Below are 72089 nucleotides of genomic sequence, written 5' to 3' on the forward strand. Positions count from 1 at the left end.
GGTCTGTCAGTCAGGCTCCAGGTGGAATAACACTGTGGTCTGTCAGCCAGGTTCCTCGTGGAATAACACTGTGGTCTGTCAGCCAGGCTCCTCGTGGAATAACACTGTGGTCTGTCAGCCAGGCTCCTCGTGGAATAACACTGTGGTCTGTCAGCCAGGCTCCTCGTGGAATAACACTGTGGTCTGTCAGCCAGGTTCCTCGTGGAATAACACTGTGGTCTGTCAGCCAGGCTCCTGGTGGAATAACACTGTGGTCTGTCAGCCAGGCTCCTACTGGAATTACACTGTGGTCTGTCAGCCAGGCTCCAGGTGGAATAACACTGTGGTCTGTCAGCCAGGCTCCTCATGGAATAACACTGTGGTCTGTCAGCCAGGTTCCTTGTGGAATAACACTGTGGTCTGTTAGCCAGGCTCCAGGTGGAATAACACTGTGGTCTGTCAGCCAGGCTCCTCGTGGAATAACACTGTGGTCTGTCAGCCAGGTTCCTCGTGGAATAACACTGTGGTCTGTCAGTCAGGCTCCAGGTGGAATAACACTGTGGTCTGTCAGCCAGGTTCCTCGTGGAATAACACTGTGGTCTGTCAGCCAGGCTCCTCGTGGAATAACACTGTGGTCTGTCAGCCAGGCTCCTCGTGGAATAACACTGTGGTCTGTCAGCCAGGCTCCTCGTGGAATAACACTGTGGTCTGTCAGCCAGGTTCCTCGTGGAATAACACTGTGGTCTGTCAGCCAGGCTCCTGGTGGAATAACACTGTGGTCTGTCAGCCAGGCTCCTACTGGAATTACACTGTGGTCTGTCAGCCAGGCTCCAGGTGGAATAACACTGTGGTCTGTCAGCCAGGTTCCTCATGGAATAACACTGTGGTCTGTCAGCCAGGCTCCTCGTGGAATAACACTGTGGTCTGTCAGCCAGGCTCCAGGTGGAATAACACTGTGGTCTGTCAGCCAGGCTCCTTGTGGAATAACACTGTGGTCTGTCAGCCAGGTTCCTCGTGGAATAACACTGTGGTTTGTCAGCCAGGCTCCTGGTGGAATAACACTGTGGTCTGTCAGCCAGGCTCCTACTGGAATAACACTGTGGTCTGTCAGCCAGGTTCCTCGTGGAATAACACTGTGGTCTGTCAGCCAGGCTCCTGGTGGAATAACACTGTGGTCTGTCAGCCAGGCTCCTACTGGAATAACACTGTGGTCTGTCAGCCAGACTCCTGGTGGAATAACACTGTGGTCTGTCAGCCAGGCTCCAGGTGAAATAACACTGTGGTCTGTCAGCCAGGATCCTACTGGAATAACACTGTGGTCTGTCAGCCAGACTCATGGTGGAATAACACTGTGGTCTGTCAGCCAGGCTCCAGGTGGAATAACACTGTGGTCTGTCAGCCAGGATCATGGTGGAATAACACTGTGGTCTGTCAGCCAGACTCATGGTGGAATAACACTGTGGTCTGTCAGCCAGACTCCTACTGGAATAATGCTGTGGTCTGTCAGCCAGGCTCCTTGTGGAATAACACTGTGGCTGATTTGACTGCTTTCTTACAGGACAGTATGTCATTGTGTTATCAGGCAGTTGGGGTTATTATGGGATAGACAGACGGAGAGAGGGAGGGGGAGAGAGAGGAGGGAGAGGGTGGGAGAGAGAGAAAGGGGGAGAGAGATGGAGAGAGGGAGGGAGGGAGGTAGCGAGGGAGAGGGGGAGAGAGAAAGGGGGAGATAGAGAGGGAGCGAGGGAGTGAGGTACAAGGAGCGAGGGAAAGGGGAGAGAGACGGAGAGAGGGAGGGAGAGAGGTAGCGAGGGAGAGGGGGAGAGAGAAAGGGGGGAGATAGAGAGGTAGACAGGGAGTGAGGTACAAGGAGCGAGGGAGAGGGGAGAGAGACGGAGAGAGGGAGGGAGAGAGGGAGCGAGAGAGAGGGGGAGAGAGAAAGGGGGAGGTAGAGAGGGAGAGAGGGAGTGAGGTACAAGGAGAGAGGGAGGGAGAGAGGTACAAGGAGAGAGGGAGAGAGGGAGTGAGGTACAAGGAGAGAGGGAGAGAGGGAGTGAGGTACAAGGGGAGAGGGAGGGAGAGGGGGAGAGAGAAAGGGGGGAGATAGAGTGGGAGAGAGGGAGTGAGGTACAAGGAGAGAGGGAGAGAGGGAGTGAGCTACAAGGAGAGAGGGAGAGAGGGAGTGAGGTACAAGGAGAGAGGGAGAGGGGGGAGAGAGCTGGTCGGTCAGCGGGATCAGCAGACCATGCTGTCATTAGAATGCAGACCTAACTTAGTTCTAGTCTGCTCTCTCCTCTCCTCTCATTGACTAGAGGACAGAGAGAGAGCAGAGGGAGAGGGATGGAGTGAGACTGGAGAAAGGTGAGAGAGGGACAAAAAAAGAGCACAAAGAGGAGAAAGGAGAGAGAAAAAGGAGTGAAAGAGTGGAGAGAGAGTAAAGAAAGAGGGTGAAGTGGGCCTGATAGGCCAATGTTGTTGCTAAGGGGAATTGGGCGGTATTTTTACCCAAACATATTTGCACCCAACAAAAAACTCAAAGCTTCCTAGATCAAAGGAGAATGCTGTTCCATGTGTAAGAAGTTCCAATGCTGAATTATTCCAACACCTTCCCTTTGTTGTCGCTAGATGAGAGGGGGGAGAGGGGGATACAGAGAGAGGGAGAGAAGAGAGAGGGGGGAAGGGGAACAAAGAGAGAGAGACAGGGAAGAGAGAGAGAGTGAAAAATCTGAGAGAGAGAGAGAGAGAGGGGGGGGGTACAGAAACAGAGTTCTGCAATATTTATTTGGTACAGTTTATTTGCACTGTTCTGTTTTATGTCAAGTCTTCTTCTTCCACCCATGTCTTCTATTACTGTGATCAGTCAGATGACAGACTGAAGTGTTCACCTCAACCTGCATTCATATAGTAAGGATGGCTGCCGTCTTATGGGATCCTAACCAACTGGGCTATTTTGTTAGTTCTTTCACATTGTTTGTAACTTATTTTGTACATAATGTTGCTGCTGCCGTCTCTTATTACCGAAAAGAGCTTCTGGATATCAGAACAGTGATTACTCACCTCGAATTGGATGAATATTTTTTATTTAATGAGTCCGACGCAAAGGATATACTGCTTCTCCGAGACCAGGCCCAAATCCCTGTGTGAAGAAAAGACGGAAATACATAGGGTAGAGATCAGCGTACCTTGTGAGAATTCTTGGGTGAGTGGGTAACCCGCCTCTACCATCCATTCTATTGGCCAACGTGTAATCACTGGAGAATAAACTGGATGATCTCAGTTTGAGACTATCCTACCAACGAGACATTAAAAACTGTAACATCTTATGTTTCACTGAGTGGTGGCTGAACCATGACAAGGATAATATACAGTTGGCTGGGTTTTCCGTGCAACGGCAGGACAGAACAGCTACGTCTGATAAGACGAGGGGTGGTGGCGTGTGTCTATTTGTCAATAACAGCTTGTGCCCGATGTCTAAAGTTAAAGAGGTCTCGAGGTATTGCTCGCCTGCTGTTGATGGATGCCTTGGCCTCATTCTCAACTGGCTTGTAATTGAAGCTGCAGTCACTCTGAGGGACAACCTCTCACATGGCCCGTGATATATTGTCCCTTTGGGAGTCTGGGAGAGTGGACAGGACAGTTCAGGACAGGACAGGAAAGGAGTGGGTCTGAAGAACATAAGGCATCTAAAAGAAATTCCTTTTCGGTGATAGGAGAGATTATACGTATAGCCTGGATTCTCACGTGGTCTTTTTATACCTTGGTGCTCTATACCCCAGTGGATCCCCACCTTCCAATTCACACTCAGGAAAATCTGTTCTTGTGTGTAGGAGTACACCAGATAATACTCTCTCAAGGGCTATTCATGAAGTCTTTATAGTGTTTGATCTGATAAAGATGTCGTTTTATAGATTCAAGGTGAACCAGCAAGACACACACAAAACATTCCACAGAAGTGGGAGTCACTCAAATGGAGGAATCTCTTCTTCTTTTTAAAGCTATATCAAAAGCCTTGAAGCTTGGGAGTTCAACTTTGGGGACAATTATACTCTAAGAAAATAAGATCATTTAAAAAAAGTTTTAAATGTATGGAATAGGGCTACAATGTTATCATGGAACTAAAGACACGGAATTCACTACTTAATGATGCTGAAGTTTATTGATGACATGACATGTATCCATTATGTTTTGCTTCATTAAATGTATACAGAAAATAACATTTTCAAATCATCATAAAAATGTTGCCATGGAGTCAATGGCTATTCTGTTTTCTGCTCAGTAATTGTTGACCCAATCTGTCGACGAGAGACCCGGTCAGTAATAATGTAATCATTTGGGTTACTACAGTATCAGAACATGAGAGATTAGGTCTGTAATAATGTAATCATTTGGGTTACTACAGTATCAGAACATGAGAGAACCGGTCAGTCATAATGTAATCATTTGGTCTACTACAGTATCAGAACATGAGAGAACCGGTCAGTCATAATGTAATCATTTGGGTTACTACAGTATCAGAACATGAGAGAACCGGTCAGTCATAATGTAATCATTTGGATTACTACAGTATCAGAACATGAGAGAACCGGTCAGTCATAATGTAATCATTTGGGTTACTACAGTATCAGAACATGAGAGATTAGGTCAGTAATAATGTAATCATTTGGGTTACTACAGTATCAGAACATGAGAGATTAGGTCAGTAATAATGTAATCATTTGGGTTACTACAGTATCAGAACATGAGAGACACGGTCAGTAATAATGTAATCATTTGGGTTACTACAGTATCAGAACATGAGAGATTAGGTCAGTCATAATGTAATCATTTGGGTTACTACAGTATCAGAACATGAGAGATTAGGTCAGTCATAATGTAATCATTTGGGTTACTACAGTATCAGAACATGAGAGATTAGGTCAGTAATAATGTAATCATTTGGGTTACTACAGGCCATTGATCCTGTCTTACTACCCTTTGGTCTAACTCTATATGTAGCTCCGCCCACTTGCTTGTGTGTCATTGGGCCAGAATGCACCGGAAGTTGGAAGACCTACGAAACAAAATTGCCAGGCTACACAAGGTGGATATTATGGGTCTCTTTAGTAGATCTTAAAGGCGGTGAGCTTCAAGTCCCCTCTGATACGAACGTAGGTAATGACTTCCAGGACGTGACGGTTGGGGAACTTGATCACATGCCCATTGGGCATCTCCACTTCAAACACATCTCCGGTCAGCTTCAGGACAATCTGGAGAGAGAACGGAGAGAGGAAACCCGTCACTATGACAACACTTTGATTTATTCTAACACCCACATGGTTTCATTGTTACATCACTATATGCCTAGTTCAACTCTGACTAGTTCATTAGAGGTTAAATACATTTAAAAAGAAATATATGCCCAAGATTATCCATTTATCTAGTAATAAAAGGCTGTACTGCAGTACTGCATGCTCGATAATCCAGTCAGTACGACAGAACTCATAACTAACTACACTGAATAATGCAGTCAGTACGACAGAACTCATCACTAACTACACTGAATAATGTAGTCAGTAAGATAGAATTTATAACTAACTACACTGAATAATGCAGTCAGTTCGACAGAACTCATAACTAACTACACTGAATAATCCAGTCAGTATGGTAGAATTTATAACTAACTACACTGAATATGACAGAACTTATAACTAACTACACTGAATAATGCAGTCAGTATGATAGAATTTATAACTCTACACTGAATAATGCAGTCAGTATTTAAGAACTCATAACTAACTACACGGAATAATGCAGTCAGTATTTAAGAACTCATAACTAACTACACTGAATAATGCAGTCAGTACGACAGAACTCATAACTAACTACACTAAATAATGCAGTCAGTACGACAGAACTCATAACTAACTACACTGAATAATGCAGTCAGTACGACAGAACTCATAACTAACTACACTGAATAATGCAGTCAGTATGACAGAACTCATAACTAACTACACTGAATAATGCAGTCAGTACGACAGAACTCATAACTAACTACACTGAATAATGCAGTCAGTATGACAGAACTCATAACTAACTACACGGAATAATGCAGTCAGTATTTAAGAACTCATCACTAACTACACTGAATAATGCAGTCAGTATTTAAGAACTCATCACTAACTACACTGAATAATGCAGTCAGTACGACAGAACTCATAACTAACTACACTGAATAATGCAGTCAGTATTTAAGAACTCATAACTAACTACACTGAATAATGCAGTCAGTATTTAAGAACTCATAACTAACTACACTGAATAATGCAGTCAGTACGACAGAACTACACTAAATAATGCAGTCAGTACGACAGAACTCATAACTAACTACACTGAATAATGCAGTCAGTACGACAGAACTCATAACTAACTACACTGAATAATGCAGTCAGTATGACAGAACTCATAACTAACTACACTGAATAATGCAGTCAGTACGACAGAACTCATAACTAACTACACTGAATAATGCAGTCAGTATGACAGAACTCATAACTAACTACACGGAATAATGCAGTCAGTATTTAAGAACTCATCACTAACTACACTGAATAATGCAGTCAGTATTTAAGAACTCATCACTAACTACACTGAATAATGCAGTCAGTACGACAGAACTCATAACTAACTACACTGAATAATGCAGTCAGTATTTAAGAACTCATAACTAACTACACTGAATAATGCAGTCAGTATTTAAGAACTCATAACTAACTACACTGAATAATGCAGTCAGTATTTAAGAACTCATCACTAACTAAACTGAACAATCTTAAAGGGATAGTTCAGGATTTTGGTAATGAAGCCCTTCATCTACTTCCCCAGAGTCAGATGAACTCGTGGATATCGTTGTTATGTCTCTGTGTCCAGAATGAAGTTAGAGGCAGTGAATCGTCCGGTTTGAAGTTAGAGGTGGTGAATCGTCCAGTATGAAGTTAGAGGTAGTGAATCGTCCAGTATGAAGTTAAAGGTAGTGAATCGTCCAGTATGAAGATAGAGGTAGTGAATCGTCCGGTTTGAAGTTAGAGGTAGTGAATCGTCCAGAATGAAGTTAGAGGTAGTGAATCGTCCAGAATGAAGTTAGAGGTGGTGAATCGTCCAGTATGAAGTTAGAGGTAGTGAATCGTCCAGTATGAAGTTAAAGGTAGTGAATCGTCCAGTATGAAGATAGAGGTAGTGAATCGTCCGGTTTGAAGTTAGAGGTAGTGAATCGTCCGGTTTGAAGTTAGAGGTAGTGAATCGTCCGGTTTGAAGTTAGAGGTAGTGAATCGTCCAGTATGAAGTTAGAGGTAGTGAATCGTCCAGTATGAAGTTAGAGGTAGTGAATCGTCCAGTATGAAGTTAGAGGTAGAGAATCGTCCAGAATGAAGTTAGAGGTAGTGAATCGTCCAGTATGAAGTTAGAGGTAGTGAATCGTCCAGTATGAAGTTAGAGGTAGTGAATCGTCCAGTATGAAGTTAGAGGTAGAGAATCGTCCAGAATGAAGTTAGAGGTAGTGAATCGTCCAGTATGAAGTTAGAGGTAGTGAATCGTCCAGTATGAAGTTAAAGGTAGTGAATCGTCCAGTATGAAGTTAGAGGTAGTGAATCATCCAGTATGAAGTTAAAGGTAGTGAATCGTCCAGTATGAAGTTAGAGGTAGTGAATCATCCAGTATGAAGTTAAAGGTAGTGAATCGTCCAGTATGAAGTTAGAGGTAGTGAATCATCCAGTATGAAGTTAGAGGTAGTGAATCGTCCAGTATGAAGTTAGAGGTAGTGAATCATCCAGTATGAAGTTAGAGGTGGTGAATCGTCCAGTATGAAGTTAGAGGTAGTGAATCATCCAGTATGAAGTTATAGGTAGTGAATCGTCCAGTATGAAGTTAGAGGTAGTGAATCAGCAAAAAAGACTGCTAGTCTTCGTGTACAGCGAGCATACTTTCAGACTTTGCACTAAGCTAGCGCTAACACAAGTTAGCATTGGCACGCAAAACTACCTTTAACTTCCGTCATAGTGGACTCAGAGACATAAAAATGTTAGCGAATAGTTCATCGGACTCATCCCTTTAAGAAATACCACAAGGCCCTTTTTTTCCTCAAATATTATATTTTCATTTATTTAAACATTTGTATATATCCGGACTAACATCCTCCTTGGTCCAGTCAGGACCCTCTTCCCATCCCAACAATTGTCCCACCTTGACGGTAGAATCCCTTTGGAGGTCACTGTGTTTCTCTCTCTCCTCATGACCCCAGCAGCCGTCCATCTTTGAGTTGCACACAAGCACAGCGCCGTCAGTGTCATCCTTAAAACGTGGGTTGAAGTGCAGTGCCAGGTGATCTTCGTCACAGCCCAGTTCTATCTGGAACCTGAGGTTTGTTCAACGAGGGAAATAACTCGCTATCATATTCCATTTGTGCTAGCCGCAAACGTTCGGTAACATTAGGAATCAGTCCGAGAAGGGTAGTGTGCGGCGAACGTAAGTGTCTGTTTTGGGTCTAAACTGCCAATACAAATAATAATGTGTCCATGTAGGCTTTCTATTGCATGTAGTAGGAATATGAAGTCATTAGCAGTATGACCACAGTAATCATAGCTGTTTGTTGTTTCACCCCAACATTTTGGAATGTTCATTCAAATCGTTCAATTGAAATTGTTGCTAAGTAACATGTTCGCCGCAAACAGAACCCTTCTTGAACTCACCTCGTCACATGTGCAATAGGAAGTCACAAGACAAATCATTCCAGAAACCCCACTACATGTCTGCACTTCTCTAACATGAATTGGTTTCACACATACAGTATACCACATACAGTATACCACACATACAGTATACCACATATACAGTATACCACATACAGTATACCACACATACAGTATACCACATACACTATACCGCATACAGTATACCATATACAGTGTACCACATACAGTATACCGCATACAGTATACCATATACAGTATACCACACATACAGAATACTACACATACAGTATACCACATACAGTATACCGCATACAGTATACCGCATACAGTATACCATATACACTATACCGCATACAGTGTACCACATACAGTATACCGCATACAGTATACCACATACAGTGTACCACATACAGTATACCGCATACAGTATACCTTATACAGTATACCACACATACAGTATACCACACATACAGTACACCATATACAGTATACCACACATACAGTATACCACACATACAGTATACCGCATACAGTATACGACATACAGTATACCACATACAGTACACCGCATACAGTATACCACACATACAGAATACCACATACAGTATACTACACATATAGTATACCACACATACAGTATACCACATACAGTATACCGCATACAGTATACCATATACAGTATACCACATACAGTATACCGCATACAGTATACCACATACAGTATACCGCATACAGTATACCATGTACAGTGTACCACATACAGTATATGACATACAGTATACCGCACATACAGTATACTACACATACAGTATACCACACATACAGAATACCACATACAGTATACCACATACAGCATACCGCATACAGTATACCATATACAGTATACCACACATACAGTATACCACACATACAGTATACCACACATACACACATACAGTATACCACACATACAGAATACCACACATACAGAATACCACACATACAGAATACCACACATACAGTATACGACACATACAGTATACCACATACAGTATACCACATACAGTACACCATATGCAGTACACCATACATATAGTATACCACACATACAATATACCACATATAATATACCACATACAGTATACCACATACAGTATACCACATATACAGAATACCACATATACAGTATACCACATACAGTATACCACATATACAGAATACCACATATACAGTATACCACACATACAGTATACCACACATACAGTATACCACATACAGTATACCACACATACAGTATACCACCCATACAGTATACCACATAAAGTATACCACACATACACTATACCACACATACAGTATACCACATACAGTATACCACACGTACACTATACCACACATACAGTATACCACATAGAGTATACTAGACATACAGTATACCACACATACACTATACCACACATACAGTATACCACATACAGTATACCACACGTACACTATACCACACATACAGTATACCACATACAGTATACCACATACAGTATACCACATACAGTATACCACACGTACACTATACCACACATACAGTATACCACATACAGTATACCACATACAGTATACCACATATAGTATACCACATAGAGTATACTAGACATACAGTATACCAACACTAAAGCATTCTCCATTCTTTAGTCTTTAGAACAAACATTTGTGGAACTGTTGGTTTGTTCTTCAGTTATTCTTCTAAATTAATGTGATAGGTCTCTGGGTGTGATTTCCAAACCAGACCAAACCAAACCAAACCAGACCAAACCAAACCAGACCAAACCAGACCAGACCAAACCAGACCAAACCAGACCAAACCAAACCAGACCAGACCAAACCAAACCAAACCAGACCAAACCAAACCAGACCAGACCAAACCAAACCAGACCAAACCAAACCAAACCAGACCAAACCAAACCAGACCAAACCAGACCAGACCAAACCAGACCAAACCAGACCAAACCAAACCAGACCAAACCAAACCAAACCAGACCAAACCAAACCAGACCAGACCAAACCAAACCAGACCAGACCAAACCAGACCAAACCAAACCAGTTAAATGTACATACCCCTTCGCCTCATGCAGAATCCTCCCCTCCACTTTCAACTGGTCTCCAGCTCTCAGCTTCACATTCTTCAGCTCAAGTTCCTGTTGTTAAGAAGCATATAGTTGACTATCTTTGAACACAAGGTCAAAGGGATTGTCTTTTAAATGTGTCACGTTTGGTTTGCTTTATGCTATTCAATCATTTATCTCCGGCTTTTGATAATCATAGTAATCACAATTTACATTTTATGTCCCACTAATATTGTATAGTGATGTACATAATAGTAACCAGATAATTTACCCAGCAACACATATCTCAATGCAGTAAACATGTAGGTTACAAAGCCTGTTCAATATGTACCTTTATTGATAAGAGTATCCACACAAGCATGAAGGTTAATAAGACTTACCATTGGCATTGCCATGTTGTCACTGGTGGTGAAAAGCAGTCCTGAATCTAGTATGAGATGGGACAAGAGAAGCCTCTATGCTGAGACAAAGAGATATTAAAAGGTAAGGTTATAAGTCCAGCCCCCTTCACATATCACTAACTGATTAGCATGATGAGGGGGTCAAGAGGTACTTCATGATGATTCAATCCACAGATGTTTGATTATCTCACTTAGCCTAGAGCCCAATACTGGGCTTTAACAAGGAGCTTGGTGACAGTATAGACAGCTTACTACTGTACTGCACTGATGATGTCACTCATACTGAACAGCCTGCTCTTTGATCAGTAATCAACTGCGATTGATCAGTAATCAACTGTGTTTGATCAGTAATCAACTGTGTTTGATCAGTAATCAACTGTGTTTGATCAGTAATCAACTGTGTTTGATCAGTAATCAACTGTGATTGATCAGTACTCAAATGCCACTATGTTGAGAGAGATAATATTTTTTCCACACACAGGACTATACTATGGTACAATAGAGAGAGAGAAAGAGAGAGAGCATGGCTGTAACGGTCGTCGTCAGAAAGAGACCAAGGTTCAGCGGAGGATGTGTTCATCATTAGGAATTTTAATAAATGAAAGAACACTACAAACGAAACACGAAAAGAAACGACAGCCAAACAGTCCTGTCAGGATTAACTCTACACAGAAAACAATCACCCACAAACCCCAAAGGAAAAACAGGCTGCCTATGTATGACTCCCAATCAGCAACAACGAACTACAGCTGTTCCTGATCGAGAGCCACACACGGCCAACCAAAGAAACAAACCAACATAGAAAAATAAACATAGAACGCCCACCCATGTAACACCCTGGCCTAACCAAAACAGAGAACTAAAAACCCCTCTCTATGGCCAGGGCGTTACAGTACCCCCCCCCCCCCCCCCCCCCCAAAGGTGCGGACTCCGGACGCAAAACCTGAAACTAAAGGGGAGGGTCCGGGTGGGCCTTCCTACGGCGGCGGCTCTGGTGCGGGACATGGACCCCGTTCCACCCTCGGCTTAGCCCACTTAGGTGGCGCCCCTGGCTGCACCCGGCTGGCGGGCGTCTCTGGCTGCGCCCGACAGGGGGGCAGCTCTGGCGGCTCCGGACAGGCGGGCGGCTCTGGCGGCTCCGGACAGGCGGGCGGCTCTGGCGGCTCCGGACTGGAGGGCGGCTCTGGCCCAGGATTCACCAGGCTGGGGAGACATGCAGGAGGCCTGGCTCTGGGCGCAGGCACAGGACTCACCAGGCTGGGGAGACCCACAGGAGGCCTAGTCCGAGGAGGAGGCACAGGATGTACCAGGATGGGGAGACCCACTGGAGGCCTGGTCCTGGGAGGAGGCACAGGATACACCAGGCTGGAGAGACCCACTGGAGGCCTGGTCCTGGGAGGAGGCACAAGATAGACCAGGCTGGAGAGACCCACTGGAGGCCTGGTCCTGGGAGGAGGCACAGGATAGACCAGGATGGGGAGACCCACTGGAGGCCTGGTCCGAGGAGGAGGCACAGGCTGAGTTAGACTGGGCTGACGCACTGGAAGCCTGATGCGTGGTGCTGGTACTGGAAGTGCCAGTTTGGAGATACACACCTCAGAGCTAGTGCGAGGAGCAGGAATAGGACGAGTAGGACTGGGCTGACGCACTGGAGGCCTGGTGCGTGGGCCTGGTACTGTCTTTACCAGACGGCTAGCACGCACCTCAGGACAAGTATGAAGTACTAACTCAGGTGACATTGTTTCTAAGACACGCTCTGCAGGGCGAATGTCGTGCCTAATACACCAACACAATAGCTCTCTCATATTCCTCTCCTCCAATTTACCCATCAACTCCTTAACAGTCTCTGCTTCGCTCCCCTCCAATTTTACCCCGACTGGCTCTGGTTCCATCCTCGGCTCTGCCGATCTGTCCATGTGCCCCCCCCAAAATGTTTTTATTAGGGCTGCCTCTCCGGTTTGAACGCTATCAGCGTTCCACTGTAATCTTCCCGGTCCTCCTTTGCCTTCTTCCATGGGCCCACTCCGGCTCTGATCTCCTCCCAGGTCCACGACTCCCGATAGTCCATATTATTGTTCCGTTGCTCCTTGTGCTTCTCCTTCCTCCGCTGCTTGGTCCGTTGTTGGTGGGTGATTCTGTAATGGCCGTCGTCAGAAAGAGACCAAGGTGCAGCGGAGGATGTGTTCATCATTAGGAATTTTAATAAATGAAAGAACACTACAAACGAAACATGAAAAGAAACGACAGCCAAACAGTCCTGTCAGGATTAACTCTACACAGAAAACAATCACCCACAAACCCCAAAGGAAAAACAGGCTGCCTATGTATGACTCCCAATCAGCAACAACGAACTACAGCTGTTCCTGATTGAGAGCCACACATGGCCAACCAAAGAAACAAACCAACATAGAAAAATAAACATAGAACGCCCACCCATGTAACACCCTGGCCTAACCAGGGTGTTACCATGGTAATGATCAGGGTTCTGGTTCATGGTAATGATCAGGGTTATGGTTCATGGTAATGATCAGGGTTATGTTAATGATCAGGGTTATGGTAATGATCAGGGTTATGGTAATGATCAGGGTTATGGTAATGATCAGGGTTATGATCCATGGTAATGATCAGGGTTATGGTAATGATCAGGGTTATAGTAATGATCAGGGTTATGGTAATGATCAGGGTTATATTAATGATCAGGGTTATGGTAATGATCAGGGTTATGGTAATGATCAGGGTTATGGTAATGATCAGGGTTATGGTAATGATCAGGGTTATGGTAATGATCAGGGTTATGGTAATGATCAGGGTTATGGTAATGATCAGGGTTATGATCCATGGTAATGATCAGGGTTATGGTAATGATCAGGGTTATATTGATGATCAGGGTTATGATGGTCGTGCACCAGTCATTTCGTAATCGTTGCCCTCTCGCTGGTGTCACTGCTGACACGGATTGCAAACCATTCAAATCACTACAGATAAGCCTAGATGATTCATCTGTATTCTTACCATTACTGTAAATTATAATGCAATGAATCTTTTAATATTTAATATTTTAAAAACACTATTGATGTAACATTAAATACATTATTATTTAGGTGTAAAATATAGCAAAGGCTTTGTGATCAAATTCATCAGGGATTATTTCTTGTTAAATCTTGCAGAGTTGCTCATTCAGATTTCACCCAGTCCAGCTCTGGGAATAGGTGACTTCATAAACAATCAGCACATTAAAACCCAAAATAACAACAATAGCTATGTGCTTGTGTCAACACATTTTTGTGATCTTGCAGTAAATTTGCATTACATATTACTTGAGTAACTTACCTTTTGCATCAAACCTACAATAGCATGAACTCAATTAGACATGCTTGAGCAGAGACTTTAGCAGAAAATTAGCTGAAAATATTCAATATAATTCATTAGAGAATACGCATGCTCCTTCAATAAATGCTGATTTAGTTTTTCCTCGCGTACAGGACCAGAACTAGCAAGAAAACAACGGCACATTAATTCATGTTTTACATTTCTTTAAATTAGGTGCAAAAAAAGCATTATATGAAAAGTGAATGGCACCGATTATATCACAAACCGTTGTTTGTGAAGTTTCTTCATGTGACCTGCATCAGCCAATAACAGACCAGTTGTTTCTTCATGTCACCTGCATCAGCCAATAACAGACCAGTAGTTTCCTCATGTCACCTGCATCAGCCAATAACAGACCAGTAGTATCCTCATGTCACCTGCATCAGCCAATAACAGACCAGTTGTTTCTTCATGTGACCTGCATCAGCCAATAACAGACCAGTTGTTTCTTCATTTGACCTGCATCAGCCAATAACAGACCAGTTGTTAATTCCTGTCACCTGCATCAGCCAATAAAAAGACCAGTTGTTTCTTCCTGTTGTTCAACAATATACAAGCATGATGCTTCCAAACTTTGAAAAAATATAAATCATTTACCCATGCAGTCTCAGTTTGTCTGGTATACATAGCTCTCTAAATGATTTACCCCTGCATCTACCCAGTCTCAGTTTGTCTGGTACACACAGCTCTGTAAATGATTTACCCTGCAGTCTCAGTTTGTCTGGTATACATAGCTCTCTAAATGATTTACCCCTGCATCTACCCAGTCTCAGTTTGTCTGGTACACATAGCTCTGTAAATTATTTACCCTGCAGTCTCAGTGTGTCTGGCGGTGGAACGGTGTGGCGGTGGAACGGTGTGGCGGTGGAACGGTGTGGCGGTGGAACAGTGTGGCGGTGGAACAGTGTGGTGGTGGAACAGTGTGGTGGTGGAACGGTGTGGCGGTGGAACGGTGTGGTGGTGGAACAGTGTGGTGGTGGAACGGTGTGGTGGTGGAACAGTGTGGTGGTGGAACAGTGTGGTGGTGGAACGGTGTGGCGGTGGAACGGTGTGGTGGTGGAACAGTGTGGTGGTGGAACGGTGTGGCGGTGGAACGGTGTGGTGGTGGAACGGTGTGGCGGTGGAACGGTGTGGCGGTGGAACAGTGTGGTGGTGGAACGGTGTGGCGGTGGAACGGTGTGGTGGTGGAACGGTGTGGTGGTGGAACAGTGTGGTGGTGGAACGGTGTGGTGGTGGAACGGTGTGGTGGTGGAACGGTGTGGCGGTGGAACGGTGTGGTGGTGGAACGGTGTGGCGGTGGAACAGTGTGGTGGTGGAACGGTGGAACGGTGTGGCGGTGGAACGGTGTGGCGGTGTGGTGGTGGAACGGTGTGGTAGTGGAACAGTGTGGTGTTGGAACGGTGTGGCGGTAGAACAGTGTGGTGGTGGAACGGTGTGGCGGTAGAACAGTGTGGTGGTGGAACGGTGTGGCGGTGTGGCGGTGGAACAGTGTGGTGGTGGAACGGTGTGGCGGTGTGGTGGTGGAACGGTGTGGCGGTGTGGCAGTGGAACGGTGTGGTGGTGGAACGGTGTGGTAGTGTGGTGGTGGAACGGTGTGGTAGTGTGGCGGTGGAACAGTGTGGTGGTGGAACGGTGTGGCGGTGTGGTGGTGGAACGGTGTGGCGGTGTGGCGGTGGAACAGTGTGGTGGTGGAACGGTGTGGCGGTGTGGCGGTGGAACAGTGTGGTGGTGGAACGGTGTGGCGGTGTGGTGGTGGAACGGTGTGGCGGTGGAACGGTGTGGTGTGTGTGTGTGTGTGTGTGTGTGTGTAACAAAGAGTCTGCTGATACCTCAAGAACCTTAGAGAAGATACTACTGAGAAGATATTACTGAGAAGATATTACTGAGAAGATACTACTGAGAAGATACTACTGAGAAAGCAGATTGATAACACACAATTGGCCTTATGTCCGGCCTGGGCTTTCAATCATCACATTCAGGGTTACGCTAGACTGGTCTTCCTCTCCCCCTCCAGCAAAATGGCTCTCTAGTCAAACACTATACCAGACCTCTCTAATTAACACTATACCAGACCTCTCTAACTAACACTATACCAGACCTCTCTAACTAACACTATACCAGACCTCTCTAATTAACACTATACCAGACCTCTCTAATTAACACTATACCAGACCTCTCTAATTAACACTATACCAGACCTCTCTAATTAACACTATACCAGACCTCTCTAATTAACACTATACCAGACCTCTCTAACTAACACTATACCAGACCTCTCTAATTAACACTATACCAGACCTCTCTAACTAACACTATACCAGACCTCTCTAACTAACACTATACCAGACCTCTCTAACTAACACTATACCAGACCTCTCTAATTAACACTATACCAGACCTCTCTAATTAACACTATACCAGACCTCTCTAACTAACACTATACCAGACCTCTCTAATTAACACTATACCAGACCTCTCTAATTAACACTATACCAGACCTCTCTAATTAACACTATACCAGACCTTTCTAATTAACACTATACCAGACCTCTCTAATTAACACTATACCAGACCTCTCTAATTAACACTATACCAGACCTCTCTAATTAACACTATACCAGACCTCTCTAATTAACACTATACCAGACCTCTCTAATTAACACTATACCAGACCTCTCTAGTCAACACTATACCAGACCTCTCTAATTAACACTATACCAGACCTCTCTAGTCAACACTATACCAGACTTTTCCAATTAACACTATACCAGACCTCTCCAATTAACACTATACCAGACCTCTCCAAATAACACTATACCAGACCTTTCTAATTAACACTATACCAGAACTCTCTAACTAACACTATACCAGACCTCTCTAATTAACACTATACCAGACCTCTCTAACTAACACTATACCAGACCTTTCTAACTAACACTATACCAGACCTCTCTAGTTAAAATAGGGCTAGGGTCCTTTTTTCAGAATCTCCGCCTGACTGACGTGCCCAAAGTAAACTGCCTGTTACTCAGGCCCAGAAGCCAGGATATGCATGGGATTGGTACCGTTGGATAGAAAACACTTTGAAGTTTGTAGAAATGTTAAAATAATGTATGAGATTATAACACAATACATATGGTAGGAGAAAATCCAAAGATAATCCAACCGTAAATATATATTTTTTGAGAGCCCATGCTCTTACAATGGAAAGCATAGAGGCATATCCAATTCCAGCTCCCAGATTGCAATTCCTATGGCTTCCACTAGGTATCAACAGTCTTTGTTCAAGGTTTCAGGCTTGTAACTTGAATAACGAGTAAGAAATATTAGTTTTAGTACAATGACACAAGTTTGGAAATCTGTGTTTGCGCGCATGATGAAGAGGATGCACACCTGCTAATACTTCTTTACGTATTAAATATTATAGTTTAATTACATTTTAGGGTACCTGAGGAATAAATAGAAATGTATTTCTGACTTGTTGAAACAAAGTTTAGGTGTAGATTTTTGGATTCCTTTCTCTGCATGTTGAACGAGTGGATTACTGAAATCGATGGCGCCAACTAAATTGACTTTTTGGGATATAAAGAATTAATTTATCTAACAAAACGACACTACATGTTATAGCTGAGACCCTTTAGATGACAAATCAGAGGAAGATTTTCAAAAAGTAAGTGAATATTCAATCGCTATTTGTGTTGTATGAAACCTGTGCCAGTGGAAAAATATGTTGATGTGGGGCGCCTTCCTCAAACAATCGCATGGCATGCTTTCACTGTAAAGCCTACTGTAAATCAGACAGTGCAGTTAGATTAACAAGAATTTAAGCTTTCAACCGATATAAGACACTTGTATGTACCTAAATGTTTAATATCCATATCCAATTGCGCGCCCTTCAGTTCCAGTGGAAGTCTAGCCCAAAGAGGTTTTAACAAGTCACATAATAAATTGCATGGACTCACTCTGTGTGCAATAATAGTGTTTAACATAATTTTTGAATGACTTCCTCATCTCTGTACCAAACACATCTGTAAGGTCCCTCAGTCGAGCAGTGAATTTCAGATTTAGATTCAACCATAAAGATCAGGGAGGTTTTCCAATGCCTCCCACAGAATGGCAACTATTGTAAAAAAAAATATTTAAAAGCAGACATTGAATATCCCTTTGAACATGGTGAAGTTAATTACACTTTCAATGGTGTATCAATACACCCAGTTGCTTCAAAGATACAGGCGTCCTACCTAACTCAGTTGCCGCAGAAGAAGGAAACAGCTCAGGGATTTCACCATGAGGCCAATGACTTTAAAACATTTATATAGTTTAATGGCTGTGATATGAGAACTGAGGATGGATCAACAACATTGTAGTTACTCCACAATACTAACCTAATTGACAAAGTGAAAAGAAGGAAGTCTGTACAGAATAAACCATTACCGAAACATGCATCCTGTTTGCAATAAGGCACTAAAGTAAAATGTGAAAAAATGGGGCAAAGAAATGTACTTTATGATCTGATTACAAAGTGTTACGTTTGGGGCAAAACCAACACAACACATCACTGAGTACCACTCTTCATATTTTCAAGCATGGTGGTGGCTGCATCACGTTATGGAGTCATCTGCAAGGACTAGGGAGTTTTTCTGAAGGCACGGTAAATCAATCAATCGAACAAGTTAGAAACAGTCCCTCCTGGTTGTTTGTTTTGGTGATTTACAAAGAGAAATAAAACCCATTCAGATGACCTGAAGATAGTTCAATAGTAGATCTGTCTTTTAGTTTAATGTTTCAGCTGTATTCCCCCTGGAGAGACAAGTTAATTGGGCTACAATATGAGGGGTTTTCTATTAGCCCAGGACTAGAGCAACACGCGTTCAGAGAGAAAACAGGGAATTCAGTAGTATTATGTGAAAAACGATTGCTCTCAGGGGCTCTTCAATAATGTAAACAAACTGATTTAATTATGTAAATTGGACTGCGTCTAAAGTAATTTCTGCTAAAGATTTTTCATACCATCAATTTCCATTGTATCCAACATACCGAGACTTTCTATCACATTTCAGGTAAGAGCCAAATGCAGACTGTGTTGAAGTAACAATGTTTATTACAGTAAAAGGGGCAGGCAAACGACAGGACAAGGCAGGCAGGGGTCGATAATTCAGACTAGTGGGGCAAAGGTACAGGATGGCAGGCTCAGGGTCAGGGTCAGGTCAGGCAGAGGTCGGTAATCCAGAGTAGTGGGGCAACGGTACAGGATGGCAGGCTCAGGGTCAGGGTCAGGTCAGGCAGAGGTTGGTAATCCAGAGTTGTGGGGCAACGGCACAGGACGTCAGGCAGGCTCAGGGCGGGCAGAAATGGTCAAAACATGAAGAATCAATAGACAGGACCAGAGGGAAAAGCGCTGGTAGGCTTGACGAAACAAAACGAACTGGCAACAGACAAACAGAGAAGACAGGTATAAGTACCCAGGGGATAATGGGGGAAATGGGTGACACCTGGAGGGGGGTGGAGACAAGCACAAGGACAGGTGAAATAGATCAGGGCGTAACACTTTTTCTTTGTGGTGACACACATTACATCACGTTGTCGAAGTGATCAACTCCTGACCTGTTGTAATGAACATCTTAATCATCAACCAAGATGGATAATGATTAGAACATCTTAATCATCAACCAAGATGGATAATGATTAGAACATCTTAATCATCAACCAAGATGGATAATGATTAGAACATCTTAATCATCAACCAAGATGGATAATGATTATAACATCTTAATCAACAACCAAGATGGATAATGATTAGAACATCTTAATCAACAACCAAGATGGATAATGATTATAACATCTTAATCAACAACCAAGATGGATAATGATTAGAACATTTTAATCAACAACCAAGAAGGATAATGATTAGAACATTTTAATCAACAACCAAGATGCATAATAATTAGAACATCTTAATCAACAACCAAGATGGCTAATGATTAGAACATCTTAATCAACAACCAAGATGGATAATGATTAGAACATCTTAATCATCAACCAAGATGTATAATTATTAGAACATCTTAATCATCAACCAAGATGGATAATGATTAGAACATCTTAATCATCAACCAAGATGGATAATGATTATAACATCTTAATCAACAACCAAGATGGATAATGATTAGAACATCTTAATCAACAACCAAGATGGATAATGATTAGAACATCTTAATCAACAACCAAGATGGATAATGATTAGAACATCTTAATCAACAACCAAGATGCATAATAATTAGAACATCTTAATCAACAACCAAGATGGATAATGATTAGAACATCTTAATCAACAACCAAGATGGATAATGATTAGAACATCTTAATCATCAACCAAGATGTATAATTATTAGAACATCTTAATCATCAACCAAGATGGATAATGATTAGAACATCTTAATCATCAACCAAGATGGATAATGATTATAACATCTTAATCAACAACCAAGATGGATAATGATTAGAACATCTTAATCAACAACCAAGATGGATAATGATTATAACATCTTAATCAACAACCAAGATGGATAATGATTAGAACATTTTAATCAACAACCCAGATGGATAATGATTAGAACATTTTAATCAACAACCAAGATGGATAATGATTAGAACATTTTAATCAACAACCAAGATGGATAATGATTAGAACATCTTAATCAACAACCAAGATGGATAATGATTAGAACATCTTAATCAACAACCAAGATGGATAATGATTAGAACATCTTAATCAACAACCAAGATGGATAATGATTAGAACATCTTAATCAACAACCCAGATGGATAATGATTAGAACATTTTAATCAACAACCAAGATGGATAATGATTAGAACATCTTAATCATCAACCCAGATGGATAATGATTAGAACATCTTAATCATCAACCAAGATGGATAATGATTATAACATCTTAATCAAAAACCAAGATGGATAATGATTAGAACATCTTAATCAACAACCAAGATGGATAATGATTATAACATCTTAATCAACAACCAAGATGGATAATGATTAGAACATTTTAATCAACAACCCAGATGGATAATGATTAGAACATTTTAATCAACAACCAAGATGGATAATGATTAGAACATTTTAATCAACAACCAAGATGGATAATGATTAGAACATCTTAATCAACAACCAAGATGGATAATGATTAGAACATCTTAATCAACAACCAAGATGCATAATGATTAGAACATCTTAATCATCAACCAAGATGGATAATGATTAGAACATCTTAATCAACAACCCAGATGGATAATGATTAGAACATTTTAATCAACAACCAAGATGGATAATGATTAGAACATCTTAATCATCAACCCAGATGGATAATGATTAGAACATCTTAATCATCAACCAAGATGGATAATGATTAGAACATCTTAATCAACAACCAAGATGGATAATGATTAGAACATCTTAATCAACAACCAAGATGGATAATGATTAGAACATCTTAATCAACAACCAAGATGGATAATGATTAGAACATCTTAATCAACAACCAAGATGGATAATGATTAAAATATATATAAGAAACACCCTAACTAAGGACCAAGGAAAGGCAACGGAAGGAATTCTCCAATGTACTATGGCCTGTATATCTCTACAGTTGATTAAAATGATTAAAACAGCTCCGCTTCATCGTCCTCCACACAATCTACTGAAGATGAGTTGTTAAGCCAGCATGCCTCTCACTTTGAACATGAATGTTTATTATATATGTCTATTATATATGTCCATTATATATGGTCATTATACAGTCTATGTTCATTATATATATATATATGTCCATTATATATGTCCATTATATATGGTCATTATACAGTCTATGTTCATTATATATGTCCATTATATATGTCCATTATATATGGTCATTATACAGTCTATGTCCATTATATATGTCCATTATATATGTCCATTATATATGGTCATTATACAGTCTATGTTCATTATATATGTCCATTATATATGTCCATTATATATGTCCATTATATATGGTCATTATACAGTCTATGTCCATTATATATGTATGTCCATGATGTATGTCCATTATATACACGACCGTTCAAAAGTTTGGGGTCACTTAGAAATGTCCTTGTTTTTTTAAAGAAAATGTTTTGTCCATTAAAACAACATCAAATTGATCAGAAAAACAGTGTAGACACTGATAATGTTGTAAATGACTATTGTAGCTGGAAACGGCAGATAATTTTTTAATGGAATATCTACATAGGCGTACAGAGACCCATTTTCAGCAACCATCACTCCTGTGTTCCAATGGCACATTGTGTTAGCTAATCCAAGTCTATCATTTTAAAAGGCTAATTGATCATTAGAAAACCCTATTGCAATTCTGTTAGCACAGCTGAAAAATGTGGTTCTGATTTAAAGAAGCAATACAACTGGCCTTCTTTAGACTAGTTGAGTATCTGGAGCATCAGCATTTGTGGGTTCGATTACAGGCTCAAAATGGCTAGAAACAAAGACCGTACTTCTGAATCTCGTCAGTCTATTCTTGTTCTGAGAAACAAAGGCTATTCCATGCGAGAAATTGCCAAGAAAATGAAGATCGAGTACAATGCTGTGTACTGCTCCCTTCACAGAACAGCGCAAACTGGCTCTAACCAGAATAGAAAGAGGAGTGGGAGGCCCCGGTGCACAACTGAGCAAGAGGACAAGTACATTAGAGTGTCTAGTTTGAGAAACAGAAGGCTCACAAGTCCTCAACTGGCAGCTTCATTAAATAGTACCCGCAAAACACCAGTCTCAACGTCATCAGTGAAGAGGCGACTCCGGGATGCTGGCCTTCTAGGCAGAGTTCCTCTGTCCAGCGTCTGTGCTCTTTTGCCCATCTAAATCTTTTATTTTTATTGGCCAGGCTGAGATATGGCCTCTTCACTGTTGACGTTGAGACTGGTGTTTTGCGGGTACTATTTAATGAAGCCCCCCCACACACACACACACACACACACTATTCCCCATTGCCTTATTGCCACCATATTTGCATTTCAGGTTTTGTGTGAACTGTGAAGACTGGTGAACATTTTGTGAACTGTGAAGACTGGTGAACATTGTGTGAACTGTGAAGACTGGTGAACATTGTGTGAACTGTGAAGACTGGTGAACATTGTGTGAACTGTGAAGACTGGGGAACATTTTGTGAACTGTGAAGACTGGTGAACATTGTGTGAACTGTGAAGACTGGTGAACATTTTGTGAACTGTGAAGACTGGTGAACATTTTGTGAACTGTGAAGACTGGTGAACATTGTGTGAACTGTGAAGACTGGTGAACATTGTGTGAACTGTGAAGACTGAATGACATTTTAATCGCAAGGCTGAATACATCGGCAATTAGTTATCATATGAAGATTCCTAATCTGACACCGAGGCCAAACACATCCCTGATCAGACTCTCCTTCGAGTTTTAAATGTCACCTTTTAGAATGCACTTTCATTTAAGTCTTGTCAGTAAACGAGGGAGACATTATTTGAAGTCTTCACCTGATAAATGACAAAACAAGAAGAAGGGTAGGCATACTACCACCAACACAGACATACTCTACAGCAGGGCTGTCCAACCCTGTTCCTGGACAGGTACCCTGCTTTAGGTTTTAACTCTAACCCTGTTCCTGCAGAGACACCCTCCTGTAGGTTTTAACTCTAACCCTGTTCCTGGAGAGAAACCCTCCTGTAGGTTTTAACTCCAACCCTGTTCCTGCAGAAAAACCCTCCTGTAGGTTTTAACTCCAACCCTGTTCCTGCAGAGAAACCCTCCTGTAGGTTTTAACTCCAACCCTGTTCCTGGAGAGACACCCTCCTGTAGGTTTTCAATCCAACACCAGCTGTAACTAACCTGATTAAATATACCAACCAGCTAATTATTAGAATCAGGTGTGCTAGATTAGGGTTGGAGCGAAAACCTACAGGACGGTAGCTCTCCAAGAACAGGGTTAGAGAGTCCTGCTCTAGATGTCTAAATGCTATTGCTGCAACCTGAATATTTAAGTGTTTGGCAGGGTGAATAAATTAGGCATACCAGTAACATGGAAGGGGATCTATACATAATGAAAAGCAAGATGAATCTAGGAAAATTAAACACTAATATACATTATCAACTGGGTGGTTTGAGCCCTGAATGCTGATTGGCTGACAGCCGTGGTATATCAGACTGTATACCACTGGTATGACAAAACATTTATATTTACTGCTCTAATTACGTTGGTAAACAGTTTTTAACAGCAACAAGGCTCCTCAGGGGGTTTGTGATATATGACCAATATACCACGGCTCTGCGTTGCGTCGTGCCTAAGAACAGCCCTTTGCCGTGGTATATTGGCCATATACCACACCCAATCGGCCATTATTGCTTAATTATATGATGAGATGAGAACAAATGACATCGTTATGTATCAATTATTCACTCGTGTTGTCCTTTCTCATTCTCCATCGTGGTGGAGTGCTGTCGTTAGCAATGCCATTTCTCCATCTGAAATACATTACATTTTCTACCTCAGAGATAATTGCACTAGTTAATGCACTTACTAATTAATTGCCTGATCCAATTTCAAGACAGTCATTCTCTAAAAATAAATAATATACATTTAGTAATTTATTTTATTTCCCTGGTCATTCTATTTCTAAACATCGACTTGACTTGACTCCTTTCACGCTCTGAGGAGCGTAGGTCATCCACAAATGAATTCTATACATAGGCCTAGAATATAGAATAGCTTATTAAGATGCGTATCCCTCCTGACGGAAAAGTAGGTGAGTAGATGAACTGAAGAATAGCTCGCCTGGCAGTCGTTCTGCCATTCAGAAACCAATGACTATGTTCAAATGGAAAGGACAGATGAAAGGCTTCTAAATCATCTCGTATTCCAACATGAACCGCGGCCTAACTGAATAGAACCGCGGCCTAACTGAATAGAACCGCGGCCTAACTGAATAGATCTGCGGCCTAACTGAATAGAACCGCAGCCTAACTGAATAGAACTGCGGCCTAACTGAATAGAACTGCGGCCTAACTGAATAGATCCGCGGCCTAACTGAATAGATCTGCGGCCTAACTGAATAGAACCGCAGCCTAACTGAATAGAACTGCGGCCTAACTGAATAGATCTGCGGCCTAACTGAATAGAACCGCAGCCTAACTGAATAGAACTGCGGCCTAACTGAATAGATCCACGGCCTAACTGAATAGAACTGCGGCCTAACTGAATAGATCCGCGGCCTAACTGAATAGATCCGCGGCCTAACTGAATAGAACCGCGGCCTAACTGAATAGAACCACGGCCTAACTGAATAGAACCGCGGCCTAACTGAATAGATCCACGGCCTAACTGAATAGAACCGCGGCCTAACTGAATAGAACCGCAGCCTAACTGAATAGATCCGCGGCCTAACTGAATAGATCCGCGGCCTAACTGAATAGATCCGCGGCCTAACTGAATAGAACCGCGGCCTAACTGAATAGATCCGCGGCCTAACTGAATAGAACCGCGGCCTAACTGAATAGATCCGCGGCCTAACTGAATAGATCCGCGGCCTAACTGAATAGATCTGCGGCCTAACTGAATAGATCCGCGGCCTAACTGAATAGATCCGCGGCCTAACTGAATAGATCCGCGGCCTAACTGAATAGAACCGCGGCCTAACTGAATAGATCCACGACCTAACTGAATAGAAACGCGGCCTAACTGAATAGATCCGCGGCCTAACTGAATAGATCCGCAGCCTAACTGAATAGATCCTCGGCCTAACTGAATAGATCCGCGGCCTAACTGAACAGATCCGCGGCCTAACTGAATAGATCCGCGGCCTAACTGAATAGATCCGCGGCCAAACTGAATAGATCCGCGGCCAAACTGAATAGAACCGCGGCCAAACTGAATAGAACCGTGGCCTAACTGAATAGATCCACGGCCTAACTGAATAGAACCGCGGCCTAACTGAATAGAACCACTGTCACGATCGTGATGAGAGACAGACCAAGGCGCAGCGTGATTAGAGTTCCACATCTTTTAATAAACAGTGAAACTTCTATAAAACAATAAACCAACAAGGAAACGTGAAAGTAGTGGTGCTACATACACAAAACAATATCCCACAACCCAGGTGGGAACAATGGAGAACTTAAGTATGATCCCCAATTAGAGACAATGAACATCAGCTGCCTCTAATTGGGAAACATACCAAGAGCACCAACATAGAAATGAAAAGACTAGAACACCCCCTAGTCACACCCTGACCTACAACACCATAGAGAACCAAGGGCTCTCTATGGTCAGGGCGTGACAACCACGGCCTAACTGAATAGAACCACGGCCTAACTGAATAGAACCACGGCCTAACTGAATAGAACCACGGCCTAACTGAATAGAACCATGGCCTAACTGAATAGGACCACGGCCTAACTGAATAGAACCACGGCCTAACTGAATAGAACCATGGCCTAACTGAATAGAACCATGGCCTAACTGAATAGAACCATGGCCTAACTGAATAGAACCACAGCCTAACTGAATAGAACCACAGCCTAACTGAATAGAACCACGGCCTAACTGAATAGAACCACGGCCTAACTGAATAGAACCATGGCCTAACTGAATAGAACCACGGCCTAACTGAATAGAACCACAGCCTAACTGAATAGAACCACAGCCTAACTGAATAGAACCACGGCCTAACTGAATAGAACCACAGCCTAACTGAATAGAACCACGGCCTAACTGAATAGAACCACGGCCTAACTGAATAGAACCACGGCCTAACTGAATAGAACCACGGCCTAACTGAATAGAACCACGGCCTAACTGAATAGAACCACGGCCTAACTGAATAGAACCACGGCCTAACTGAATACACTGACTGTTACCCTTCTAACTCTAACCCGCTGACCTAAAATGGCGCCGGAGCAGAAAGCAGACGTTTTAGGTGCCCCCAACCGATTATGTTTTTTTGTTCATTTATCTGCGTTGTTTGTAACTTCTTTTTTTACTCTTCTTGTACATAATGTTGCCGCTACTGTCTCTTATGTCCGAAAATAACTTCTAGACATCAGGACTGTGATTACTCACCACGGACTGGCAGAATCGGCGGTCTATGTATTTTTGTAAACAACAGCTGGTGCACGATATCTAAGGAAGTCTCGAGCCATTTCTCGCCTGAGGTAAAGTTTCTCATGATAAACTACAGACCACATTACCTACCGAGAGAGTTTTCATATATATTCTTTGTAGCTGTTTCCATGCCATCATAGTCAGAGACTGGCACCAAGATAGCACTGAATGAGCTGTATTCCGCCATAAGCACATAAGAAAACGCTCACCCAGAGGCGGGCGCTCCTAGTAGCCGGGGACTTTAATGCAAGGAAACTTAAATCAGTTTTACCAATTTCTATCAGCATGTTAAAGTGGAACCAGAGGGAAACGAACTCTGGACCACCTATACTCCACACACAGAGATGCATACAAAGTTCTCCCTTGCCCTCCATTTACCAAATCTGACCATTATTCTATCCTCCTGTTTCCTGCTTACAAGCAAAAATGAAAGCAGGAAGTACCAGTGACTAGATCAATAAATGCTGAGCTACAGGACTGTTTTGCTAGCACAGACTGGAATATGTTCCGGGATTCCTCCAATGGCATTGGACCACATCTGTCATTGGCTTCATCAATAAGTGCATCGTCGACGTCGTCCTCACAGTGACCGTATGTACATACCCCAACCAGAAACCATGGATTACAGGCAGCATCTGCACTGAGCTAAAGTCTAGAGCTACCGCTTTCAAGGAGCGGGACTAACCCGGAAGCTTATAAGAAATCCCGCTATGCCCTCCGACAAACCATCAAACAGGCAAAGTGTCAATACTGAAGTAAGATCGAGTCATACTACACCGGCTCTGACGCTCGTCGGATGTGGCAGGGCCTGCAAACCATTACAGACTACAAAGGGAAGCACAGCCGATAGCTGCCCATTGACACGAGCCTACCTGGACGAGCTAAACTACTTCTATGCTTGCTTCGAGGCAAATAACACTGAAACACCAGCTGTACCGGAAGACTGTGTGATCACTCTCGGCAGCTGATGTGAGTAAAACCTTGGACAGGTCAACATTCACAAGGCCGCAGGGCCAGATGGATTACCAGGACGTGTACTGCGAGCATGCGTTGACCAACTAGCAAGTGTCTTCACTGACATTTTCAACCTCTCCCTGTCCAAGTCTGTAATACCAACATGTGTTAAGCAGACCACCATAGTACCTGTGCCCAAGAACACTAAGGTAACCTGCCTAAATGACTACCGACCAGTAGCAGTCATATCTGTAGCCATGAAATGCTTTGAAAGGCTGGTCATGGCTCACATCAACACCATCATCCCAGTAACCCTAGACCGACTTCAATTTGCATACCACCCCAACAGATCCACAGATGATGCAGTCTCTATTGCACTCCACACTGCCCTTTCCCACCTGCACAGAAGGAACACATGTGAGAATGCTATTCATTGACTACAGCTCAGCGTTCAACACCATAGTGCCCTCAAAGCTCATCAATAAGCTAAGGACCCTGGGACTAAACACCTCCCTCTGCAACTGGATCCTTGAGTTCCTGACGGGCCGCCCCCAGGTGGTAAGGGTAGGTAACAGCACATACGCCACGCTGATCCTCAACACAGCGGCTCCTCAGGGGTGCGTGCTCAGCCCCCTCCTGTACTCCCTGTTCACTAATGACTGCACGGCCAGGCACGACTCCACACCATCATTACATTTGCCGATGACACAACAGTGGTACGCCTGATCACCAACAACAACGAGACGGCCTATAGGGAGGAGGTCAGGGACCTGGCCGTGTGGTGCCAGGACAACAACCTCTCCCTCAACGTGATCAAGACAAAGGAGATGATTGTGGACTACAGGAAAAAGAGGACAGAGCATGCCCCCATTTTTATCGACGGGGCAGCAGTGGAACAATTTGAGAGCTTCAAGTTCCTTGGTGTCCACATTACCAAGAAACTAACATGGTCCAAACAGACCATGACAGTCGTGAAGCGGACACGACAAAGCCTATTCCCCTCAGGAGACTGAAAAGATTTGGCATGGGTCCTCAAACCCTCAAAAGGTTCTTCAGCTGCATCATCAAGAGCATCCTGACTGGTTGCATCACAGCCTGGTATGGCAACTGCTCGGCCTCTGACCGCAAGGCACTACAGAGGGTAGTGCGAACGGCCCAGTACATCCCTGGGGCCAAGCTTCCTGCCATCCAGGACCTCTATACCAGGCGGTGTCACAGGAAGGCCCTGAAAATTGTCAAAAACTCCAGCCACCTTAGTCATAGACTGTTCTCTTTACTACCACACGGCAAGCGGTACCGGAGTGTCTAGGTCCAAGAGGCTTCTGAACAGCTTCTACCCCCAAGCCATAAGACTCCTGAACATCTATTCAAATGGCTACCCAGACTATTTGTATAGCCCCCCCTCCCTCCACACCACTGCCAGTTTCTGTTGTCAATCTTTCATAGTCACTTTAATTAACTCTACCTACATGTACATACTACCTCAACTAACCGGTGCCCCAGCACATTGACTCTGTACCGGCACCCCTCTGTATATATTGTTAATTTTTACTGCTCCTCTTTAAATACTTGTTACTTTTATCTCTTATTCTTATCCGTATTCAGCGCATGTGACTACTAGAATTTGATTTGTTACTCTTCTACCTATAACCCAATGAATGGTACTCTTCTTTTGAATCTAACCAACAGAAATTCTCCCTCCCTCCCTCCCTCCCTCCCTCCCTCCCTCCCTCCCTCCCTCCCTCATTCTCTCTCTCTGTATCTCCCTCCCTCCATCCCTACCCTCTATCTCTCTCTCTCTCTGTATCTCTCTCTGTATCTCTCTCTTTTTCTCATGGATAGAGGGGATCAGTCAGAAATGACAATTATATTTGATCTGTCTGTGTCTCACCATGAAGGCACCCAGAGCAGAGCTACAAATCTAGTATAGCTGCCAAACGGCTTCTGAAGGCCTAGTGTTCTGCCTCTGATGTCTCCTGAAATGGCTCGTAGCGTTCTGGAGGTCAGAATGCTGTCACTCAACATGGGAATGAAAGGAGAGAGCAGGTTTTCTATTCTCCTCAAGTAGCAGCGTGATCTTCCTGAATATCCCTGCAGCAGCATGGGGATGTGATGTTTTGGTGCTGGTACTGTGTCACTCATGCCATTCAGGATAAATAGAGGTAGAAAATCAGATGTGTTCTCTTTAAAATGTATATATTAATAACAGATTGGTTGAAATATTTTGCAACAACCCAAAATGATTTTTACAATAGAAAACAAATGTTGCATTGTCGTAAATATGGTAATCACTCAATGCTCTCGCACATATTTGGGAGTATTTTTCACAAAAACAACATCCCCTCCTGTGTATTTAAAAGGGTAATAGTTGGCCTATATATTTTTAATAATACTTGGCCTATTTTTTTCAGAGTGCACAACACTGACAACTGTCTTGGCTCCTTTTATATTTCTAAGCAACAACCTCTCTCTCTCTCTTTTTTTCTTCTGTTCTCTCTCTCTCGCTCTCCCCCCTCTCTCTCTCTCCCTCCCTCTTTCCCCATCTCCCCCCTCTCGCTCTCTCTCGCTGTCTCTCTCTCTCTCACTCTCCCCTCTCCCTCTCCCTCCCCTCGGCTCTCTCTCTCTCTCTCTCTCTCTCTCTCTCTCTCTCTCTCTCTCTCTCTCTCTCTCTCTCTCTCTCTTTCACACACACACTCATCTACAACCCTCTGGGTGCTCCATTGTTTCCCCAGACGTTGAAAAACTATTCCTTTCAAAAGGGCTTGAAGAAAAACAGGTGGCAAAGGCTTGTTGTGCAGAGCAGTGAATGTGTAGAATCAGTCTAAGGGGCTTGACAGTGTCTTTACATCGGATACACAGCCATATTGAGAGGAAACATGGAAATGAATAGGTTTCTTGTATTAACACACTTCTGACTTTCTAATGCTTATTATCTACTTTGTTTTTGTTTGTTTATTTTTAAATGCCAACAGACCAAAATGTGACCAAGCCGGATTTGTAAAACGTTGTTTATTCTTCCTGAAATCAGCATCATCTCCAAAGAGTTTCAGGAAGTACATTACATTCTATGTTTATTATAGTTACGTGTTCAAATTTCCTTTCCAAGATTGGACAATAAACCACTGTAACAAACTCCAAAGAAATGCTGTACCTTCCAAGTACCCCGTCCACAGGCTCACTCTCTCAACACGTCCCCAAAGCTGCAACAGTTATCACTGATTTAATCAACACAGAAATGGTTTTCTTAAAAAGCATTTAAAAAAAACAGTGTTTGTGTGACTCCACTGGGTACTTAATAGTCAGAGCGCCTCGCCTCGCCTCACCTCGCCTCGCCTCGACCCCTCCCTTACCCCCATCCTCCAGCAAAGCGAGAGAGTGGCTTCATTTGGGGTTCTGTAATGGTCCTACAGTGCTACCTAGGGATGAAGACAGAATCCCTTTCATCTCTGAGCTCCGTGGAAATGGATAAAAACTGTCAACATTCTCAGGAGATGATAGTGTGACTAGATCATGTGACTAGACCTCATAGAACTCCCTTACGAACTAAAATACATGAAGTTAAAATGCTGAGAGTCAGCAAATTTATGCCGGTCTATAATATTATTGCCACGCTACTCTCATATATAGGGCAGGCTAATACAGTCTGTTTTTTCTACAGGCATCATTTTACATTCAACATTTTAGTGATTTAGCAGACACTCTTATCCAAAGAGACTTACAGTCAGTCAGTCCATTCATCTCCAGATAGCTAGGTGGACCAGTCATAGTCAGTACATTCATCTACAGATAGCTAGGTGGACCAGTCATAGTCAGTACATTCATCTACAGATAGCTAGGTGGACCAGTCATAGTCAATACATTCATCTCCAGATAGCTAGGTGGACCAGTCATAGTCAGTACATTAATCACCAGATAGCTAGGTGGACCAGTCATAGTCAATACATTCATCTCCAGATAGCTAGGTGGACCAGTCGTAGTCAGTACATTCATCTACAGATAGCTAGGTGGACCAGTCATAGTCAGTACATTAATCACCAGATAGCTAGGTGGACCAGTCATAGTCAATACATTCATCTACAGATAGCTAGGTGGACCAGTCGTAGTCAATACATTCATCTACAGATAGCTAGGTGGACCAGTCAGTCAGTCCATTCATCTCCAGATAGCTAGGTGGACCAGTCATAGTCAATACATTCATCTACAGATAGCTAGGTGGACCAGTCGTAGTCAATACATTCATCTACAGATAGCTAGGTGGACCAGTCGTAGTCAGTCCATTCATCTACAGATAGCTAGGTGGACCAGTCATAGTCAATACATTCATCTACAGATAGCTAGGTGGACCAGTCGTAGTCAGTCCATTCATCTCCAGATAGCTAGGTGGACCAGTCGTAGTCAGTACATTAATCTCCAGATAGCTAGGTGGACCAGTCAGTCAGTACATTCATCTGCAGATAGCTAGGTGGACCAGTCGTAGTCAGTACATTCATCTCCAGATAGCTAGGTGGACCAGTCAGTCAGTACATTCATCTGCAGATAGCTAGGTGGACCAGTCGTAGTCAGTACATTCATCTACAGATAGCTAGGTGGACCAGTCATAGTCAGTACATTAATCTCCAGATAGCTAGGTGGACCAGTCGTAGTCAATACATTAATCTCCAGATAGCTAGGTGGACCAGTCGTAGTCAGTCCATTCATCTACAGATAGCTAGGTGGACCAGTCATAGTCAATACATTCATCTCCAGATAGCTAGGTGGACCAGTCATAGTCAATACATTCATCTCCAGATAGCTAGGTGGACCAGTCAGTCAGTCCATTCATCTACAGAGAGCTAGGTGGACCAGTCGTAGTCAATACATTCATCTCCAGATAGCTAGGTGGACCAGTCATAGTCAATACATTCATCTCCAGATAGCTAGGTGGACCAGTCAGTCAGTACATTAATCTCCAGATAGCTAGGTGGACCAGTCAGTCAGTCCATTCATCTCCAGATAGCTAGGTGGACCAGTCATAGTCAATACATTCATCTCCAGATAGCTAGGTGGACCAGTCAGTCAGTCCATTCATCTACAGATAGCTAGGTGGACCAGTCATAGTCAGTACATTCATCTGCAGATAGCTAGGTGGACCAGTCGTAGTCAGTACACTTTTCCTCAGTAAAGTAGCTATTAGCAAAGTCAGAGCTAGAAAGAGTTTTATGAATATTTTATGATTATTATTTTTAATAAATAAATCACTGTATTATAGAATAGTAAAATACATTGGTCAATAATGAACCCGAGAACGCTAGGAATCCTAAGGTACGCACCTGATTAAAAACTACAACTACTGGGGAATGAGGAGGGGGTGAGGTGAGAATATATAAGATACTCTTTGAAGAGGTAGGGTTTCAGATATTTTCAGAAAATGGACAGGGACTCTTCTGTCCTAGGTTCAGGGGGGAGCTGGTTCCACCATTAGGGAGCCAGGACAGAGAAGAGCTGCCCTCCCAACCCTACAGAGCTGCTCTCCCACACCTACAGAGCTGCTCTCCCACCCCTACAGAGCTGCTCTCCCACCCCTACAGAGCTGCTCTCCCACCCCTACAGAGCTGCTCTCCCACCCTTACAGAGCTGCTCTCCCACCCCTACAGAGCTGCTCTCCCACCCCTACAGAGCTGCCCTCCCACCCCTACAGAGCTGCTCTCCCACCCCTACAGAGCTGCCCTCCCACCCCTACAGAGCTGCTCTCCCACCCCTACAGAGCTGCTCTCCCACCCCTACAGAGCTGCTCTCCCACCCCTACAGAGCTGCTCTCCCACCCCTACAGAGCTTCCCTCCCACCCCTACAGAGCTGCTCTCCCACCCCTACAGAGCTGCTCTCCCACCCCTTCAGAGCTGCTCTCCCACCCCTACAGAGCTGCTCTCCCACCCCTTGGGGTGTAGGGTTTGAACATAGCTTGGGCTTTTAGGGGTGGGGGGGGTAAACAGACCAGAGTGCTACAGGTTGGGGTGTAGGGTTTGAACATAGCTTGGGCCTTTAGGGGTGGGAGGGCCAACAGATCAGAGTGCTACGGGTTGGGGTGCAGGGTCTGAACATAGCTCGGGCCTTTAAGGGTGGGAGGGCCAACAGACCAGAGTGCTACAGGTTGGGGTGCAGGGTTTGAACATAGCTCGGGTATTATTGGAAAGTGCTAATGGACGTCACTACAGACCCTGGTTCAGCGGTCTAAGGCACTGCATCTCAGTGCTAGAGGCGTCACTACAGACCCTGGTTCAGCGGTCTAAGGCACTGCATCTCAGTGCTAGAGGCGTCACTACAGACCCTGGTTCAGCGGTCTAAGGCACTGCATCTCAGTGCTAGAGGCGTCACTACAGACCCTGGTTCAGCGGTCTAAGGCACTGCATCTCAGTGCTAGAGGCGTCACTACAGACCCTGGTTCAGCGGTCTAAGGCACTGCATCTCAGTGCTAGAGGCGTCACTACAGACCCTGGTTCAGCGGTCTAAGGCACTGCATCTCAGTGCTAGAGGCGTCACTACAGACCCTGGTTCAGTGGTCTAAGGCACTGCATCTCAGTGCTAGAGGAGTCACTACAGACCCTGGTTCAGCGGTCTAAGGCACTGCATCTCAGTGTTAGAGGCGTCACTACAGACCCTGGTTCAGCGGTCTAAGGCACTGCATCTCAGTGTTAGAGGCGTCACTACAGACCCTGGTTCAGCGGTCTAAGGCACTGCATCTCAGTGCTAGAGGCGTCACTACAGACCCTGTTTCAGCGGTCTAAGGCACTGCATCTCAGTGCAAGAGGCGTCACTACAGACCCTGGTTTGATTCCAGGCTGTATCACAATAGGTCCAGTGTGGTCCGGGTTTGGCCGGTGTAAGCCGTCATCGTAAATAAGAATTTGTTGTTAACTGACTTGCCTAGTTAAATAAATAGACTGTTCCTGATCTCTCAGCCCATATGGTTCACATTATCCTAGTGGGAAAACATGTTTATCATGAAGCAAAACGTAGCACTATATCTCCATTCCTCCTATACAACCTTACAGTCCAATATCTCCATTCCTCCTATACAACCCTACAGCCCCATATCTCCATTCCTCCTATACAACCTTACAGCCCCATATCTCCATTCCTCCTATACAACCCTACAGCCCCATATCTCCATTCCTCCTATACAACCTTACAGCCCCATATCTCCATTCCTCCTATACAACCCTACAGTCCCATATCTCCATTCCTCCTATACAACCCTACAGTCCCATATCTCCATTCCTCCTATACAACCCTACAGTCCCATATCTCCATTCCTCCTATACAACCTTACAGTCCCATATCTCCATTCCTCCTATACAACCCTACAGTCCCATATCTCCATTCCTCCTATACAACCCTACAGTCCCATATCTCCATTCCTCCTATACAACCCCAACAACCCTACAGTCCCATATCTCCATTCCTCCTATACAACCCTACAGTCCCATATCTCCATTCCTCCTATACAACCCTACAGCCCCATATCTCCATTCCTCCTATACAACCCCAACAACCCTACAGCCCCATATCTCCATTCCTCCTATACAACCCTACAGTCCCATATCTCCATTCCTCCTATACAACCCTACAGTCCCATATCTCCATTCCTCCTATACAACCTTACAGTCCCATATCTCCATTCCTCCTATACAACCCTACAGTCCCATATCTCCATTCCTCCTATACAACCCTACAGTCCCATATCTCCATTCATCCTATACAACCCTACAGACCCATATCTCCATTCCTCCTATACAACCCTACAGTCCCATATCTCCATTCCTCCTATACAACCTTACAGTCCCATATCTCCATTCCTCCTATACAACCCTACAGTCCCATATCTCCATTCCTCCTATACAACCCCAACAACCCTACAGTCCCATATCTCCATTCCTCCTATACAACCTTACAGTCCCATATCTCCATTCCTCCTATACAACCTTACAGTCCCATATCTCCATTCCTCCTATACAACCCTACAGTCCCACGACTTCTGAGATTTACATGGTTTGATATCAGTCTTCCATTGGTTAGGATTAATAGTTTAGGGTTAGTACACCATTGGTTAGGATTAAAAGGTTAGGGTTAGTATACCGTTGGTTGGGATTAACAGGTTAGGGTTAGTATAATAGATCAGTCTTCCATTGGTTAGGATTAACAGGTTAGTGTTAGTATAATAGATCAGTCTTCCATTGGTTAGGATTAACAGGTTAGGGTTAGTAAACCATTGGTTAGGATTAACAGGTTAGGGTTAGTATAATAGATCAGTATTCCATTGGTTAGGATTAACAGGTTAAGGTTAGTTTAATAGATCAGTCTACCTGAAAACGAGCTCCATCATGTAGTGGTCTCCGATAGAGGTGCTGGTTTCGATTATATACTTAACAAAAATATAAACGCAACTTGCAACAATTTCAACGATTTTACTGAGTTACAGTTCTTACAAAGAAATCAGTCAATTGAAATAAATGTAATTAGGCCCTAGTCTATGGATTTCACTTGACTGGGCAGGGCGCAGCCATGGGTGTGGCTGGGAGGGCATAGACCCAATCAATTGGGAGCCAGGCCCATCCTCTGGGGAGCCAGGCCCAGCCAATCAGAATGAGTTTTGAGCCAGGCCCAGCCAATCAGAATGAGTTTTGAGGCAGGCCCAGCCAATCAGAATGAGCCCACAAAGGGGCTTTATTACAGACAGAAATACTACTTAGAGCGTTGGGCCAGTAACCGAAAGGTTGCTGGATTGAATCCCCGAGCTGACAAGGTAAAAATCTGTCGTTCTGCCCCTGAACAAGGCAGTTAACCCACTGTTCCCCTGAACAAGGCAGTTAACCCACTGTTCCCCTGAACAAGGCAGTTAACCCAATGTCCCCCTGAACAAGGCAGTTAACCCACCGTTCCCCTGAACAAGGCAGTTAACCCACTGTTCCCCTGAACAAGGCAGTTAACCCACTGTTCCCCTGAACTAGGCAGTTAACCCACCGTTCCCCTGAACAAGGCAGTTAACCCACTGTTCCCCTGAACAAGGCAGTTAACCCACTGTTCCCCTGAACAAGGCAGTTAACCCCACTGTTACCCGGGCGCCGGAGTCGTGGATGTCGACTATGGCAGCCCCGCCCCCCGTCCCCCGTCCCCCGTCCCCCTCCTCTCTGATTCAGAAGGGGTTGGGTTTAAATGCCCCCCCCCCTTTCCCAATAGAAGTCTGCTCACCCAGTAGATCAGGGATCAGTGGAGGTTGGCCAGCTGGTATGATGCTTCAGTAATAATAGCCTGCTGCTACTACTCAGTGATCTGTTGTTGTTTACCCGGACATGTCTAACCTTTACATACCACTTATGTTGTTTGTACATTTTGATGTGATGAAGTGTTTATTCTTTGAAGTGAAGTGTTTCTAAACGTGTTTTTAATTGTTAAACTACTATTTTAAAATGAACTAGTGTCAATGTTGATTAATCGCATATCACAAGCCTGCAAGGGAAAGGGGTTATTTGTCTCTGTGTCTGTGTTTCTGTGTTGTTTTCTCAAATTAACATTTCCTTTTTGTCTAATTGTAAGATCTCTAATGTGTTTTTATTTGATTGTCATTCTCTCTCAGTATATCAGCTATGTGAATCCATTTAGCAGCTCCTCATATGGCATGCATCACCAATACAGCCATAGACCTACAGTATGCTGGCATTACTGGGTTGGCATGGCAAACATTAGCACTATGGTTAGCGGCTAGTGGGTTAGTATGCTATGGATAGCAATGCTAGTATTTAAACAATAAGATGGCCACGGGGGGCTGCCATGTTGGATGGGGCACATGACTATAACAGGAAGTAACCCAGGACGTGATGACGTCACTAGTCGGCCATATTGGTAAGGATAAACAATCCCTTGCCGAAACCGGATGTAGTTTGATTGCCATCTTAACTGGCGGTCCAGGTTGAATAAAGAGAAAACGATACCTTAAAATATCCATAAATGTATCATTCTTGTGCAAGTTATATCTATAGGCTACATTGAGGTTTTCTTTAATTATTTTAGTCTGTCTGTCATTAGTGCATAAACCTAAGCTTTAGGGTCTGACTGTATGGGCCCTAAATTGCCTACATACCAATCGCCAAATGCTTTTGGGAAGAGGCAGAAAAAGTTAATGTCCACCCACAGGATGTTTAATTCAATAAGAGAAAAGCTGTGAAATGGAGAGTTGAAAATAAAGAGGAAGGGAGGAGAACCAGAACAGAGATGTTTAGGAAAGATCAGGTGACGAGGATGAAGAGGATGATAGCAGCTATGTGATGAAGAGGATGATAGCAGCTATGTGATGAAGAGGAGGATAGCAGCTATGTGATGAAGAGGAGGATAGCAGCTATGTGATGAAGAGGAGGATAGCAGCTATGTGATGAAGAGGAGGATAGCAGCTATGTGATGAAGAGGAGGATAGCAGCTATGTGATGAAGAGGATGATAGCAGCTATGTTACGATGTGATGAAGAGGATGATAGCAGCTATGTGACGATGTGATGAAGAGGATGATAGCAGCTATGTGATGAAGAGGATGATAGCAGCTATGTGATGAAGAGGATGATAGCAGCTATGTGATGAAGAGGATGATAGCAGCTATGTGATGAAGAGGATGATAGCAGCTATGTTACGATGTGATGAAGAGGATGATAGCAGCTATGTGATGAAGAGGATGATAGCAGCTATGTGATGAAGAGGATGATAGCAGCTATGTGAGGAAGAGGATGATAGCAGCTATGTTACGATGTGATGAAGAGGATGATAGCAGCTATGTTACGATGTGATGAAGAGGATGATAGCAGTGTCAGCTATGGTTATGATGTGTGATGATGATTGTCACAAATTCAACAGTCACAAGACAGGGATTTAAACAGGCCTATGGCACCACAAAGGGAACTGGAACCTACTGTTCAGATGGGTTAAATGGAAACTGAAATCTGGACACTGACTGTAGGTCTATAACCTCTCACAGAGCCTTCATATATTCCTGCAGAATTAAGCATTTTTTTGCAGTAAAATGAGAAATATGATATATTTCTTTCAGCATCTTGACAGAATGTGAATGTGCAGTTAGATACCGTCTGTAAAGGTGCTTCTTTATCAGCATCATAAAAACTGACAGTATTTCAACCACATCAAATATGCATTCAAGCCGAACTGAAACCTTCTCAGAAACACGTTGGCTCGTTTTCACAGCTTTTTATTTCCTTACAAACTGTTAAAACTGATGAAACTTTCCACAGACAATCTTTCAAAAACATTTTTTTTTGTTATTGTATTTTCTGTCTGTGGGAAGGACGGGGAGATGAGCACATTCAGCCGTTGAAGTGGAGTATTGTACATGTTACATTTGCCAGTGTTTTCCAGGGAGGCCCTGTTCTCATTGTCTGGCCCTAGACCCAATGAGCAGGTTTTTTCCCCCCTCTTTATTTTGTAAGGGTAACCCCTGCTCCTGGGGCCTAGGGCCAGACACAATGATAACATTTTTCACATTAGTCAAACACATGGTTTTCAGACACGTGTGAATTTTCACATGTTCATTTTTCACGTTTTTTTTCCCTCATGTGAAAGAAGAATTCTCAACATGACATTTACTTTCCACATTTTTCACCACTTCCAGCTACATCTGGTCGGCCATCCAGGGACCGACCAGGACCAGCCCTGCTTAGCTTCAGAGGCCATACAAAGCAGCAGGATGCAGGGCGCTATGTTGCTGGAATGAATATGCCAAAACTTACAACTGGGAAAAAAAGGCAGCGAAAGCAAAGTCCAGGGTAACATTGTCTTACGTCATCTCGTCTCTCAACCAATCAGCGCAGGCGGAATCGATACGTCATCTGATGTAAGACAATGAGGCAACAACTGAAGATAGGGAAACCTGCAGGAAAGATGGGAAAGTTTTATTAAATTGTGTTATCATAATTCTTTTAAAACTGAAAAAACAAATGTTGCATTCATTTATAATTGATTTGTTCTCGAATTTGGAAATGATGTCCTTGCAATATTTTATTTTGATATTAACACTTTTGAGTTTATGTTTTGCTTTCAATATCATTATTTTTGTTTGCAATACTAAGAATTTTTGTTCTCGACTTCAGAAGTTTTGCTTGATATGAATGTCACAAAGTAAATGACTCACTAGAGGATTGCACCATACGATACATTATTTTACTCTATTACAAACTGAAATGGACCACGCACACAGACTGTGTGGTGAAGAAGGTGCAACAGAGCCTCTTCAACCTCAGGAGGTTAAAGAAATTTGGCTTGTCACCTTAAACCCTCACAAATTTTTACAGATGCACAATTGAAAGCATCCTGTCGTGCTGTATCACCGCCTGGTACGGCAACAGCACCGCCCGCAAACCGCAAGGCTCTCCAGAGGATGGTGAGGTCTGCCCAATGCATCACCGGGGGCAAACTTCCCGTCCTCCAGGACATCAACAGCACCCGATGTCACAGGAAGGCCAAAAAGATCATCAAGGACATCAACCACCCAAGCCACTGCCTGTTCACCCCGCTTTCATCCAGAAGGCGAGGTCAGTACAGGTGCATCAAAGCTGGGACCGAGAGACTGAAAAACAGCTTCTATCTCAAGGCCATCTGACAGTTAAACAGCCATCACTAGCATATCAGAGGCTGCTGCCTGTAGGCATAGACTAGGAATCACTGGCCACTTTAAGGAATGGAACACTAGTCACTTTTATAATGTTTTCATATCTGGCATTACACATCTCATATGTATATACTGTATTCTATACTATTCTACCGTATCTTAGTCCGTTCCGCTCTGACATCGCCCGTCCATATGTATATAGTCTTAATTCATTCCTACTGATATTTGTGTTTTTTGGGTATATGTTGTGTAATTTGTTATATATTACTTGTTAGATACTACTGCACTGTCGGAGCTAGAAGCACAAGTACTTCGCTACACCGCAATAACATCTGCTAAACACGTGTATGTGACCAATAAAATGTGATTTGATTTATTAAAATGGTTTAAAGAGTCAATCTTTAATTGAAACATTAACAAAGTGATTTCCCCGCCACAGTTTCAGTAAAAAATATGAGGAATGGGGCTGAGGAAATGCAACCAATCTCAAACCCATAGACTACACTATGGATGCAAGGACTGACCCTCCATTACATCAACATTATAGGTTTTAACCATACAATGGTTGTTTACATTGACTTTGTTTACAAACATTGGAGTAAAACAAGCTTATATTTTGGGTTCTGATGGAGTACGACAGTTGAACTAAGCTCATGATACACTTATAAGTCATATTCTTCAAGAATCAATGGGTACATATTACTAAATGATATGTCCATAAATGGATGTAGCTACTGCAGATTGCCTCTTTAACAGGTCATGACCTTCATACAGCAGAACTACCATTTTTAAAACGTGATCCATTAACCTGCCCACCCCTCCAAAAACGTTATTCTGTCCACTGTTCAGCGAATGTCCAGCAAAATCATTCCCTTGTCCTGCATTTGGACTTTTTAGATGTGGTCGCCCTAATTCCACCGGAGGAAACATTGTTACTACAACATGTTAACACCCTCTTTTCACACGTGAGGAAAATAAAATGATTTATTTCAATTATTTTCTATTTGAACATGCAAATTTGATTTTCACATGATAGATTTTCACACGTGAACTTACAATTACACATGTGAAAGTGTGATTCACTACATGTGAAACTGCAATTCAAAACATGTTATTCTCCTCACATGTGAAAGTGGAGTTAACATGTGAACTCTAAATATAATTCATGTAAGAAACATAGTTTCACGTGTGAAATTTAAGCTCAACATGTGAAAACAGCGATTTCACATGTGAAACTGCAAATTTGACGTGTTTTTGTTGTTGTAAGGGAAACCATTCTTCCAGCCAGTGGTTAAAGTTACAATGTCTCAGGAAGGCAGCATACCGATGCACTGAGCCATCTGATATAAATTGGACCTATGAGTTGGGGATATCTTGTTCACTCATCTTCCCTTCCCTCTTTGACTCAGTGACCCATCTGTTTTGAGAGGAAAACCTCACTTCCATCCGTCCATCCGTCATCTATTCATCCATCCATCAAAGCATATTGATTCATGTAGCATTTAACCACTGCCTGGAAGAATGGCTTGTTATGTTAGGTTTACGGATGGATCGCTCTTCACTCAAGGAGATACAGGGTGCCCTATGGGTCCTGGTCAAGACCAGTTCAGTAGATAGGAACATGGTTGCCCTATGGGTCCTGGTCAAGACTAGTTCAGTAGATAGGAACATGGTTGCCCTATGGGTCCTGGTCAAGACCAGTTCAGTAGATAGGAACATGGTTGCCCTATGGGTCCTGGTCAAAACTAGTTCAGTAGATAGGAACATGGTTGCCCACATGGTTGCCCTATGGGTCCTGGTCAAGACTAGTTCAGTAGATAGGAACATGGTGCCCTATGGGTCCTGGTCAAGACTAGTTCAGTAGATAGGAACATGGTTGCCCTATGGGTCCTGGTCAAGACTAGTTCAGTAGATAAGAACATGGTTGCCCTATGGGATGTAGTCTGTATCTCATTGGGGACAGGCTTGGATTGGTTCAGTAGTGAAAGCCTTGTGCTCCATTAAATAATCAGGCAAGACACGAACATGGAGCAGGAGACAACCCAGGAGAGTCTCTCTCTATCTCTCGCTTGAAAACACACAAATTCACACATACTCTCTCTCTCTCTGTCACACTGAACAGAGCCAGTCGTTTGAGACAAGGTCAACCAAGACAGATGAGCAGACACCAAGGGCTCTTGTATCTTTAGTCATATATCACCACAGACTGGTCTCTAGTCTCTCTCCTGGTCATACATCACCACATGCTGGTCTCTAGTCTCTCTCCTGGTCGTATATCACCACAGACAGGTCACTCTCCTGGTCATATATCACCACAGACTGGTCTCTAGTCTCTCTCCTGGTCATACATCACCACATAATGGTCTCTAGTCTCTCTCCTGGTCATACATCACCACAGACTGGTCTCTAGTCTCTCTCCTGGTCATATATCACCACAGACTGGTCTCTAGTCTCTCTCCTGGTCATATATCACCACAGACTGGTCTCTAGTCTCTCTCCTAGTCATATATCACCACAGACAGGTCTCTAGTCTCTCTCCTGGTCATATATCACCACAGACAGGTCTCTCTCTCCTGGTCATATATCACCACAGACAGGTCTCTCTCCTGGTCGTATATCACCACAGACAGGTCTTTCTCCTGGTCGTATATCACCACAGACTGGTCTATAGTCTCTCTCCTGGTAATATATCACCACAGACAGGTCTCTCTCCTGGTCATATATCACCACAGACTGGTCTCTAGTCTCTCTCCTGGTCATATATCACCACAGACTGGTCTCTAGTCTCTCTCCTGGTCATATATCACCACAGACAGGTCTCTCTCCTGGTCATATATCACCACAGACAGGTCTCTAGTCTCTCTCCTGGTCAAATATCACCACAGACTGGTCTCTAGTCTCTCTCCTGGTCAAATATCACCACAGACAGGTCTCTCTCCTGGTCATATATCACCACAGACTGGTCTCTCTCCTGGTCATATATCACCACAGACTGGTATCTCTCCTAGCCATATATCACCTCAGACTGGTCTCTAGTCTCTCTCCTGGTCATATATCACCACAGACAGGTCTCTCTCCTGGTCATATATCACCACAGACTGGTCTCTAGTCTCTCTCCTGGTCATATATCACCACAGACTGGTATCTCTCCTAGTCATATATCACCACAGACTGGTCTCTAGTCTCTCTCCTGGTTATATATCACCACAGACTGGTATCTCTCCTGGTCATATATCACCACAGACTGGTCTCTAGTCTCTCTCATGGTCATATATCACCACAGACAGGTATCTCTCCTGGTCATATATCACCACAGACGGGTCTCTCTCCTGGTCATATATCACCACAGACAGGTCACTCTCCTGGTCATATATCACCACAGACAGGTCTCTAGTCTCTCTCCTGGTCATATATCACCACAGACTGGTCTCTCTCCTGGTCATATATCACCACAGACTGGCCTCTAGTCTCTCTCCTGGTCATATATCACCACAGACAGGTCTCTCTCCTGGTCAAATATCACCACAGACTGGTCTCTAGTCTCTCTCCTGGTCATATATCACCACAGACAGGTCACTCTCCTGGTCATATATCACCACAGATAGGTCTCTCTTCTGGTCATATATCACCACAGACTGGTATCTCTCCTGGTCATATATCACCACAGACAGGTCTCCAGTCTCTCTCCTGGTCATATATCACCACAGACTGGTCTCTAGTCTCTCTCCTGGTCATATATCACCACAGACAGGTCACTCTCCTGGTCATATATCACCACAGACAGGTCTCTAGTCTCTCTCCTGGTCATATATCACCACAGACTGGTATCTCTCCTGGTCATATATCACCACAGACTGGTCTCTAGTCTCTCTCCTGGTCATATATCACCACAGACAGGTCACTCTCCTGGTCATATATCACCACAGACTGGTCTCTCTCCTGGTAATACATCACCACAGACTGGTCTCTAGTCTCTCTCCTGGTCATACATCACCACAGACTGGTCTCTAGTCTCTCTCCTGGTCATATATCACCACAGACTGGTCTCTAGTCTCTCTCCTGGTCATATATCACCACAGACAGGTCACTCTCCTGGTCATATATCACCACAGACTGGTCTCTCTCCTGGTCATACATCACCACAGACTGGTCTCTAGTCTCTCTCCTGGTCATACATCACCACAGACTGGTCTCTAGTCTCTCTCCTGGTCATATATCACCACAGACTGGTCTCTAGTCTCTCTCCTGGTCATATATCACCACAGACTGGTCTCTAGTCTCTCTCCTGGTCAAAAATCACCACAGGCTGGTCTCTAGTCTCTCTCCTGGTCAAATATCACCAAAGACTGGTCTCTAGTCTCTCTCCTGGTCATATATCAACACAGTCCTATCAACAGGACAAGTTGTATCAGTCCTATCAACAGGACTAGTTGTATCAGTCCTATCAACAGGACTAGTTGTATCAGTCCTATCAACAGGACTAGTTGTATCAGTCCTATCAACAGGACTAGTTGTATCAGTCCTATCAACAGGACTAGTTGTATCAGTCCTATCAACAGGACTAGTTGTATCAGTCCTATCAACAGGACTAGTTGTATCAGTCCTATCAACAGGACTAGTTGTATCAGTCCTATCAACAGGACTAGTTGTATCAGTCCTATCAACAGGACTAGTTGTATCAGTCCTATCAACAGACTAGTTGTATCACTAGTTGTATCAGTCCTATCAACAGGACTAGTTGTATCAGTCCTATCAACAGGACTAGTTGTATCAGTTCTATCAACAGGACTAGTTGTATCAGTCCTATCAACAGGACTAGTTGTATCAGTCCTATCAACAGGACTAGTTGTATCAGTCCTATCAACAGGACTAGTTGTATCAGTCCTATCAACAGGACTAGTTGTATCAGTCCTATCAACAGGACTAGTTGTATCAGTCCTATCAACAGGACTAGTTGTATCAGTCCTATCAACAGGACTAGTTGTATCAGTCCTATCAACAGGACTAGTTGTATCAGTTCTATCAACAGGACTAGTTGTATCAGTCCTATCAACAGGACTAGTTGTATCAGTTCTATCAACAGGACTAGTTGTATCAGTCCTATCAACAGGACTAGTTGTATCACTATCTTACAACAGGACTAGTTGTATCAGTCCTATCAACAGGACTAGTTGTATCAGTCCTATCAACAGGACTAGTTGTATCAGTCCTATCAACAGGACTAGTTGTATCAGTCCTATCAACATGACTAGTTGTATCAGTTCTATCAACAGGACTAGTTGTATCAGTCCTATCAACAGGACTAGTTGTATCACTATCTTACAACAGGACTAGTTGTATCAGTCCTATCAACAGGACTAGTTGTATCAGTCCTATCAACAGGACTAGTTGTATCAGTCCTATCAACAGGACTAGTTGTATCAGTTCTATCAACAGGACTAGTTGTATCAGTCCTATCAACAGGACTAGTTGTATCAGTCCTATCAACAGGACTAGTTGTATCAGTCCTATCAACAGGACTAGTTGTATCAGTCCTATCAACAGGACTAGTTGTATCACTATCTTACAACAGGACTAGTTGTATCAGTTCTATCAACAGGACTAGTTGTATCAGTCCTATCAACAGGACTAGTTGTATCACTATCTTACAACAGGACTAGTTGTATCAGTTCTATCAACAGGACTAGTTGTATCAGTCCTATCAACAGGACTAGTTGTATCAGTCCTATCAACAGGACTAGTTGTATCAGTCCTATCAACATGACTAGTTGTATCAGTCCTATCAACAGGACTGTGTATCAGTCCTGTCAACAGGACTAGTTGTATCAGTCCTGTCAACAGGACTAGTTGTATCAGTCCTGTCAACAGGACTAGTTGTATCAGTCCTATCAACAGGACTGTGTATCAGTCCTATCAACAGGACTAGTTGTATCAGTCCTGTCAACAGGACTAGTTGTATCAGTCCTATCAACAGGACTAGTTGTATCAGTCCTATCAACAGGACTAGTTGTATCAGTCCTATCAACAGGACCAGTTGTATCAGTCCTATCAACAGGACTAGTTGTATCAGTCCTATCAACAGGACTAGTTGTATCAGTCCTATCAACAGGACTAGTTGTATCAGTCCTATCAACAGGACTAGTTGTATCAGTTCTATCAACAGGACTAGTTGTATCAGTTCTATCAACAGGACTAGTTGTATCACTATCTTACAACAGGACTAGTTGTATCAGTTCTATCAACAGGACTAGTTGTATCAGTCCTATCAACAGGACTAGTTGTATCAGTCCTATCAACAGGACTAGTTGTATCAGTCCTATCAACAGGACTAGTTGTATCAGTCCTATCAACAGGACTAGTTGTATCAGTCCTATCAACAGGACTAGTTGTATCAGTCCTATCAACAGGACTAGTTGTATCAGTCCTATCAACAGGACTAGTTGTATCAGTCCTATCAACAGGACTAGTTGTATCAGTCCTATCAACAGGACTAGTTGTATCACTATCTTACAACAGGACTAGTTGTATCAGTTCTATCAACAGGACTAGTTGTATCAGTTCTATCAACAGGACTAGTTGTATGTATGAAGTTCAGTGAATCAGACATTGTTGTTTTTCTCCACTTCTTCTTCTGGTGTCCGTGTGCTTGTCTCTGTGTTAGTTCCTGTCTGTCTCTGTGTTAGTGCCTGGCCGTCTCTGTGTTAGTGTCTGGCGGTCTCTGTGTTAGTGTCTGGCCGTCTCTGTGTTAGTGCCTGGCCGTCTCTGTGTTAGTTCCTGGCCGTCTCTGTGTTAGTTCCTGTCTGTCTCTGTGTTAGTTCCTGTCTGTCTCTGTGTTAGTTCCTGTCTGTCTCTGTGTTAGTTCCTGTCTGTCTCTGTGTTAGTTCCTGTCTGTCTCATTGTTAGTTCCTGTCTGTCTCTGTGTTAGTTCCTGTCTGCCTCTGTGTTAGTTCCTGTCTGTCTCTGTGTTAGTTCCTGTCTGTCTCTGTGTTAGTTCCTGTCTGTCTCTGTGTTAGTTCCTGTCTGTCTCTGTGTTAGTTCCTGTCTGTCTCTGTGTTTGTGCCTGACTGTCTCTGTGTTAGTTCCTTTCTGTCTCTGTGTTAGTTCCTGTCTGTCTCTGTGTTAGTTCCTGTCTGTCTCTGTGTTAGTTCCTGTCTGTCTCTGTGTTAGTTCCTGTCTGTCTCTGTGTTAGTTCCTGTCTGTCTCTGTGTTAGTTCCTGTCTGTCTCTGTGTTAGTGTCTGGCCGTCTCTGTGTTAGTGTCTGGCCGTCTCTGTGTTAGTGTCTGGCCGTCTCTGTGTTAGTGTCTGGCCGTCTCTGTGTTAGTTCCTGTCTGTCTCTGCGTTGTGCCTAACTGTCTGAAAGTGGGCACAGAGTACGTGAGGATGGCTAGGGTTGCAATCCAGAGCCGTAATCATTAATCTTAATTCTGTGTCAAAAACCAGTCTATTTATCTGCATATCTAAGCATTCCTCTTGAGCTGTCTGTATCCTTCTGACGGGTGTTTCTCTGCATCTCTGCTAAAATCTGGATAAAAGATTTAAAGGAATGTGAGTCTTATTCAGCACATTTAGTTATTGCTTGATTTTCTAAAGTCTACCAACCTTGCCAGCAGGATAGATAAGATAATTAGACAAGCTAGCTACTCTAACTTGATAGCCTGAAATCGCTTCTTGGTAGCTAATTAAGACGAGGTTGGGAGATTGGGAACCTATCTGGGCTAGCTAAAGCTAACTTCTTAAAATTGCTATGTGACTCTGCAGTATTACAGAGAAAAATCAATTCATAATAAAAAAAATTCAACAGGACAAATCTGAGGGGGCACGTGCCCCTCATGTTCTCTGTCATAATCCGTTCAAAACTTATTGTAATTGTTTTCCCTTGTAGGATGGTCAAAATTAGGGTGATTAAATCAATGGAGGCCTGAGCAACAAAAAAAATCTTAATAAATCAGGAAAATAGCATCGCATCAGCTAGGCTAGGATGCTGTGAGAGAATTAATGCTTCCTGACAGGCGCGCCGTTGATCTCGTCATCTTTCTTCTCAAATCCGGAGGACAATAAACAGCATAGAGGTAAGATAGATGATGACATGTTGTAGTGGCATATTTTACTATACAGTGTTCATTTTAATGTGAAGTTCCTGAGTTTTATTTTTCAACGATGTCTCACAAAACAACAAGCGTATCTCTGTGAAATGTCAACGGAGAACTGAGCCTACCACAAGCTTTTAATTTTCAAAGACTTTTACTTTTAAATTCCGCTCGTGTCATGCTAATTTTTCTATTTTTGCGAAGCACGTAGACAACTTGGAAGATGTCGACCACAAAATGTAAAAATCCTCAAAAGGTTTTGTAGATGAAGCTGCATCACTATGTCAACTGAGCTTGGTGCTTATTATTGGATGTATTTGGTTAACGAAATGCAACTTTTTGAATGTAATGCTGATGATAGGTCAGAGAAAGACCACGCTGAATGATTCAGAACATGAACAATCATATTTGTCTTGGTAAAATGTATTTTATAACATAAGGAAGTGAAATGTCATCACCAAAGCGTGTGTTTTCACCCACTCTGGGCGGAGTGCTGGACACCCTACAGTGTGGCTGAGGGAGAGAGCCTGTGAGGTCATTTGATGTCATAATTATAGTGGCTTGTCATAAAGAGGGCTGGCTAGCTGCTGGGATCACTCAGGCTCTACCCCAGTCTCTACTCCATACTCCAGTCTCTACCCCAGTCTCTACCCCAGTCTCTACTCCAGTCTCTACCCCAGTCTCTACCCCAGTCTCTACCCCAGTCTCTACTCCATACTCCAGTCTCTACCCCAGTCTCTACCCCAGTCTCTACTCCATACTCCAGTCTCTACTCCAGTCTCTACTCCAGTCTCTACTCCAGTCTCTACCCCAGTCTCTACCCCAGTCTCTACTCCAGTCTCTACTCCAGTCTCTACCCCAGTCTCTACCCCAGTCTCTACCCCAGTCTCTACTCCAGTCTCTATTCCATACCCCAGTCTCTACCCCAGTCTCTACTCCAGTCTCTACCCCAGTCTCTACTCCAGTCTCTACCCCAGTCTCTACTCCAGTCTCTACCCCAGTCTCTACCCCAGTCTCTACTCCAGTCTCTACCCCAGTCTCTACTCCAGTCTCTACCCCAGTCTCTACTCCAGTCTCTACCCCAGTCTCTACCCCAGTCTCTACCCCTGTCTCTACTCCAGTCTCTACCCCAGTCTCTACTCCAGTCTCTACTCCAGTCTCTATTCCATACCCCAGTCTCTACCCCAGTCTCTACCCCAGTCTCTACCCCTGTCTCTACCCCTGTCTCTACCCCAGTCTCTACCCCAGTCTCTACCCCAGTCTCTACTCCAGTCTCTACCCCAGTCTCTACCCCAGTCTCTACTCCAGTCTCTACCCCAGTCTCTTCCCCAGTCTCTACCCCAGTCTCTACCCCAGTCTCTACCCCAGTCTCTACTCCAGTCTCTACCCCAGTCTCTACCCCAGTCTCTACCCCAGTCTCTACCCCAGTCTCTTCCCCAGTCTCTACTCCAGTCTCTACTCCAGTCTCTACTCCAGTCTCTACCCCAGTCTCTACTCCAGTCTCTACCCCAGTCTCTTCCCCAGTCTCTACTCCAGTCTCTACTCCAGTCTCTACTCCAGTCTCTACCCCAGTCTCTACCCCAGTCTCTACTCCAGTCTCTACCCCAGTCTCTACCCCAGTCTCTACCCCAGTCTCTACTCCAGTCTCTATTCCATACCCCAGTCTCTACCCCAGTCTCTACCCCAGTCTCTACTCCAGTCTCTAGCCCAGTCTCTACCCCAGTCTCTACCCCAGTCTCTACTCCAGTCTCTACCCCAGTCTCTACCCCAGTCTCTACTCCAGTCTCTACTCCAGTCTCTATTCCATACCCCAGTCTCTACCCCAGTCTCTACTCCAGTCTCTACCCTAGTCTCTACCCCAGTCTCTACCCCAGTCTCTACCCCAGTCTCTACTCCAGTCTCTACCCCAGTCTCTACCCCAGTCTCTACCCCAGTCTCTACCCCAGTCTCTACTCCAGTCTCTATTCCATACCCCAGTCTCTACTCCAGTCTCTAGCCCAGTCTCTACCCCAGTCTCTACTCCAGTCTCTACTCCAGTCTCTACTCCAGTCTCTACCCCAGTCTCTACCCCAGTCTCTACCCCAGTCTCTACTCCAGTCTCTACCCCAGTCTCTACCCCAGTCTCTACCCCAGTCTCTACTCCAGTCTCTACCCCAGTCTCTACCCCAGTCTCTACCCCAGTCTCTACTCCAGTCTCTACACCAGTCTCTACTCCAGTCTCTACCCCAGTCTCTACCCCAGTCTCTACTCCAGTCTCTATCCCAGTCTCTACTCCAGTCTCTACACCAGTCTCTACTCCAGTCTCTACCCCAGTCTCTACCCCAGTCTTTACTCCAGTCTCTACCCCAGTCTTTACTCCAGTCTCTACCCCAGTCTCTACCCCAGTCTCTTCCCCAGTCTCTACTCCAGTCTCTACTCCAGTCTCTACTCCAGTCTCTACCCCAGTCTCTACCCCAGTCTCTACTCCAGTCTCTACTCCAGTCTCTACTCCAGTCTCTACTCCAGTCTCTACCCTAGTCTCTACCCCAGTCTCTACCCCAGTCTCTACCCCAGGCTCTACCCTAGTCTGTACCCCAGTCTCTACCCCAGTCTCTACTGCAGTCTCTACCCCTGTCTCTACCCCAGTCTCTTGCCCAGTCTCTACCCCAGTCTATAACCCCAGTCTCTACCCCAGACTCTACCCCAGTCTCTACTCCAGTCTCTACCCTAGTCTCTACCCCAGTCTCTACCCTAGTCTGTACCCCAGTCTCTACTCCAGTCTCTACCCCTGTCTCTACCCCAGTCTCTACCCCAGTCTCTACCCCAGTCTTTACTCCAGTCTCTACCCCAGTCTCTTGCCCAGTCTCTACCCCAGTCTATAACCCCAGTCTCTACCCCAGTCTTTACCCCAGTCTCTACTCCAGTCTCTAGCCCAGTCTCTACCCCAGTCTCTACTCCATACTCCAGTCTCTACCCCAGTCTCTACTCCAGTCTCTACCCCAGTCTCTACCCCAGTCACACGGCACAGCAACTCTGGAGAGAGAACAAAACCGTCACAGGGAAGAGTAACGTCTCTAGTCTTCATATTTATCATTTCATTATGACGGTTTAACAGGAGTATTTGGACACAGAGGAAAAGGAGATGAACAGCTTAGTAAGTGAACTGAACCAGGGATTGGTTCCCCTGATGATGAGGACAGTGTGTGGATCTGTAGTCGGCTGTGCTGACCACTATAGGACAAACTCTGTTGAAAGAGTCACTACCCAGGGGGTCAATAGTCACCTTTCTATTAAGTTGGCTCTATTACCTTATAGGTGTGCTGAGAACAGTGCATGCTTACCCCCCCCCCCAAAAAAAGACTTTTCTACAACTTTGCATAATTCCGAATCTCATTGCGAGCCGACACCCTGTATTTAAACATGGTAATGAAATAGCTAGCGCTGCCATGTTGTTTTCTGAGAGATGAACGCTTCTCTTTCTTAACGCTTCCTCACTGTCTAGTTATGAACCTCTCCGTATGCACTCTACCCTTTAACGGACAGACAATTATAGTCAACTCAGCATATTTACGTTAAGCCAGTGGTCTGCGTGCATGTACAACAAGGCCACCTGATTTAATACACTGCTTATAATCATGTATAATAATCATCTCATTGGTTTGAGTCCCAAATGGCCCCCTATTCCCCATATAGTGCACTAGTTTTGCCCATGTCCCAGGTCAAATGTAGGGCACTAAATACAGAATAGGGTGTAATTTGGGATGCATCCCATCTGGTTTTGAAACCCTATTCCACACAGACCAAACAGGCGTATCATTAATTGTATTGTCTCAACGCTACCTGTGTATTATGGTAATTGGATAACACATTGTTTTCTTGTGAGAGCAGTACCATCCATATGATCTATTGCTGAATAGATTGTACCTCAGACGGAGGAGGGGGATTTATATACAACCAACACTAAAACATTGAATCACTGTGTTTTTATTGTCACTGGGGATTGTATAGGATACATACACAACGTAAAGCAATGGTCTCTTCTATATGCCAAGGATGATATAGGATGGATAGGTGATTGGCTAATTGGCCCCTAACTCAACATGCTTCCATGGCAACATCTCTATGTAGTGGACAACTAATGACCCATATGGGCTCTGGTCTAAAGTAGTGCACTATGAAGGGACTAGTGCTCTGGTCTAAAGTAGTGCACTATATAGGGAATAGGGCTCTGGTCTAATGTAGTGCACTATATAGGGCTCTGGTCTAAAGTAGTGCACTATATAGGGAATAGGGCTCTGGTCTAAAGTAGTGCACTATATAGGGAATAGGGCTCTGGTCTAATGTAGTGCACTATATAGGGAATAGGGCTCTGGTCTAAAGTAGTGCACTATGTAGGGAATAGGGCTCTGGTCTAAAGTAGTGCACTATATAGGTAATAGGGCCCTGGTCTAAAGTAGTGCACTATGAAGGGACTAGGGCTCTGGTCTAAAGTAGTGCACTATATAGGGAATAGGGCTCTGGTCTAAAGTAGTGTACTATATAGGGAATAGGGCTCTGGTCTAAAGTAGTGCACTATATAGGGAATAGGGCTCTGGTCTAATGTAGTGCACTATATAGGGAATAGGGTGTAGGTTGAAATTTGGAACGTTACCCATGTGTCTTGATGCACTTACACGTTCATCTAATGATATAATGTGAGTTATAACTCATAGTTCATCTAATGATATAATGTGAGTTATAACTCATAGTTCATCTAATGATATAATGTGAGTTATAACTCATAGTTCATCTAATGATATAATGTGAGTTATAACTCATAGTTCATCTAATGATATAATGTGAGTTATAACTCATAGTTCATCTAATGATATAATGTGTTATAACTCATAGTTCATCTAATGATATAATGTGAGTTATAACTCATAGTTCATCTAATGATATAATGTGTTATAACTCATAGTTCATCTAATGATATAATGTGTTATAACTCACAGTTCATCTAATGATATAATGTGAGTTATAACTCATAGTTCATCTAATGATATAATGTGAGTTATAACTCATAGTTCATCTAATGATATAATGTGAGTTATAACTCATAGTTCATCTAATGATATAATGTGTTATAACTCATAGTTCATCTAATGATATAATGTGTTATAACTCACAGTTCATCTAATGATATAATGTGTTATAACTCATAGTTCATCTAATGATATAATGTGTTATAACTCATAGTTCATCTAATGATATAATGTGTTATAACTCATAGTTCATCTAATGATATAATGTGTTATAACTCATAGTTCATCTAATGATATAATGTGTTATAACTCATAGTTCATCTAATGATATAATGTGTTATAACTCATAGTTCATCTAATGATATAATGTGTTATAACTCATAGTTCATCTAATGATATAATGTGTTATAACTCATAGTTCATCTAATGATATAATGTGTTATAACTCATAGTTCATCTAATGATATAATGTGTTATAACTCATAGTTCATCTAATGATATAATGTGTTATAACTCATAGTTCATCTAATGATATAATGTGTTATAACTCATAGTTCATCTAATGATATAACTCACGGTTCATCTCATACTCTCCATGGTAATAAATATAGAACCATCTGGTGTAAATTCTCAATGTGACCGGAAGGACACTTCTTGTGTTTTTCCCCCCTGCATGCCTCCCTTTGCATGGCTTCGGTTTGTGTGCGCATTACTGTGAGTGTGTATGTGTGCGTGTGTGTGTGTGTGGGGGGGGGAGGGGTTCTCTCTACATAAGGACCTTTCGGTTGAGGGGAGCGCCCGTATCGAGAGGCACCCCATTGTTTTATTAATGTAGGCTGGGTAAAATGGAAGCTGTGGTGCCCAGGTTGTCCCAAGATGGAGCCAATGGAATCATTGGCTATCCATCTCTGTCAATATCCCAGGGAGGGGAGGCCTCTGCAGTACCTGGGGAGAGAGAGAGAAATCAGGTGAGTATGTATGGATGCCACAACGATGCCCTCAGCCAACGCATTGCTGGCTTAGCTTCCATATCCCACCAGGACAAAGGGATCATGCATGTGTGGATGTTAACAGTGTTAAGTGAAGAGAGGAATCAGATGGCCAATCATCGCCTCAGTTTAGCGTGGCCCACACTAAGAGAGTTCAGTTTAGCATGGCCCACACTAAGAGAGTTCAGTTTAGCATGGCCCACACTAAGAGAGTTCAGTTTAGCATGGCCCACACTAAGAGAGTTCAGTTTAGCGTGGCCCACACTAAGAGAGTTCAGTTTAGCATGGCCCACACTAAGAGAGTTCAGTTTAGCGTGGCCCACACTAAGAGAGTTCAGTTTAGCATGGCCCACACTAAGAGAGTTCAGTTTAGCGTGGCCCACACTAAGACAGTTCAGTTTAGCGTGGCCCACACTAAGAGAGTTCAGTTAAGCGTGGCCCACACTAAGAGAGTTCAGTTTAGCGTGGCCCACACTAAGAGAGTTCAGTTTAGCGTGGCCCACACTAAGAGAGTTCAGTTTAGCGTGGCCCACACTAAGAGAGTTCAGTTTAGCGTGGCCCACACTAAGAGAGCTCAGTTTAGCGTGGCCCACACTAAGAGAGTTCAGTTTAGCGTGGCCCACACTAAGAGAGTTCAGTTTAGCGTGGCCCACACTAAGAGAGTTCAGTTTAGCGTGGCCCACACTAAGAGAGTTCAGTTTAGCATGGCCCACACTAAGAGAGTTCAGTTTAGCATGGCCCACACTAAGAGAGCTCAGTTTAGCATGGCCCACACTAAGAGAGTTCAGTTTAGCATGGCCCACACTAAGAGAGTTCAGTTTAGCATGGCCCACACTAGGAGAGTTCAGTTTAGCGTGGCCCACACTAAGATAGTGTCACGTCCTGACCAGTAAAAGGGGTTATTTGTTATTGTAGTTTGATCAGGGCGTGGCAGGGGGTGTTTGTTTTGTGTGTTTCGGGGTTTTTGGTTTATGTTCTAGATTATCTATTTCTATGTGTTTATCTAGCTTGTCTATTTCTATGTGAGTTTTGTCAATGACCTCCAATTAGAGGCAGCTGGTTGTTGTTATCTCTGATTGGAGGCCATATTTAGTTGTGTGTGTTTTCACTTGTGTTTGTGGGTGGTTATTTCCTGTATAGTCTGTGCATCTTACGGGACTGGTTTCGTTGTTTGTTTTGTTTAAGTGTTTTTTTCCTTCAATAAATGAAGAAGATGATCAATATACCCGCTGCATTTTGGTCCCCTCCTTACGACGACCGTTACAGATAGTTAATGACAAGACAACGTAATCCCTCGTGTTATGACACACAAGGGCTGGAAAGATAAACAAAAAAAACACATCAACATATACGACGAAGAACACTACCTTTGGTCTATCATGCATCAACACACACATGTTGTACTGACCCAAACCCAGCAATAGCCTGAGGATAAGAGCAGTGAACAGCTGGCAGACACATTTGGCCGGTCACACACTGTTAGACAGGACTTAGTCTGGAGGGGAAAACCCACTTTAAATGATACCTAGTTAATAGACTCTGTTTGGGGAAACATCAGCAAGCTGTTGTATCCAACTGCTTCATTAACCTGGTAGGGTGGTATCTATCAAAACGCTGTCCATATTAGGACATGCTCACTCTCAGTAGGACTTGTCTCAGTGTTGGTGTGTCTGGCCGGGTTTCAATCCGAGGCTTGTTGTAGAATGAGCCGTGATCTGCAGCGTTTACCATGACTGCTATGGTAGTGGATGAGGGTTCATTGCCTTTTAAAAAGTGCCTTGTCAACATCGTTTTACAATGACCTTAGGATTCAATCCCAACCTTAGTCTGAGAGTCGTACTGAGACTGTGGCTGTCCTAATACTCCAGCACATTGTGAACTCCAGCACATTGTGATCTCCAGCACACTGCCAACTCCAGCACACTGCCAACTCCAGCACACTGCCATCTCCAGCACACTGCCAACTCCAGCACACTGTGATCTCCAGCACACTGCCAACTCCAGCACACTGTGATCTCCAGCACACTGCCAACTCCAACACACTGTGATCTCCAACACACTGCCAACTCCAACACACTGCCAACTCCAGCACACTGCCAACTCCAGCACACTGTGATCTCCAGCACACTGCCAACTCCAGCACACTGCCAACTCCAGCACACTGCAAACTCCAGCACACTGCCAACTCCAGCACACTGTGATCTCCAGCACACTGCCAACTCCAGCACACTGCCAACTCCAGCACACTGCCATCTCCAGCACACTGCCAACTCCAGCACACTGCCAACTCCAACACACTGCCAACTCCAGCACACTGCCAACTCCAGCACACTGTGATCTCCAGCACACTGCCATCTCCAGCACACTGCCAACTCTAGTACACTGCCAACTCCAGCACACTGCCAACTCCAGCACACTGCCAACTCCAGCGCACTGTGATCTCCAGCACACTGCCAACTCCAGCACACTGTGATCTCCAGCACACTGCCAACTCCAACACACTGCCAACTCCAGCACACTGTGATCTCCAGCACACTGCCAACTCCAGCACACTGTGATCTCCAGCACACTGTGATCTCCAGCACACTGCCAACTCCAGCACAATGCCAACTCCAGCACACTGTGATCTCCAGCACACTGCGAACTCCAGCACACTGTGAACTCCAGCACACTGCCTACTCCAACACACTGCCAACTCCAATACACTGCCAACTCCAGCACACTGCCAACTCCAGCACACTGTGATCTCCAGCACACTGCCAACTCCAGCACACTGCCAACTCCAGTACACAGCCAACTCCTGCACACTGCCAACTCCAGCACACTGCCATCTCCAGCACACTGCCAACTCCAGCACACTGCCATCTCCAGCACACTGCCAACTCCAGCACACTGCCATCTCCAGCACACTGCCATCTCCAGCACACTGCCAACTCCAGCAGAGAACTCTACCAAATGTTTGATCTTTGGTAATTAGAAATGAGAAGACCATAAAATGTTACATGTCAGCATTGTTGTCTGATTCTTGTTACAGTACCTCTCTATAACGTTGTCGGTTACAGTACCTCTCTAAGCACTACAACTCCCCATCCAGAGTCCCTGTTACCCTGTCACACCAGAGCGTTGGTAGAAAGCTGTTGTCTTCCTGTCATACAGGGATGGTGCTTAATTGTCCCTATTAAAGAGGTTGACCTTGTTGAGATTTAATTAATTAGTGTTGTGTGAAGGTTAATTAGATTGGGAGATGTCCATGCATCACAGACCCCTTGTCTTAACTCACCCTGGCAGACCAGAAGCAACCTGGTCGTCATTCAACTGCTAGTGTGAAATATTAAATGTGATATTCTAGACATTTACATCATAATGCTCATTGACTCGATGACCTGAGAGGCACATGTGCTGTATGGAAATGATTTAGTAAAATCAGGGTCTTAAGAAAGGAATCCCCCGCAGTTGATATTGTACCATTCCACGTTTGACAGATTTTCCATGATCTTCGGTGTAGTAAGTAAGTAGCCTTGTACGAGCCAGAACGGTACACCCCCTGGACAGGACACTAGTTTATCTCCTGTTTCTGTAGTGAGACAGCTTGATGTACCAGTACACCCCCTGGACAGGACACTAGTCTATCTCCTTTTACTGTAGAGCGAGGCAGCTTGATGTACCAGGACACCCCCTGGACAGGACACTAGTCTATCTCCTGTTTCTGTAGTGAGACAGCTTGATGTACCAGTACACCCCCTGGACAGGACACTAGTCTACTTATAAATCACCTTTAAAAAAAAATAATCTGAATAGAACAAATGTAGACTTCCGCCGAAGTTGGTCCCTCTCCTTGTTCGGGCGGCGTTTGGCGGTCGAACGTCACCGACCTTCTAGCCATCGCCGATCCACTTTTCATTTTCCATTGGTTTTGTCTTGTCTTCCATCACACCTGGTTCCAATTCCATCAATTACATGTTGTGTATTTAACCCTTTGTTCCCCCCATGTCCATGTCCTTGTCCGTAATTGTTTCTTGTTAGTGCTTGTGCACGGTATGCTGGTATTTACCGGGTTTTGTTTGACCCATTTCATGTATTGTTCTGTTGACTGTATTTTATGTTTATTAAACGCCACCGTTGTAAATCAGTTTTCGCTCTCCTGCGCCTGACTTCTCTGCCTCCAGTACGCAGCCCACCACAGAACCGATTTGGATAATGTACAGCAATCGTAGTTGAAACATAACCCATGTTATTTTCTTTATCACAGAGACTAAAAGCTTGCATGTTGTGGCATGTATTGAATAGCTGGCGTTGAGGAAATACGTGCCAGTAACAGAATCGATGGTGAATTACAGATTTTACAAGGAGCACAATGCAACCATTTCAGCCGTCTGTATTGACATGGGCGTTTTGTTATTGTTACTGCCATGGTTGAATGATGCATTTATATAGATGTCCTTCATAATATACAACACAAGACTGATATGATTTGTCTCATATGGCTTTAATTCATGCTTTCTGAGAGAGGAGTTGATCCTTCATTAAACCACTTGGAACTAAACTAAAGGGTTAATTGTTTAAGCTCAACTTGCAACTGAACTAAAGGGTTAATTGTTTAAGCTCAACTTGCAACTAAACTAAAGGGTTAATTGTTTAAGCTTAACTTGGACCAGAACTAAAGGGTTAATTGTTTAAGCTCAACTTGGAACTAAACTAAAGGGTTAATTGTTTAAGCTGTAGGCCTACATGATTTTCAACCCCAGATAGATTTAATGATATGATGAAAGAATCAACAAGAACATGAAACGAGAAAGATATTAAATCAAGAACCACACAGTTCTGGCAAAAATGTGCAGTCTTTTGATAATAATTGATGCAAAGAGCCCCCTTTCCTCCCCCCAATAACTATTCATATACTGTCACGGATCCCTCCGGTACTGCTGCTCATTCCGTGTACCAGTTCCGGAGTTCTACGTCCCCGGCTTCTAGGTGTCACTGAAATGGGTCATTACCACCAACCCCGGACTGTCTTGTCTAATTACGTACACCTGGTTCCTATTTCTCCCTGATTCGAAATTGTATATATGTGCCCTCTGTTCGCCATTGTCTTGTCGGTTATTGATACCATGTCCGTTGGTCCTGTAAGTACCTGTGTTGTTGTTTCGGCTTTCGTGCTGCGTGTTTTGTGCAATTTTAATTACAGGTGTCGTCTCGTGCAATTGTTATTACGGGTCTCGTCCCGTGTATTTATTAGAGGTTAAACCTCTGTCTTTTGTTTGGGTTTACATCCCTGTGTTTTTGTATAGGTGTTTGTTTTGGGGCTTCGTCCCCGTGCCTTTTCATGGCTGGTTGTATTGTTGGGTGGAATATCCCCTATTACGTATTCCTGCGCCTGTCTCTAATCATTTATACAACGTGACATATATTCTACTGTGCTAAAGTTCCTAATAGCCATGACTTTATTGCCAACTCTGAGGGACTGGTTATTTTAAATGGAGGATTAATTGCGTAGTGTATTACGTTCCCATTGTTTGTGTGTATAATATAAAAGTGTTTTCATTTACATTTGATAGCATGACTATAGATTTAAACATAATTGAAATTGATTCCTGCAGGGGGTTGGAGCCCTGCCCATAATAATACAGATGTTTATCCAGCTCCAACTTGACAGACAATTACAGTTTGATTAATATGTAGTTAGTGTCTATAACCCTCCCTGTTTGGTTAACTTTAAATGGATGTTTTGGGTCTGGTGGGGCTAGAGTCACCATTGTAACAAACTCTAGTTTAGGAGCATTATTTACAGATGACAGATACAGTATCAAAGTAGCGCCACATTGAAAGTCACTGAGCTCTTCAGTAAGGCCATTCTACTGCCAGTGTTTGTCTATGGAGATTGCATGGCTGTGTGCTCAATTTTATACACCTGTCAGCAACGGATGTGACTGAAATAGCTGACTCCACCAATTTGAAGGGGTGTCCACATACTTTTGTATACATAGTGTATGCACAAAGCCATTAAATTGACCAGTTATGTTTTACAGGTTATGTTTGACCAAATGCTATGTTATGTATTTTCTCAGACACCTGAATGGTAGAAAGTGTTAAAAAGCACTCTGATAGGGAATAGGGTTCCACTCAGTATCGATCAATATGTACATGTACATGTATAGATAGGTTACTCCAGTAGTCCAGTATCCTGAGGGTCTCAGAGACCCTCTCTACTCCAGTAGTCCAGTATCCTGAGGGACTCAGAGACCTTAATTTCTCCTTGGTAATGTTATTAACCGTTAGGACTTAAAGCAGCCATTTATTTAAATTCATATAATCTTATTTCCCCTAAGCTTCTCATCTTACTGCTGTTCCTCTAAACCACATTTCCATGTTTTTCTGATTAAAAATGAGAGAAAGGAAGGGGACCGTAGGACGTTAACTCCACTTCTGCACTTCTTTCTCTCCCTCTCTCTCATCCCACCTCTTTCTCTCCCCCTCTCTCTCTCTATCCCCCCTCTTTCTCTCTCCCTCTCTCTCTATCCCCCCTCTTTCTCTCCCCCTCTCTCTCTCTATCCCCCCTCTTTCTCTCCCCCTCTCTCTCTCATCCCACCTCTTTCTCTCCCCCTCTCTCTCTCATCCCACCTCTTTCTCTCCCCCTCTCTCTCTCTATCCCCCCTCTTTCTCTCCCCCTCTCTCTCTCATCCCACCTCTTTCTCTCCCCCTCTCTCTCTCTATCCCCCCTCTTTCTCTCCCCCTCTCTCTCTCATCCCACCTCTTTCTCTCCCCCTCTCTCTCTCTATCCCCCCTCTTTCTCTCCCCCTCTCTCTCTCATCCCACCTCTTTCTCTCCCCCTCTCTCTCTCTATCCCCCCTCTCTTCTTCGTTCTGATAGATCAATAAGGCTTTTAGAGGAGCTGGAGAGAAGAGGCCTGTTGATAGGGAATCAGCCTGCTCTTTCCACCTGTACAGACCGACTGATGTGTCTGATGATACCTATTCACACACCACGCGTCAGCACGCGTCCCAAATGGCATCCTATTCACTATATAGCGCACTACTCTTGACCACAGTGCACTATGTAGGGAATCATTTGGGACACAGCCTGTATCTCTGAGAAGCAGGGCCACAGTCAGTTAGGAGCGTTTTTGTTTTGATGCCATTCTGAAAAATCAATACAGCTTTGACCTCCTCTGACCACCTCAGCCATTCCCGTGTCACATGACTTGACAGGTGGGATTCAGAAGCTAATAAGATATAGTTACTGCACTAGGAATGGAGGATCTCGTAGAGAGATATCGAAATGTTCATTCTCCCAAGCAGAATAAGTCCACTTTGTTACAGACGTCAGACAAGAGGTGAAGAAATCACTAGGAACTCCAGGACATTGATAGAAGGACATTATTGTTCTGTGAAGTGTGTTTTTTTATATATATAAATGGAGGGAAGAGTGTGGAGACAAAACGCTTATATTGACAAGCTAAAGGGCACCGTTGAAGGTCAGTTCACTTGGAACCTATAGAATGTATTGTTCAGTGTATTTATTTGGTCTTTTTACATTAATTCCTCTTGCATTTTAAGAGCACTGAGAGAAATGGAATATAAAGAAATTGAATTGGCATCGGTAGTGATCAGCAGGCTTTAGAGTTCCATAGATGATCTCAGCCGTTCTGACCGTTTAGGGTCAATTTATATTACACAAAAGGAACACAGCTGTTAAAACAGATGTGGATTGGACATATAAAGTACATGCATAAAGACATCAATCAGACCTGTCCTGGTAGTTCAATATCAATATGCTTTTATTGTTCAACTTTATTATATTCCATATATCTGAATGTACTTGAACTCACTAATCCATTCACTATTCACTATCTATTTAACACTTACAGTGATGTTATACAATGACCTCAGGTAACGTTAAAAGCATTGTTTTGTGATTTCAACATAACATTGAAATAATAATTCAGTGTCTACGCCATGATTGTGGAATGGGAATTACATATACTTGGAGAAATGAATGCATGTGGCCTGAAAAAGAAGACTAACAACCAAAGCTCTATATAATAGATTTATGGACCGTAGACCACAGCAGAGGGAAGATCATTTCAGATCTGTACGTTCGCTTATAAATTACCATGGTGTGTGGTGGAGGGGGGGGGGGGGGGTTGAAGAGGACTGCATCCCAAATGGCCCACTATTCCCAATTTAGTGCACTCCTTTTGACCAGGGCCGACAAGGACCTACAATAGGGTGCCATTTGGGACTCAGGCCTGGTGATAAAGAGAGCCACTAATTCTTCCATTTGAGGTAATCATAGTGTCGGTGTGGGCCAGACAAGGCGCTGGGTAGATTTATCCCCTGCTCTGCTAGTTCCTGACAGCAGGATCTGATACGACTAGCTCTAAAATGGAGAATCTGTAATTGAGATCATGCAAATGTATGTAGCTAACAGCTTATAGCATAGTAATTACTCTCTCTGTCTCTCTGTCTGGTAGAGCAGGGTATCCATGTTGTAGAGCAGGGCATCCCTGTTGTAGAGCAGGGCATCCCTGTTGTAGAGCAGGGTATCCATGTTGTAGAGCAGGGTATCCATGTTGTAGAGCAGGGTATCCATGTTGTAGAGCAGGGTATCCATGTTGTAGAGCAGAGCAGGGCATCCATGTTGTAGAGCAGGGCATCCATGTTGTAGAGCAGGGTATCCATGTTGTAGAGGAGAACAGGGCATCCGTGTTGTAGAGCAGGGCATCCGTGTTGTAGAGGAGAGCAGGGTATCCATGTTGTAGAGGAGAGCAGGGTATCCATGCTGTAGAGGAGAGCAGGGTATCCATGTTGTAGAGGAGAGCAGGGCATCCATGTTGTAGAGGAGAGCAGGGCATCCATGTTGTAGAGGAGAGCAGGGCATCCATGTTGTAGAGGAGAGCAGGGCATCCATGTTGTAGAGGAGAGCAGGGCATCCATGTTGTAGAGCAGGGCATCCGTGTTGTAGAGCAGGGCATCCGTGTTGTAGAGGAGAGCAGGGCATCCGTGTTGTAGAGGAGAGCAGGGCATCCATGTTGTAGAGGAGAGCAGGGTATCCATGTTGTAGAGGAGAGCAGGGTATCCATGTTGTAGAGGAGAGCAGGGTATCCGTGTTGTAGAGGAGAGCAGGGTATCCGTGTTGTAGAGGAGAGCAGGGTATCCGTGTTGTAGAGGAGAGCAGGGTATCCGTGTTGCAGAGCAGGGCAGGGTGACCGTGTTGTATATTTGAAATACATATAAAATCAGTCTTCTCACAAAAACATCTGCAGCGGCTGAACTATTACGACCACTCTATGGAAAGGGGAGACTCTCACCAACACGATGCTGGTCTCCATTTACCTCTAAACCCCCCACAAATGTCAAGGGACTTGTCTGAAGGTAACCGGTACCTGTTTTTAAAAAATGAATGGAAGAATGAAGGTAGTTTTGTCCTACCCCCAAAAAGGGGTTAAATACTGTGCGTAAAAAACCCCCCGAAATATTTCTAGATTTAAAAAAAAATATCTCCTAAATTCAAGACAGACATTTTAAAACCTTTTTTCTTATGATTTATTATTTGACTGTTTGTTTTGCTATTTGTGAATGTTATTCAATGTGTTTCGATGTGATTTAGTAGTAAAGACCAAAACTATTTTTTATTTTTGTAATATTTTTTTATGTTTTATAACCTAATCCTAACCCTAACATTATCAAGCAGTTGCTTATACACAGATATTGTGTTGATAGTAAGACCATCAGTAGAGAGTCTGGATTTTCTATCTGTAGAAGATCCAAATAAAGTGACCCAAACTTAAAACCTGTCCTTTCATATTTGCCTCAATGTTCTGCATCCCAAATGGCACTCTTCCCTTTATAGTGCACTACTTTCTACCAGGGCCCTATGGAGGCCAGGTCAAAAGTAGTGCACTATATAGGGATATAGGGAACAGAGTGCCTTAGATCCTTAAAGGTGCAATATGTAACTTTTTGGGGCGACCAGACCAAATTCACATAGAAATAAGAGTTATAGATCTGTGATTCTCATTGAAAGCAAGTCTAAGATGTGGTGGATCTCTTCTATGTGCGCTATTTCTAATGCTTCCAGTGCTTAAGTACATTTTTCTGCGTCTTTAACTTTAGGTTTTGTACAGCTGCTTCAAACTGCTGAAAATGAAATATTCGTGGTTAGAGAAAGTATACTTCACATCGTATCATGCCTTAAAGTGCGCCTTGCAGAAATTACTCCACCATTTCCTGGTTGCTAAAATTCTAATAGTTCACCTGACAAAACAAGTCTAGTGTAGAGAATCATTGTACCATCCAAACTATTAGCCATTTTATTTTACTAGGCAAGTCAGTTAAGAACAAATTCTTATTTTCAATGACGGCTTATGAACTGTGGGTTAACTTCCTTGTTCAGGGGCAGAACGACAGATGTGTACCTTGTCAGCTCAGGGATTTGATCTTGCAACCTTTCGGTTACTAGTCCAACGCTCTAACCACTAGGCTACCTGCCGTCCCTACACTCTAACCACTAGGCTACCTGCCGTCCCTACACTCTAACCACTAGGCTACCTGCCGTCCCTACACTCTAACCACTAAGCTATCTGCCGTCCCTACACTCTAACCACTAGGTTACCTGCCGTCCCTACACTCTAACCACTAGTCTACCTGCCGTCCCTACACTCTAACCACTAGGCTACCTGCCGCCCCTACACTCTAACCACTAGGCTACCTGCCGCCCCTACACTCTAAACACTAGGCTACCTGCCGTCCCTACACTCTAACCACTAGACTACCTGCCGTCCCTACACTCTAAACACTAGGCTACCTGCCGTCCCTACACTCTAACCACTAGTCTACCTGCCGTCCCTACACTCTAAACACTAGGCTACCTGCCTTCCCTACACTCTAACCACTAAGCTACCTGCCATCCCTACAGTCTAACCACTAGGCTACCTGCCGCCCCTACACTCTAACCACTAGGCTACCTGCCGCCCCTACACTCTAAACACTAGGCTACCTGCCGTCTCTACACTCTAACCACTAGGCTACCTGCCGTCCCTACACTCTAAACACTAGGCTACCTGCCGTCCCTACACTCTAAACACTAGGCTACCTGCCGTCCCTACACTCTAACCACTAGGCTACCTGCCGTCCCTACACTCTAAACACTAGGCTACCTGCCGTCCCTACACTCTAACCACTAGGCTACCTGCCGTCCCTACACTCTAACCACTAGGCTACCTGCCGTCCCTGCACTCTAACCACTAGTCTACCCTGCCGTCCCTACACTCTAACCACTAGTCTACCTGCCGCCCCATAGGGGCAACATTGCCAGGCAATGACACTGGAGCAACGATGAGCAAAGCAACATGGACATGAATAATATATTTCATATGAAGCAGCAGATATCAACTTAAAACTCATTAGGCCCTGGCGCTGTGCATCCATCCACTCAACTTACTGCCAGTCAAGTCAATGGCAACGCAGACATAAGGATAACTACATACAGAGAACTTTTTAATTCACAAATCGAACCCAGGTGGTGTAAAATGGTATTCATCCAGCTAGCCAGCTAGCTAAACATACAAAAAAACAATATAATGTAATACATGGCTAGCGAATTAGCCTGTTTGTCCCATTGACTTAGCATGGGCTGCGGTTAGCATTAGTATGAGCACCACCTTGGATATTTTCGTCAGTTAAACATGACAAACTGAACACATTATGTATGTATTAAAGTATCATGATGTAGTATTGTTGTGGAGCAACATATTTCACGCAAACATGAGTTGATTTTCTCTCCTGCTTCAGCTCACAAACGGTCGCCATGTGGAACAGCAGACTGATCACATGACCGATATCTGCGCTCTGATTGGAAGATTCCTACAAATTGCCCGCTAGGTAGAGCTGCCGATCAAGATTCCCTAGATAGTAAAAAGTTGCTCATATTCAATATAAAATAGTTGCAGTAACCAATGGGCCTTAAAAGATTGGCAGTGTATCATGGCCTTTACAGTAATGTCCAGTTTTTAACAGTGCCCCACTCCACTGACCTGTAGTGGGCATCACTTTGGTCCTTCTACAGATGATTTATAGTCCATACATATTGTTTTAATTACCCACCATGGATGTCCAACATATTTGTAGAGCCATTACTGAAATCAATACTCTGCTTTTAGTCAAAGGAATTCATTAAACAAATGTGAAGTATTTACCCAGAATGCCCCACCAGTAGCCTTAGCGTCTGGACTGGCCGGTTGGTTGGTTAATAATGCATTTATCATGTTAGATGTTGTTTTGGTTCCTTAAAGCTCACTAATTGCACTTAATGTGTGTTTGGATTGGGAATATATGTGGGTAAAAAAACAACATTGAGAATTCTGCCTACTTTCAATGTCAAGGTTACAACTTTGATTCTGGTTCAGACAGCTGCTGGTTCAGCTGTTAGTATGATGGTTAACACTGTAGAGTACAAATACTAGAACCCCATCTAGTACACATCCAAGAACCCCATCTAGTACACATCCTAGAACCCCATCTGGTACACATCCTAGAACCCCATCTGGTACACATCCTAGAACCCCATCTAGTACACATCCTAGAACCCCATCTGGTACACGTCTTAGAACCCCATCTGGTACACGTCTTAGAACCCCATCTGGTACACGTCTTAGAACCCCATCTGGTACACATCCTAGAACCCCAGCTGGTACACATCCTAGAACCCCATCTGGTACACATCCTAGAACCCCATCTGGTACACATCCTAGAACCCCAGCTGGTACACATCCTAGAACCCCATCTGGTACACACCCTAGAACCCCATCTGGTACACATCCTAGAACCCCAGCTGGTACACACCGTAGAACCCCAGCTGGTACACATCCTAGAACCCCAGCTGTACACGTCTTAGAACCCCAGCTGGTACACGTCTTAGAACCCCAGCTGGTACACGTGCTAGAACCCCAGACAGTACCCGTGCTAGAACCCCAGACAGAACACGTGCTAGAACCCCAGACAGAACACGTGCTAGAACCCCGGGCAGTACAGAGTTCTCGGGTTGGTGAAGGGGTGTGATGAACGCACCACATAAAGATCTAATCACAGTAAACTACAATGCTTGGATGAAAGATGCAGGCATTACTATTACAAATGACATAATTACTCCCCAACTGCTTAACCTTGCATTATGATATGATGCTTGCTGTGTGTGTGTGCTTCCATGCTTTTGTGTGTGTGTGTGCTATGATATGCAAAACATGCCTACCTAACTGCGTCTGAAATTGCATGGAGCTGGCAGTTGATGGGAAAATGATGTTTTTTCACATCTTCAGCTCCAAATGCATTAATCTAACTTTCTAGTTAACCCTGCGTTGATGACAATAGGAGACCTGCACGAAAATACTATAACATTGGATGTTGTCAGGTTGGTAACAACATTGAAAAATGAGTGATTCTAGAGATGTGCAGTTGAATTAAGGTGATTGGTTGGTTGTTGCTGTTGAAACGGCCAGTCACCTTGCAAGTTCAAGGTCCTGGGTTGAAAATGGACATGGTGTCGTGTGATTGAACATTCCTCTTCCCCCCCCCCTGTGTTCATTCTGTAGAGCCTGACTCCTGACCTTCTTGGTAAAAACATCCATTTCATCCCTCATGGAGACTATGTGATTCTACTGACTGTCTCATTAACCTCACAACAACAGCCACGGTGTTCAGGGGAATAAAAGTGTCCAGTGTTGTATTTGTTGTGAAGTAACTGCTAAGGATTTAGAGGAATGTGTTGAACTGAGAGTGATACTGCGTGTAATGCTACAAGTCTTTTTGACATTGTTGAGGGAATTAATATATTTTGTTTGATACCGTATCTGACTTCATGTTGTTATTTGGGGTACCTGTACTAGACAGTAAACTTTAAGATATAGAAGAACACAATGCCATTTTATAAAGATGCCGTTTACATTGCAATCCAGGCGTTCATTTTGAGAAAGTATTTTGGGAGTTGTTTTAGAACGGCCAATGCAAAAAGATCAGACAAATTACAAATCAATTAGACACAATTCATTTTTCCTTCATGTCCACATTCCATCTTTTCATTATGTCCTTAATTACAACCAGAGTGTTGTGGTTTGATAGGATTCCCTCTTTAATTGCTTGTTACTTTTATTTATAAATTTTTTTTTGTCTTATTTTTTGGTTTAACTGCATTGTTGGTTAGGGGCTCGTAAGTAAGCATTTCACTGTTGTACTCGGCGCATGTGACTAATAAAACTTGATTTGATTTTGATTCCCTGCCGTCGTGAGTCCCGTGGTCTGTTGACAAGATGGATCTCCCCTGAGGGTGGGCTCTACATCACCATACATCATCCTCTCAAGTCCAATGTGAGTCCCAAATGGCACCCTATTCCCTATCCATGTTTGCCCAGAGCTTCTGGTCTAAAGTAGTGCTCAACATAGGGAGCAGGGTGCCATTTAGGACGCAAGCCCCTTACATCACCCTCTCAAGTCCATATATCTTCTTATTAACGATGTGATGTAATGTCCCTCTGGTCTTTCTCAGGTTGTTACTGTATGGATATCCCTGGTGTTCTGATATGGATTTCTCTCATCTCCCTGTGTCAGGGTGTTGTGGTTCAACAGAAACTTAGTAAACATTTCATGCCAAAAGCTACTGTCATGACGTGGCCCTATCTGGGTGTAAATCGTGGCTTCCCCCTCTCTCTCTCTCTCTCTCTTTCTCCTACACCCACGTTCTGTTATCTCAAGCCATAAATTCCTGGTGGAGACTCTCTAACCCTGGTCATGCAGAGAGAGAGAGAGAGAGAGATACCACAGAGTGAACAAAGGATTTCACTTGGCCAAACTCCTAAATCACCAAAATGGGAGAATTAAACAATATGTCCACTTTTGAGAATGTGGGAAGGGTCTGTGGACACCTAAGGGACGAGTATGACGAGTGTTTCATTTGGTGACCTCATGGAGGACAGGAAACACACACAGCTATATCTCTCAATGTGTACATTTCTCAATTATGGGGTTTGCATCTAATTCTTATATAAAATGTATGAGTAAAGATGAAACTATTTGTGAAATCATGTAATGTGATGTTAACCTTTTAATTTGAGAGAATTGTATTCCCTGTCAAGTTGAACTAGTCAGTGGCTACGATCCCGTGAGCACAGACATGATCTGGCATCATGGAACCGATCTGGCGTCATGAACCCACTCCTGAGGAAATTCACATTAGACCACGCATACATCGGTGTAAGCTAAGGTTGCAGTGGTTGTTGAATTCCTAACCATACCACGTGGAGTATTGGCTACCCGGCTGGAAATTCTGAGACTATTAAACTCTGAAACTATCGATCCCTACAGAATAAGAGCAAATCTTAGATACTAATTACTAGACTGCAGCTAGAAATTATGTAAACCTAGGATGCAAATACCGACAACCACCCGAAACATCTATTCTAAGAACAATGGTTCGCCTGACGTATCCATTACAACAGACACTATCAGGAGCCGCCGCTAGAGCTACAACCATGAAAGACATTGTTTCTTCTGGATGAAGTGACCAGAGACTCTCTGATGAACTGACTCTCCAGCAGACGGACCGACGATTCCGACAGAGAAGAAGACAACAACGACATATGGGCGTAAATATATTGATTGCAATTATTCCCGAATGAGTGAGCGTTCATGTGCAAAGGATTAGCATTTCAATGAATATAATTATCCACTGTGTGTAGTGATCCATTTTGTCTTTCCCGCTCCTTTATCGGTCCACACCTTCTTTCCTTTGTATACCAAGCCGTCGTATCGGTTTAGCCCACTAGGGGATCTTCCCTATCATTGTCAGTAACCAATATCTACTGTTTGTTTGTTTGTGCATTTCTGTGATTATTTAGTTAGTTAGTAAGTAAAAGATTAAGCCAATTGGTGTACAGATGATTCATGGTTTAGGCCGGGTTTGAGCAGATAACCAACAATTTACGACGTTCAGATGAGACTGATGAAGGTAATAATAATAATAATAATTCATTAATAGAAGACTAATTGATCAGATATGAAAATTATAACTTTGTAATCTGAACATTTTCCGTGGTGCCCCCGACTTCCTAGTTAATTAAATGTACATGATTAGTAATCACGTAATAATAATTAGAGAATTGATTTGATAAAATAACAGTCTTCACATTTAATGATACGATTTACACGGGCTTGAGTCCCAAATGGCACCCTTTCCCCTATATAGTGCAGGGAGCCTAGCGGTTAAGAGGGTTACTGAAAGGGCGCTGGTTTGAATCCCTGAGCCAACTAGGTGAAGAAAACAAAATGTCTGTGCCCTTGAGCTCCTGTAAGTCGCTCTGGTTAAGAGCGTCTGCTAAATAACCTAAATGTTAAATGTACTTTTGACCAAGGCCCAATATGGCACTACATAGGGAATAGGGTGCACCCTACCTGGGTCTGACTTATAGGGCCCTACATAGGGAATAGGGTGCACCCTACCTGGGTCTGACTTATAGGGCCCTACATAGGGAATAGGGTGCACCCTACCTGGGTCTGACTTATAGGGCCCTACATAGTGAATAGGGTGCACCCTACCTGGGTCTGACTTATAGGGCCCTACATAGGGAATAGGGTGCACCCTACCTGGGTCTGACTTAATGGTCTCCCTCTGTACCACAT

At 43.6% G+C, this 72089-nt stretch overlaps 1 protein-coding gene across 1 annotated transcript; it reads right to left on the reverse strand.

The window, feature by feature from the left end:
* Positions 1 to 15391: 15391 nt before the first annotated feature.
* On the reverse strand, positions 15392 to 55019 carry LOC115191068 (extensin-1-like). The gene is made up of 2 exons (XM_029749066.1): positions 55013 to 55019; positions 15392 to 16425 (listed from the first exon to the last, which is right to left on the reverse strand). The coding sequence occupies exons 1-2, from the start codon at positions 55017 to 55019 to the stop codon at positions 15392 to 15394; spliced, it is 1041 nt and encodes a 346-aa protein (XP_029604926.1).
* Positions 55020 to 72089: the final 17070 nt, after the last annotated feature.

This window comes from Salmo trutta, unplaced genomic scaffold (genome assembly GCF_901001165.1).
Source record: "Salmo trutta unplaced genomic scaffold, fSalTru1.1, whole genome shotgun sequence".
Classification (NCBI taxonomy): domain Eukaryota; kingdom Metazoa; phylum Chordata; class Actinopteri; order Salmoniformes; family Salmonidae; genus Salmo; species Salmo trutta.